We start from the raw sequence: 72,089 nt of genomic DNA, 5'->3' as shown, positions 1-72,089 counted from the left end.
GAAGATCTATGATGACTCAAATTAGAGTGCTTATGTGCATTTTAAGTTGACTTTAAAAAAAAATTAAATTGAAGAGCAAATTCTTCCTGAATGTCATTTGCAAAACTATTGATGAGAAACAATAACACTGCTGATTTTACAAAGTTTACTTGGAAAGCCAAGTGAGTTCTTTTAGCTCCTAGATACTGAGTTGTTAGGTACACAAAGGTACTAGTATACAAATTCTGTCAAAGTTTAGTCTACAAACAATTCCTGCAAAACTTGCAAAACTGTCAGGCTGCTTCTATAACTTTTTTCATTTTTTTTAATTGTTTTTCAGGCAAGACAAAAAAAAAAGCCCTGTGAAAAGCCCTGTAAATGGCAAAAAGTGTGTTTGCTAGTACCATCTTTGTGGAGCTCCTCAAAAGAAAAGGGAAGAGAGACTGTTATTCGGAAATGTTTAATGGATCCTCAAAATATAAAACTCATAAGGAGTAGATTTAAATTTTAGTGGCCTTTGAACCTGAGGAAAACAGTGAACTGGCCGGTATACTTGCTCAGAGATTTTCACAGAAATTTTCACAGAACGGCATCTTTTAAGAATATTTTAAAGTAAGTATTCCTTTGAGAAAAGTATTCCCAGCAAGAAAAAAAAATTAGTCCTTCTCACAGTCCCTGTAAACAGGTTTTAACATTAACTATGCATATAGAACAAGCAGAAGTCAGTGAGGAGTTCTATTTACTGTATTTTTATTCAAGCATAAACTGTCTGGTGGAAAAGTGTTTTGCTTGACATCTCAAAAAATGCGAGTTTTCCCCTGCTTTGACAGTATAATTCCCAGTAATAGTGAAGCTGCAGTAGGTATCTTGGCAACAAAACCAACTCTTTGACAAACTCAGTGATGGTTTCCCTGAAGATTTTGTTCATGTGGCAGTACTTTTCAGTATTTAAAGCATCAGTACATTGTTCATTGTCTATCATATAGGTTTATGTCTGATAGTTAGCTTGGAAAAACAGCAGGGAGAGTAAATTCATTTGCTATGAAATGTGATTGCTCAGAATAAATTCATTTGCTTTGAGATTTAAATATATGTATATACAAATGTATTCAGCACCATAAGACCACACTAGAAAGAACTCTTCAGTATTCTCAGAATTTTAAGGACAACCCTGTAAGACAAAAGTCTGAGCAAAGCTAGTTAGTACTAGCTGAAAAAAGCAATCTAGAATCCACAAGTTTGCAACTAGCATGGAAATTATATTTGCACTGCATTTTTGCTCATTTGGTTACTGTAACAGCTACCAAACTAGAATAACAAAAACTAGAAGTAATTTGAACACTGTTGCAGATCTGTCTTCCAGTAGTGTAGAATATTCTATTAGCAAATATTGTACAAGCAGCTGCAGATACAGAAATACTGTAAAATTACCAGTATCAAAGATCACACACGTTGTAGTGACTTAGAATCAGAATGCTACTAGGACACCCTTTCAGGTACTGCCCTCAAAGCTTTTCTCAGGATACACAGAACAAGGATGTTCTGTGTTATTCAATGAAACATAGACAAACTTTGATACTGTAAATAAAAAATGTTGTTGACTCTGTAGAAACTCTTCCAAGAGTTATTTTATTCTGTCAGCATATCCTTTATTACTCTTTAAAACATTTTTACATCAATTATTGGTTAATATTCACAACTACAGTATTTTTCATACAGAGAACAAGCTTTTGAAGGGTATTAGGAAATTACAACTTAACAAAGGTTTACAGTACATAACCCTTCCCAAAATGAAGCTCAAATAATGCAGATTAGATTCTGTCAAGGTTTTCACAGTACCAAATTTTCATTCAGAAATCAAGATTGGATTGTTCTTTTTGTTATATATGTACTTTTAGACTGTATATTTCAAAGTGATCACTTAAATACTGGCTGTTTCAGTAAGGTCAAGAACATTGACAGGAGCTGATGTTCAGAGAACATCTTATTATTTTATCACAAGAGTATTTTGTTTGCTCAGGACCCAGCTGAACCCAAATTCTGTGTGAACATTTGCCTGTTCATAAGAAAATATTTTTTTACTGTGCTAGTTTGTGGCAAGCAAAAACGTTTCTCTATATCTTCTCCATCGTTTCACACAATTATACTGAACTTTCAGATGTCAACCCTTGTCAAAATAATGATAAAAAAATCTTATTATATATACACTTAACTACAATCTAAACTTTCTAGGTTGCATTATGCAAATGTGCATATGTTTATTTGTTGCTTTGTTACATATATTGCAGTTATTTACTTCACTAAAGAAAAAACCTAAATAATTTCAGATTCAATAAACTTCAGAATTTTTCATTTTAGAGTTTTAGTCAGAATTTTCTGATCAGTAAATAAGGCATTAAAAGAGATTTGATTGAATCAGTAATACTATAAAAAGAATAAAGGCCAATACAATACATTTTTATTTGAATATTCCTCTTGTGTACCAGATGGTGTAGCTTAAGTACTATGATGGCAATTATGATAACTTTTTCTAACATTATATGTAATCAAGTAATTCTTCAATGTAATATATTCCTTATTAAAAAAAAACAAAAAACAAAACAACCAAACAACAACAACCAAACCAAAACCAAACTATCTTCTATTAATAGCCAATTATTATTCAAACACATTACAATAGCTGTTCAGGTTCATAAGATAAACTATTTCCATACCCTCTAGAATTCCTTAAACTCACATATGCAAGAGTAATTAGTATTCTGGATTGTATATTTTAAGGAACAATCATATTTTAATACATAGAGCAAATTCTAAAGTGGGGAGTGTCTTATTCTCATTTGAACCAAACTTAAAGGTTTTCATAACACTGGTAGTAGAAATAAGAACATAGATCTGTTAACAGTTTGTATCAGAGCCTTCCAGAGCTTTTGTATTTGTAACAGACATTTGACAGAGAAATTGAAAAAAATGGAGAATTTTGGTTTGAATACTTCTGAGAGAGACAAGCAGGAAATCCTGAATTTAGACTTTGCCTTCCTTTTTTTCACTTCTTCTCTTCCTAAGATATAAGTAATTTTCAGAATCCCACTTACATGATTAACCAGGATGAGAAAAATTTCTTCACCTGTGTTTTTTTTCTTTCCATTCTTTTGTTAATTCTAGTAGAATTTGTAGGAGAAAATACACTGTAAAATCTTTTGAAGAATCACCAGAACTTTTTGCCACATTTTATTTTGTTGCTATTGCGTTTATATTTTCCAAAAATTGATATTTGCAGATGAACAGACTTCTGAAAAAAATTCAGAATTATTCAGATGTCATTCAGGTGAATCATCCAGGACTGTGTTTTCATGGATTAATTACAGAGTTTTGAAGATGTTAACCCAGTCTTGTCATGACCTAAAGGGTTACTTGGCCTGTGGCTGTATAGAGGTTGAGAGAAAGGGTCAGTAAGATTCCATAATACAAAAGGACCTGGGGGCTTTACCATATAAATTTCTTTACTGCTTGTCACAAAAATCACTACCAATTATACCTATGATTAATAAAGTGCATATAAGTCTCAAGCTATTACAAATTATTATCAACAGTCAATAGTAGCTTTGATCAATAGTATAGAAACAAACAGTTGTAGCCAACAATCTGTAATAACAGAACCCAATAATTGTAGGTATAAAATACATATATTATCACAGGTTACAAATTTATCACTAGTGAACCAAACCCATTGATAATAACACAGCAGATATACTTCTGAAACTGTACCAGAAGGGAGTGCAACCATCTCAGAAGTGGGAGAACAAATGAAACTGATCCCAGAAGTGGGCCCAGAGGGGGACCAATAAAATAACTTACACAATCTTGCTTCAAATATTATATATGTCATGGAATTCAGAGTTAATCAGGCATCCTTAAAATTCAGGCAGGCCTGTTTAGGAAAATGAAAAGTACGTGCAGCACAGGAAGTCCTCAGGAAGGCAAGCTCCATTTTTGATAAAAATTAAGTAATTTTTAAATCACAGAGACATAAAAAGGTGTAGGATGACACCAGTTTGAGCAGCCAATAGATGATGTTAATTATGGATTAATCTTTGACAATTTATCGAGTTGTAGTCAGTCTTCCAAGAACACATTAAACACAAGGCATGAGTACTTTGAGGATGAACTGCATGTGCTTTATGAGCAAATGCTAAATCTCATACTAGAAAGCATATGTTAAACAGGAAAATGGTTAATGGTATTGAAATAACATCTGTTTAATTAAAAATAATATGTTAACTGACACATCCCAAAATTTAATTAAAGCACCAATGTTCTACAAACTACTGTAAATTAATCTGAATTGACAAGAGGGGCAAGTTTCAGATATCACTATAGGACCCTATAATTCATCACTTGACAGTCTTTAATTCTGAAAAAAATAAAAGAACATAAATAAAAGAACAATAAAAGAACATACTTATAACAAAATATCTTGTGGAAAAAATATGCTGAGGATATTCATATTATCCACCTTAGAAGCCTGAAATGATAGCCTGACTATGGAGTATTACATAAATAAACGGATACAATGCCTTTCTTTAGACCAAATGTTAAAGATAAGAAAAGATGTTAATATGTTCAGACATGTATGGGCTCTCACACAGATCTTAGAAACAGGTCCTGGGTGTGAAAACACATGAGAAGTTGGAAGCTAGGATTCTCAAAAGGAGCAAGGTGTCTGCAATATCAACTTTGGTGGATCACTATAAGAAACACTAAAACATACAGTCCTGTCAAACCACAGCAAGTTCTGCAAAAAAGTTCGGAAAGATAATATTGTTTTTAGTTATTGCTTTCTAGAACTCCTTGATATGAAACAGTAAAAAAAATTGGTTTTCAAAAATTGTGAATGGTGGAAAAGAGGTTAGCTGATTGAGGAGCTGCACAGAAGATGAGACGAAAAAAACGATGAACAGTGATATGAAAAAACATAAGAAGTAGCCTTTTAGAGCTAGGGAAGTTTCAGTAAAAAGCCTCTGCTTGTTACTTGATAAAATCCTAGTAGTTTTTTGAGACCATGTAAAATTGGCTTAGCTGCAGGACCAGTAGGGATATAGTGGGTATTTTGCTAAACAGTATTTCTCATTCTTTTTATCTCCAGGATGGTGTCATGTCTTGGCAGTACTGATTATCACTTCAAAAACTGCATTCCCTCTTCATCTAGTATAACACCTCTGAGACTCTCAGTGTGGGAGAAAGGGGTCTGATAAACACAACTGGGGAATGAAAATCATGAATCCAGTGCTTTATTCCTAGGTTTGACCTCATTCCCTCTCAACCTGCATGGTGTCATTTCCTTCCCTTTGTTTCTCCTTATTTTTTTACACTATGGAAATTACACGTACATGTGTAAAGCAGTCACTCAAAGTTTAGCTAAATGTTGCATAAACATTTAAAATGAGTTAAAGCCCTATAAATCAGTCATTAAATTCCTATTAACAAACTTAGTGTGGGGACACCCTTGTGTGTTTGATTTGTCTGTCAGCATCCCAGGAAAGCCAAGGCCCTTGTACCCAACCAGTCTGTCAGTGTCCTATTATGGGTAACCAGTTCGACTGATTTATTCAGGGACACACTCCAGTTGCATAAGGGAGACCTCTCAATGGGTCTTTCCACGTTATGACACCTCAGTGGGTCCTTCACTTTATTTGAGTATGTTACCCACTGCCAGTGACTACCAGTGCCCATGAAGGACTTAACACTAATAGTTTATGGAATAACACTCCTTATTCATAGAAAATTGTGACAGGTTAAGGTTCAAGTATTGATGGTGATAACATCTGTTAGGATGTGAATATAACTTCTCCGTTCCCTCCAATTTTACCCCCAACCATATTTCCAGAGGTCTGTATGGTTCTCTCAGATTTCAGTAATTTCACTTTTTGCCAAAAGTTGTGAAAGTTAGAAATCGTGTGTGAATTTTATGGTTCTTTTAGCATTCGTTAATGTTCAGCTTTTTTACATAGTTAGAAAAAAATGTCAGTATCGTGTGCAATTACCAAGCAGACATTTTCAAATCAACCCACATGCAGGAATTTACTGTCATCTGAGGAACTCCCATGCCCGTTTACTTTGCCCCTCTATGACTCAAAAAATAAAGATACTGTTGGTCTTCTCCCATCATATAAATATTCCTTTGCCATGTGTCCCAGTACTAACCTGACATACCTAAGACCTCTAATTTTGTTTAAAAAATAAGTCAAAAGAGAGTTATAGAATGAATAAGTGAGTCACACTTAAATTCAATCAGTCCTTAGTTAAAAATTCATTTTGGTCTCTAACCAGGCATTAGACTGGTTCTAGTCCAACAGTCAAAAGCTGTCATGAAAATAAGGACAAGGAAATTTCTTTCTACTAATTCTGCAATGCCAACAGAAGGATGAGAACAATACCAAGTGTGTCTCTGTAGCATCCCAAATGGATAACCTGCTTTCGTGAGTAGAGGCAATACAGAACAATCCTAATAACTCTGTATCAAATTGCATTCCAACTGGTTTAAAATATCCCAAAAGATCTTGAGATAGATTTCTCCACCTATTAGGTAAGAGTCCTGACTAAAAGTCAATTATATTCCCGTTTTATTCTTTATAGTGCCTCCACTCCAAAATGCTAAGAAGAATTCAGGAACAGAAGCCACCAGAATAGTAGTGAAAAGGCAAATAGACTATTAATGACATATACAAGAAGGCACCATCCCTTAACTTTTGAATTGCGTTTCTTGCTTCTAGTCCATTCTCTGTGCACCTCCAGGGAAAGCACCTCCCATCAGGTAGTTGAAGACAGGAATAAGATATTCCTTAAATCAAAAGAAACTCAACTTCCTCAACATCTTAATTGTAATAGATACAATCCTTCCACCCTGTAGTATGATCCACAGGTTTGCTGAGAGTGCTCTCCATTCTATAATCCAGGTCATGAATAAAACTGTTAAGCAGTATGAGCCCTTGAGGATGGTTAATAACTGGTCATAAGTAGATTCTATATCACTAATCATAATGTTATGGGCAAAAATATTTAGCCAGTTCCACACTAGTTCCAGTTACTAGTCCATCTGTCCAGGACATATCTCTTCAGCATGTCTCCAGGGACAATGCAAGGATGGGTGTTTGTATCAAAAGCTGACTAAAGTCAAAGTAGACAATACCTATTTTTCTTTCCTTCTCCACTAAACCACTTGTTTCATCATAGAAGGCAATCAGGCTGGTCTGGCACAATTTGCCTTTGTAACTGTAATTCATATAGTTTGTCAGAAGGTCTGATCAAAAGTGCCCTGTTGATCCTACCATGTGTAAACCTATTTTCCTCTTAATCATGAATATTTGAGGACTTACAATGGTGGCCTGACCGCGATCAAGTCCAATACTCTACTCCATTTAAATTTGTTATTAAAAATAGAGGTCATCTGTGGGAGATGTCTGTTAATTCTTAATCTTCTCTGGTTGTCAGAGCAGAACAATGCCTACGCAAAGGGACGCCGCATTCCTAACTTTATTAGAATGATATTGAAGAAATGGAAGACACACCACACTTCAAACTATCCAGAGAAACCCAGAAATTTGTATAATTCATTTATATGGCAGGTATAAAACTGTCTCTAAGCCTAAATTAAATCGATAATAGAACAATATTTCATTAGGAGTTCTAGTTACATATTAAATTAACTGAAGTGCTGTCCTATTTATCACAGTAGTGTACAGTAACTCCCAGAAGCTGAAGACAGGGCAGTAGGAATAGCAGTGATAGGTTATGCTGCCATGGGGGGAAAAGGAACACCAAATAATGTAATACTACTAAACTCAATTTATGAAGTGGGCCAAACAAGAGACAAGCTGTGAAAGTTTTATAAGTACCTGCATATACACACACACATGCACAGAAACAGTTAGCTGAGACCTGTCCCAATCACTGCACCACTGAATTGAAACAGCACAGCCTGAGGAGGCATAGCACTTCACGTGTTTGTGTAAAGCTCTGGGCAGGCCTGAGCCCTGACACCTCATGCCTCCCTGCCTCTACATATGTTGTACAGCAGCTTGACAGTGTTCCCTGGGTCTCTATGAATGGGTGGGTTTCAAAGCCAAATGTCGGCACAGACTGCCAACCAAATAGATTGGTAATCTGCTACACCTCTTCAGCATTTGTGGATATCGTTCTTCTGTCATCTGTTGATCCATTTCCCTTGCCAAGGATCATCATTCAGGTTCTGTCTGCATTTTCATGTTTGGCCAAAGCCTACTGCATTTGTTTGGGTTGTAGTTGGCTCTTGACCAAGACACCTGTGGCAGGCCTATATAGACACCCTGAGAATCTCTCCCTGCTTTCAAGATCTGGTGTCTGAGATTCTCATATTTTCATGAATGGACAAATATCTGAATATTTATTGCTGTTAGAATACTAATTTTCTGTGTGAGAAATTAGTTATTCAACTGGATTATGGAAACAGGGAATGTTATCAGATCCATCCATTTGCTATATTCCTTATCTTGGTAGTTAACTATCAAATTAGCTAAGGGCAGAATTTTGCTTTCGTAGTCACTCTGCTAAAATTGTTATGGGGAACTTTGACGTTGCTGGTGAGAAAGGGTGTCTTCTCTGGGGCATTTGGCTAGAAAAAACATCTTAATTCCCCATATAACCTTCTATAAGTACATAAAGAATTTATGTACTTAGCTCTGTTATAAAATTATTTTCATTTTCTTACATTTTCATTGCGTATTTTATTCAGTACAAAACCTCTAAGTCTAAATTGTTGGAACTGAAGAGGAGCATATAATCAGAAAATTTTCTTCCTGCAATAAATTGAGATTTTCAGTATTCTGACCATGGGAATGTTTAAACTGAAGCCTTTAATATCAAAGTAGATCAGAATTATTAATATTATAAGTTTTAAAGTGAGCAAAGTCACTGTTAATCACTGCATAGACCCACCAAGCTCCTTTCTGCTGACAGCTGGGTTTTGGCTCCTTCAAAAAAGTGTAAGGAATACATGGAGTATGAAAACCACTTCTAAATCTCTTTTATCTCCACTGTAGCTGGAAGGATTCTACATTAAGACCAAAGAAAGAGGTTTCCAAAAGAGCATAATAGAGTGAAAACTGATCACTGAAAAATATGTTTATGTCAAAAGTGGTTTGGAATACTTGTTACATTTTCATGACATTCCTAGTAACTTAAGAATGCACAAATGACTGGTCTGCACCTATGTTGACTGACAATCTATTTTGGAGAGCAACTGGTAGTACAAACCAAGTGAAGGAAATTAAAATGGGTCACATAATATTCTCCCAAAGTGTAATCTTCAAAATTCTCCCAAATTCTTATGGTTATAGAGACTTTTTTCTTTTTTTTTTTTTTTTACATATATATTTAGAAAAATATGTACACATGTATGCGTACATACAAAATATGTACACATGTATCAGAACAATAAACATAAAAGAGGGCAAAGAAAAAATTTGTTTATCCCTACAAAATAAAATAATATTTGCCTGACATAATGTAAGGAAGGTCACAATTAAGTTTTCACCAGAATATCTATTTTATTGTCATTACTAAACTAACGTGACCTCAATCAAAAAGTATAATAGCTAGCTGATGAACTAAAAATTCTCATCAATCTTGGAATCACTGTGAGTGCTGAAATCTCATATGCTCATTCCCAAAGTCAGCACAAAATGTTCTTAGTAGTTTAACTCAAGATTTATATCTCTCTTGTCATTTTAAATTTTATGAAATCAGCTATAAATATTTATTCTATATTTACGCTATATCATTTGTTGTATCAAATGATGGAGGAAATCATGGCATTCAGACACCTAATTCTACCACACTAATGTCTTTCTATGTCAACATCCTTTTAAATTACTGGAAACCCTAATGAGTTCCCATTAAATCATTTTAATATTCTTCCACATTCTTCTGACATCCATGATGATGTGTTATATATATTAAGCATCTATCTTATGATGTTTTCTAAATTCACTAAAAAAAATGTGTACACAGCACTGCTGAAAAGAAGGGATTAAAGTAATTTGTTAAACTTTGTTACATTTGAAAAACTGAAGTTAAAAGGTTTTTTTGTCTGTTTACTTATGGTCTTACATATATAACATAAGGAAAATAAAAATCAACAATAACATCAATAACAACAATAATAATAATAAAATTAAAAATCTCTCCAAAAGGTGAAAGCCTTCACTTTTAAGCCAGCTGGAAGGGAAAATAGTGTGAAATATAGGAAAAAGGCCTACATGATCATGACAGCTCTGCTTCACTAGTAAATGTTTTGAGAAGCACAAATCTTTAAGATTTGAAGTGAATCTTTTTGTTTAGAAGTACCTTTCTTAAAACAAATATGTGTTAAATATTTCATAATCAATAATGAGATTAAATGCATTTTTAATTCATAGTCCATCATATATCCGTCTATCTGCACCGATATTCACATGTGAAGTAACAGGCTGGTAGACCAATGCATGGAAGACCTATATACAAAGGCAGGCATTTGTATCCTGATATCCTTTGCAAACTATTGGTGCTATCACCCTATAGATACATTTGTTTGTGATGAACAATATGTCTGTGAATGTCCAAATGTGCTAGAAAACAGTAAATAATTCTGGGCCATTTAAATTGCTTTTAATTAAAAACTATAGGTCAGTGATACGTAAGAAATGGGGGATCTCAGCTACTGATTTATGAGCTTTTTATATAATTGTACTTTTTATGTCGATCTACTTATTTATGTTATGAAAAGGCTTTCAATATTATCCTAAACACAGTGAAATATTTAAAAGAATAAACACTTTGCATTATGATTTTCTTCCTGAATTACTTTTGGGGGAAAAAAACCTTCATAATGGAAGCAAGTGAAGAAGGTGAGATTTAAACATCAGAAAAAGAAAAACAGAAATTGAAGAAAAACCCCACCAAAACCCAAATAGTTTAGGCAAATAAACTCCTACAAGAACATTAGCACAAGAACACCACTAACATAAAAATTAAACCAAAAAGAACAGAATAAGTCTCCTAATTTATGTTCAGGCTATATTTAAATATTTTAATGAGTTACCTGTGCTGTATAATAATATGAAAAATAAATAACCTACATGATTATGGCAATCATGATATCCCCAGGATGTGGTGGTAAAAGGAAAAATCCCTTTAAATGGATTTTTTTTTTTAGGAAAAGCAAGGATTTGTGGATTCTCTCAATAGACACTCTGTCATTTTTCCAAAAGGAAATTTCAATATTAGCAAAGTTTTTGCTGTTCTTTTTTCTTATATAATGCATAATAGCAAAACAAAATAGAAGAAAATAGTTTGAACATATTTGGAAGTTTGCAAAACAGATGATAAACAGATTTTTAGGAAGACTTTTTTTCTGTTCTTGACAGCTTGTGTTCATTTCTCCAATTTATGAGTTGAGTCTTTTATCATGAAAGATTTGCTTAACTTTTCTGTGCAAGCTGAGAATGCTCTATCTATTTATGAGAAGTGTAAGTTCAGGATGAAACAAACAGTTTTTGTTTAAAATTGATCTTATGTTTAATAATTAAATGTTTTTTAGAATTTTTTATGGTGCAGATGCACAAGTTCTGTAGACTTCCAGGGTAGGTTACAAAGACAAAATTTTTGAGAATTATGATATAAAGAATGCTCACAGAGTCTCCTGTTTCTGAATTTTCCAGTGAAATTCTAATTAGAAATGCAGGACTTGAAACTTAAGTCACAGCTAGTATTTAATTCAACAGCTATACAGTTGCCTTCTTAAATACATTTTATAACTTATAGAATGAATTGTATAAAATTAAATTGTTTTATTTGTCTTGTAATCAATGAATGGGTTTTTTAATATTTGTTCTATTTTTTTTGCAAGATGCTTCTTACAAATAATACAATCAGCACAGCTGGTATTACCAGAAAAAGCAAACAATCTCTATGATCTCAAAAAATTTTTTTTCCTATTTTGATGTCACTAGTGTTCTAATAAAGGTTGAAATCCTATAGGTTCTGCCTGCAAAGATATACCATTTCTGGATGAGAAATATACACTCTGCATTTAGGAATCTGTTACTAGAACTACAAAATTGTGCCTATGAAATGCTTTCAAGGAAATATCCAAATGATTAACTGGTGTCTTCAAAACTTACACATTAGACCTTTTGTCTGTTACCACCTGCAAAAATATTTGGGCAGACAATCTTCATACTTTACTCATGTATTTTTATCTTCAGTTATTCAGTTAAAGGAAACGGTTATTTAGTTACTCATATGTTTCATAAAGCTTGTTTATGGAAATACTTGTGATTTTCAACAACATTCTTGCAATAAATATATGTTCTTGAAGTATTTTACAGTAAAATACTGAAATGCATACATGATCATGTTGACCAGGAAATGAATTGATTACTAATAATTTGAAAATAAGTTTGATCTGTCATTATAATATGGTATGTTACAGCTCTGTTAATGTCCATGTTAAAAAACAGATTTTCAAAACATTTCACCTGTTCCAAAAGTGAAACATCTAAGAATAAGTATATGATTATACTAATCATTTAACAAGCTGTACGGTATGGCTGTAAATTACTACTCAGAATTTAACAAATTGCCTCCTCAAATCAAACATCTGCTACTGTAAGTGACAGTGATTACCAAAAATAGGTATTAGGAATCTCAGCCCATAAAAACATCAAAGAAGCTTGATATACTGCGATGGAGAAAGCATGAAGTTTTGAAACATTATTTTTAAGACCTGGAAAAATTACGTATGTTTCTGACTTTTAATAGTCTTGATCTGAGGATCTTATTTTCAGATTTTTTTCTCAGTTGTTTAAGTTGTGAGTTTATTAGAATTTAATTATGATTCTATCTGCCTATCATTAATATATATTTTCAATAATTATAATTTTCTATCAAATTATTTAACCTTTTCTGCCATTAATGTTGAACAGAATGGGTTTTCTTTTTTTTTTTCCCTCTTTATTCTGATATTTCCATTCTACAACTACTTTAGTTTCTACATGTTGCAAAGAAAAGAACTTGACATTTAACAAGGGACAGTTTTTGCATTAAAAATAAATCTCTTTCTTCTCCTATGCAAGTCTGCTCAAATCCTGTGGGATTGCAGCTTTTGACATGCTTTTCATGTCGTAGACATGTATACACTGTTCTTGTAAAAATGAGTCAAGGACAAATTGCCAGCAAATCAAGAAGTTCAGATTGATTAGCATCCTTGTAGTCAGCGTATCAGAAGTTCTGAGCCAAGACATATGCTGCTCCAGATGAGGTTTCTTCACCAAGAAAACTGCTGTTCTCATTCCAGATTTGAGTTCAGGAGTGAAGAATTATGTAAACTATTGTGCATGGGTTTATAATCTGCAAAATATTACTTATCTCTGTTTTTTATTGCTAGTGCAAGAAGATAGGCTTCATATTGATTACACTATGAAAGATCTCAGAACTAGTCAAGGCTCACTTTAGACAAGACATGTTCTACCTTACTGTAACAACTGTCTACCACTTAAATAGCTATTTCCTGCCCTGCTTCACCTTCAGTTCAAGGAATACTAACATAGAAGCAAGGTCTGACCAAGTAAAATGGTCACAGTGTAACAAGTGACAGCCTCGATGTTTGTTGAGGTTGGGGGATGCTTTGGACAACTTTTGAACTTTACCTGGATATCAATGACTGAGAAGAAGGCTGGAGTGAGCAAATGAGTAAAATAGTCCCAGTTAGATTCAATGAATGAGGATGAAGTAATCCTAATCTCCAACAGCAAACTGCTCGTGTCGACTTGGGACACAACACATAGAAGCCATCACCCTTCTGCTTGAGGAAGATTACAACATCAGACTTATGAACCAGAGGACACTGGAAAAGTGACAGTAAGATTGAAGTAAAAATGCAGATACTAGTATATCTTCCTGTGTATGAATTTTAAGCACATTACAGTGACTTTTCTGTATTAATTAGGAGTAAAGTGTTAGTGTAACTGAAGTACTAATCAATTATCATAAATTACAATAAATTATAGGTTGCTTACATTGCTAATAATTTATTTAGGGTAGCAGCAAGTCCTTGATTTCATAGAAGTGGTATTCTCTGTTTTGTCTGTAGCAATATTTTGAATATAAAGTGGACAATGCTCCTGAGACAAAATATGAGTAAAGCACGTTGACCATACAGGCAAACTTTCTCTGAAGTTACTTTATTGTACCATTTTATACCCTCCACAAAAGATGAAATTGCTTATGAACTCTGTTTATGGGTGACTAATCACATTAATCTCCTGAGTGGCAGGGTGAATTTTCCTTAAATTTTGGGTTCTAGGTGATACAAGACAGGGAAAGACAAGTGTCAGAAATGAAGGCGGCAGGACTACCTGTTTCCATAGAAATATTTTCATCATGTTTCATAAACAAGAGAGCACTCTACTTCTCTGATATGATACAAGTAAACTCTGATCAAAAAACTTACCATGCATGGAAGGAGTTAACTCAGATAAATGACAAGCACTGTTGCATTTGCCTTTTTCAACTTGCAGTATTAACTTTGTCTTTCATGAATTGTCTGCCAATATTTCAGGTATTCTGCAAGATAGAATTAGGTAAATAATGAACATTTTTATTTTCTTAATTTTTATTAATATTTTTTGTTAATACGAGATAAGACTGCAAGAAATCCTAGGTTAATTTAAATTTGATGTCTGGACATTTAGTTATGAATTGGTTCGTACTCTTTCAGAAATGATAGACAGAAGTACCTGTGTTCTGATTTTAGCTCAGAAGTTGGTATAGCTTGTCCAACTGGTGGTCAAGAAAGAAGTTCACTACCTCCCATCTGTTTCAGAAAATACTGTGTGAGTTGAAGTGCTCATCTGCGATCTGTTGAAATAGGTTCAGCACTGTCTTCTGCATAAGAGGACTGAGAAACATAACTATGTTTCAGGAACGTAAACACTATCAAAGTGCAGGCAAACTTTACATAGACGTGGTAAAGAGATGGAAGATGAACAAGCCAAAGTGAGAGAAAACTAGAAGAATATTTCATCTGCAATTTGCAGTGCAGAATTAGAAAGGAACAACCTTCTATAGTGTTGTCTGCTCAAAGGACTCTACATTTTTCAATCCACTCTTTCCACTATTTTTTAATCTAAAATGAATTAAGTGTTCAAGACTTCAGCACTTTTGGTAGCTCTTGACACTTCATGAACTTTCTGGTGTACCTTTTAGCAACAGATATCACTCTATAGTGTCCAGAGAACTTCAGGAGTAAATTCAGTGTCTGAGCTACTACAGGGCCACAGTGAATAATTTTGACATTCTTTTATTTTGTTCTAAGTTATGTTTTTGAGATGAGGTACCACTATACTCATGATTTATATCTACTTCATCTACATCTGCTAATACGTCGAACATTTGTAGAATGTTTTTATTGACTCAGAAATTTTATTACTTTTGGATTTCTTTTCCAATTTTGATTAGATCAGCCCGCATTTGCACGTAGATTAGAATGTGTAGTAATATATTCAGTCTCCCTCTAAGTGTGGAGAAACATTTGTGTCTTGAACAGTCTAGGAACTGACTGGAAGAAACTATTCTGGCTACAGTTGTTATCATTGTATTTCTTCAAGCAGTTGAAGACTTAGCTAACTCTAGAACCATTTACTTTCAGCCCTGCTGACAGCATCATGACTAGAGCTAAAATAAAAACTAAAACAGTTGCTTACTAAAAAAGTTGTTATTGAAAATAATCTTTACTCAACAAATTTGAAATCATTGCACGAATTAACACACTTGCCATTTTGTTAATTTTGTAAGGAAGACATCAGTGCTATAAATAATAAAACTTTCATTTTTATTAATTTAGCTTTTGTTGTCCTGCATTTCTATTAGAATAATCATTTTTTTCTTCTTTAAAGCAAAAAAACAGCAAAACAAAAGCTAGCTTGGAGTGCAGATTCACAAAGAAACAAATGACTTTCAGTATAATGATTTCAGGGCTTTTACCTCTATTTTGAAACAGTAGTAATTTATGAAGAGTGATTTGAACAACAATATTAAGAAGATTAATTTTGATTTGGCACCTATTACCACAGACAGCATAAAAGTGAGTTTTCCTTAGACAAAATTTCACATTTTCTCAGGCCTTTTACTTCTGCAATGCAGTTGAAGCTTTTGGATTTCTGAAAAAAAAACAAAAAGAAATGAGAAAGCACCACAAGTGACATTCAGTTATTATAATTTTAGAAATACATGGTATGCCGGAGCAGTTTTGTTCACATGCTGTGCAACCATTATGGAGAGTTGTTAGCAGGGTATGTTAGAGAAGTATCTGTTGTGTTTTTTTGAGATAGCAGCTCTTCTGAATAAGATTGCTAAATGACTTTTCTGTGCTTAGAATGAGAAGGTATCAGAGCAAATTTATAGGTGTTATTCTTGTGGTGGTTAGGTGACAAATTACCAGAACTGAAAACTGGAGCTTTCCTTTAGGAAAATAAATCAGTGTGTTAACAAATTGCAGATAGCCTCTAGAGAAAATTAGTTACATTATCAAAGAGAAATTACATTAATTTCAGGAGACTCTGATGCTCTTTCTGTGGTTCTCACACGATAATATTTTGTTTAGGCTCTGTAATTGTAGTCACAAAAAGATATAACAAAGGAAATTAGTAATTTTATCTACATTAATAGAAAATAATTTGAATATAAGCCATAAAATTTAATGAGTTTTGTTGTTTCTTAATGACTTGAGTATGTTGGGTGGAATGGGGAGGAGAATTGAAGTGAAACTTGTATGTTGAGGTAGAAAGAGTTTAATACTTGAAAATAATAATAGTGATAATAAAAAGGAAACAAGTAATGCACAATGCAATTTCTCACCACCCGCTGCCCAATGCCACAACCCCTTTTCCAAATCCAGATCGACCCCCCCTTCCAGGTAAATCTCTCCAGTTTATATACTGGGCATGGTATTCTATGGTGTGAAATACCCCTTTGGTCAGCTTGGGTCACGTGTCCCAGTTACACTCTCTCCCACTGGCAGGGCACGAGACAAGGGAAAAAGAAAAGAAAAAAAAAGTCTTTGACTTAGAATAAACATGACTTAGCAGAAAACAAAATGTCAGTTTGTTATCAATACCACTCTCATTGCTAATCCAAAATACAGCACTGTAACAGCTACTGAGGAGAAATCAACTCTAGCTAAAACCAGGACAAATATCCCTGGGTGAGTTTTGCTAGTATAACACCAAACTTTCTAAAGACCTGAATTTTCATGGGAAAAGAACCCCAAACAAATGAAACAAAACCAACAAAAATTCCTGACCCCAAACTACCAAAAACTCCTTCCCTAAAAAACCCACAAACAGCTGATATCCAAACAGGATATTTCACAATATCTAAAATGATGTTAAACATCTACAGTTAGCAGTAGAATCCTACTTTCTATCATATTGGTCTCTATCATCAACAAATTTTTTTTTTACAGCATGTATAAAAAATACTAGGCTCATCTCCCTGGACTTTTGGGGGTCTTTGTGGGTCCTTTCCAACTCAGGATATTCTATGATTCATCCAATTTTAAGCACTGAAAAAATAGGCAACCTCTTTAACCTAATACAGTTGTCAACAGAAACAAGCACGGCAAAGGACAATCGACCACATGAAACAATAAATAAGACAGGCACAATGGATCACTCACTGGACTAATTTAGAGCTATCCTGAAAACCTCTAATAATATAATCTAAAAATAGACCACTCTCTCCTCTGACTTCTAACAGAGTGAGAATGTCCTCTCAGCATGTCTCACCTTTTTCAAAACCAGTGGGAAACTTCAGCATCTACAGAAAAGCACTACATTTAGAAGACTTTACAGCCTTGAGTAATTAATAGAGTCGTTACTGCTTTCTAAGAACTAGTGTTTTTTACGTAGCACATTTAGAAAATGTTTCTAATGCAAGTAATGCGTATTTCTAAAAAAGAGATGAATAAGGAAACAAACTATTAGGAGATCAAATTCCACTTGCAAATGTAGCAGATACCTTTTGTCAGAACAAAGAAATAAGCTAAAATGTCAAAACATTTCATTCTGACAATTTAACAAAAAAACATTATGTCTTCTAAATTAAATATTCCTAAAAGCACTTTAAAGCACTATTTTTTTTAAGAAAAGAGGTAAATTTTTAAATTACAAAAATAAAATATTTAATTTCCTATATATTCCAATTCCATCTAAAACCACTTTTTTTCTCTTTCCAAGTAAAAAAATATTTGTCTTGTGTCACCAGGTCTTGAGCTTTTTAAAAAATATGATTTGCTTTAGTGTGATCCAAGCTCCAGTACTTACAATTGGGTCACAAAAAAGGAAGGGATATAAATAGCATAAAATCTGAAGGGATTTACTGAATTATGGTCTCAAAGTGAAAACATTGGCACAGATATCCTGTTTTTCCTTTCTTTTTTCAGTTACACTCTCCTCCACTTTTTAGTTAAATCTGCATAGCCACTGGTTGAAGTCTGGTGGGCCAGTCAGTGTAAAGCAAGACTCCAGTAGATTTCTATGCTATTAGAATAGAAGAAAAGATTTCCAGAACATTTTTAATAGTTCATTAATCAGGAAATTGTGGTAAAGAATAGTTTATACCTACATAAGAATGTCTTAGAAGATATGTGTTGTTCAGTTTTATTCTTTGCGAACACTGGGCATTGGTGTGAAGTTAATCTACAGCCATTTGGCTTACTCCTGAGAAAATCCATAGGACCTGCTAGTAGCACTCCTAGACTGTGGTATCCAGAAAGGCTGTGATTACAATAACAGGTTAAATAACTTTGAAATTTATAGTAAGATTTAATAGTCTTCTAACTGCCCTAAAACCTGAGATGAATGTTTTAAGTCTGTAAATATTAGCCTGGTGTTTAAGTACAGAATTCTTTTATTTCACATCATGTGTACCTCTGTGAAAGGTTCCTGTAAAGTCCTGGGAAGGCACATTGCTTGTTCAGTCTGTGTTTGTGCTCTTACTCATGCAGTGCTCATTGGGGAGTCTGTCCTTGGAGCCTCCCTTACATAAATAAAGTTACCAAGCTCTCTATTTACCCTGGTCAACCTTTACAGTAATTCTTACTTCAAACATTACATCCTTATAGAGAGCTGTTGATATTTTATGGACTAGTCCCTGGAGTTTTCTTTGTCTTTAAAACTTAATACCTTTTCTTGGTATTACATCTTAATGTCAAAATATAAAAGCTGTTTGATCACAAAGTACTATGGACAGAAATACCTGAGTAAATCTACATTGCTATGTAAAACGGCAGTGAGTTTGAGTACAGGATCCCAGATCACCCTTTATCCTTAATTGTTAGGTGTCTCCCTCAACTCTATTTTCAATCATTCTACACAGCTCCCTTCAAGAAAGTCTGCTCGTCAAAAGCCCATACGCAGACAGGAGCATAACAGTTTTGTCTCCTTACATTTTACGTAATCCTTCATCGCTGTCTCAGTAGCCCTTGCAGTCTCAAAAACTGCAAGAAGCCCTGAGGCAATGCATTGGAGAATAAAACAAAAAACAGTGTACTCATACTTTAAAAAACACCACTTCATTTCATCCCTTATAATATTTCTGAAGCTTTGGTTTTGAATAAAACTATGTTCCTATCTGAGGCATCTCACGTGGAGCCCTGGGGAAAATGAGGGTCAATATCACGCCTTTAGACATACCTCTCATGTGGGGGAATGTAAGCTGTTCTGTGCCATTTGGGCAAGAGCAGCAGGGAGACCTTGACAACAAACAGTATTTCTTAGGTCCTCTTACACTGATGTATAAAACGTCTGAGAATGACCCCAGTAAACTTCCCAGGATGTCTACCAAATTCCAAATGTGCTTACAATGCTTTGACATGCATTACCAGTGGCCTTTAAGTCTTGCAGTTATAATCTAACAGATGCAAAAAGAAGAGGAAAGGATGCCTTTAATGCAAAATTTAGAGAATGTTCTCTCAAAATTACATCCTTGAGGTATTACAGAATCATCTCAAAGCACTTACCTTGAAACTTCTTACTGTTTCTTACTGGAAGTAGTGTTGATTATCAGGATAGCACTACAGGTTTACTTGATCCAACACTGTAGGCACCAGAGAAAACTCTCACTATACAGTGATTATGGTGACTTCACTCAGTGCCTATCCTTATCCTGCAAGGACGCAGCAAAAGTTGAGATGGACAGTCAAAAACTGAATGTGTTTCATACTGACTTTGTTTTGGATATTGCCTCACAAGGTGAATCTTTTGACTAATACTGAAATCAAACACCCTATAAGGCCACAGCTGTGGGTTACAAAGACTTAGATAAGTGAGTTTTTACACATAAAGATAAGGATCTCAATAACTTTTTAATATTATCCTTTCTTTGTGTTTTTATGTTTTCTGTTATTAACTGATTTTTTTCTTAATAAGGAAACGTATGGGTTTATTTATGATGAAGTTTTCTGTAATAGTTACTTCATAACAAGGAATTTGTCAATAATGAAAAAATACTGTTGTTGTCACCATAACTGCAAAGAAAGCTTGAAACCTCCAGTGCTCCTTAGCATGTTTTTAAAACTCCTCACTATAAATAATGCCTACTGAACTTTTACTTCTGTTTAAGCTTTTCTTTGGTGCAACAGGTAATCACAGCACACAGCACACAAAGCATAAATTACTTTGTTAGTTTACTTTCATCTTCAACCTTCTGAAGAGCTACCTGAACTGATAAATGCAACCTTTAGCTTAGTTAAGCAAAATGTCTCTGCTATTTTTTTCTGTCATCAACACTATCAAAGGATTAGTTCTGTTACATGTGGTACTGTTTGTATTTATCCACTATGGCAAAAGAAAGCATAAAAAAGAGAAACAACAACCCCCTCACCTCTATCCAAGTCTGCTTTGATTTCCTTTTATGTCCCACAGCAGTATCTTTAATCAAATTCCTAACAATAAGAATTTTTCCTTGACTTCTTCTGTCCTTGAAAGAAGTTGCAAAACTGCAATCTGCTTCACCAAAGGATTAGTTTTATCGAAAATTTATCTTAAATGTGTATAGTTTGTGCACCTTGTTTTCTACAAAAAAATTCACCCCACTATTATTTCTTTATCTAAGTCTAAACTATAGCTCTCAACAAAATAATATCTTCTGAAAGAGAAGATACATTTATTTGTAATGTCTCAATTTTTGTTCTGCATTTAAATGTCATATAATTATGTACTTATATTTGGAGATGACTAGAGACATTTTGTAGTCAATCTTTTTTACTTTGAAATTATATGACAAATGCAGATGTATAATGAATTAGGAAATTGAATTTAAATTTATTCTGCATTTATACTGAGATATACATCTACCTCTCCTTTTCAAAGAAAAATCACATAATGTGTATGCAGAGAAACGTATTTACAGGAGTGTTATCATCAGAGGAGGAAAAGACACATAATAATGCATTAAAACATTCTGTAGTGAGAAACACAATAATTTTACACCTTTTGAAGTAAATTTGATTTTATAATAGCATCAGAAAAAGAACAAGGTTTAAAAGATGAAGAAAAAATAAAGTATCAAGTGTTAGCCCCAATATTTTCTTCATAAGTCTAACTAATGCATTTAATTACAGAGATATTCTTTCTGCCACTCTCTGTCACATGCATACACACACATGCATACACATGTATTCAACATGAGCAGCAGTGGTCTGGAGCTCAATTTAATTACTCCCAAACAAACATTTATTAACATGTACAGTGTTCTAAAACATCCTTTTGAACATGCAATCTTTATTCCAGAAGACAGAAGTGTTCCACAGGAAATTTGTCTGATCTTCCAGCCCTCGTCACTGACACTCAGTAATCAAAAATGGAAGTAGGTTTTCTGCAGACCAGCTGAATGCAGTCTTTTAGTCAACACAGACAGCTATTCATTTTATTCTAAAGCAGACACGTATTTTCAGACAGCAGTGTGGTGGTCACCAGTGTATTTCTCTAGATAATATTTACCTGACATCCTTTGATTAAAACAGGATCCTAAATTAGGATGTAACCTGTGACAGAAGTTAGATACCTCTGTCACTGACATCTAGGTTTACATGTTTGAACATAAACATTAATTCTAATACATTGCTGTCATTTTCTTTTATTTATTTTAGCTATCGTAGTTCTGTGCATGCATTTGTTGTACAAAGAACTCAATTCTAATGAATATTGAAAGAGTTGCAGACTGCTATCTCATATACACATTATGTAACAATTCAGTTCATCACCAAGAATCTTAGGAATTACAAAAAATTCTTAATATTTTTTCACATAAAATATCCATGTTATATCACAATTCATGTTTACAAAATTCAGGCAGACTAAGGTTTTTCACTTAGAAGCATTATTATTTGGAACAAATAGAAATCTGTATTTACAATGTCCCTTAATTCTTGATACAGTTCATTCACTTCTGAAACATAAAATGTGGTGCAGCTGAAGGCGTTTGAAGCATAAACCAGCTTATGACATCATCAATATTCTGTCAGAAACAACACATTGCTAGCTATAAAAGCTGGGGAGTTTGTAATTTTTTATTCCCCAAAGGGTATGCATATCAATGTCAATCATATTTTATCTCAAGGTCTTTTTTTATTGGAAGTAGCAAAGTATAGAAGATTAGAGCTTTTAGGAATTATATAATGATTTATTATATTAACAGTTCTACCTCTTCCAAGCTCCTGTTCTCAATGTTTTTCTTCCTTATATCATCATAAAGGTGCTGTATTTTTATCAGACACTCATGCTACATTCTATACTAATGCTGACATTACTGAGGCTGTCAGGTAATAAATGTTACCTTGTGATTTCCATTTTTCTGAAGCTGTAGATCCTTAACAGGTTTCTTTATTCCAGAACAAAATATTCTCTTACAAGTGCCTTAAAAAAGTTAAAAGTGACTAAATGTAGTCAAAACTACTATCTACTTAAGGTAGTTACGCAAGGACTAGTGAAAACTCATACTTGAAGACAAGTGAATTTTAGAAGCTGAAAAAAGTGTAATGGAAATTTCAGAAGGGATTCTTTAATGAACACTTGTGATTTTTAGAGCCAATTGTAAAGTCTAAAAGCAAAACACTGACAAGGAATTTGTTATTACATTCCACTAAATACTCTGAAAACTGTAATTTATGAGTTTTATGTCTAGGTAACAATAACTTTTACCCAGGTATTATGAATGTCTACATTTTGAGTTAGCTTTCAAAAAATTCACAGAACTAAAAACATTATTTGTAGCATTTGTTAAAAATAGTATTTGTGATATCTGTTGTAGGAACAACCCAATGGGACATAAGCAGTCCAGGGGGTTCCTGGAGTGCTTTGATGATGACTTCCTCCTGCAACTGATAGAGAAACCAACGAGAAGTGTTCTGCTGGACCTCATACTCACCAACAAGGAGATACTCATTGGGAATGCGAACATCAAAAGCAGACTTGGATACAGTGATCGTGAGGTGGTGTTCATGATACCGAGGGCAGAGAGGAGAGTGAAAAGCATGCTCAGAACCCTGAAACTCAGAGCAGACTTTGGCACCTCCAAATATCTGCTTGGAAAATCCCATGGGATAAGGATCTAGAGAGGTAAGCGGTCCATGAAAGCTGGTACATATTCGAGGCTCACCTCTTCCAAGCTCGAGAGCTTCATCCAAATAAATAGGATGTCAGGAAAGAAGTGGTAGGAGGCCTTAAAAGAAGAACAAGGAAGAGTACAGAGAGGGGTAACAAGGATGGTAGGAATATAGAAACATTGTCCAAGCATGTAGGGATGAAGTCAGGAAAGACAAAACCCAAGTGAAATTGAATCTGGCCAAGGATGTCGAAGACAAGAAGACCATCTACAAGTACATGGGTTACAAAAAGACAGGGGAAAATGTGGGCCCATTTCTCAATGAGACACAAGTCTTGGTTACATAGGACATGGTAAAGGTGGAAATACTAGCAGCCTTCTGTGCCTCAGTCTTTACTACCAAGTTTGGCCTTTAGGAAACATGGGTCTCAGAGACCAAAGAGAAGTCCTGGGGCAATGGAGACATTTCCATGGTCAAAGAGATAACGGGATACTTAGGCAAACAGGACATAAGTAGGTCCATGAGCCTATACAAGTGCTGAGGGAGCTGATGTCAGACATGATGATTGGAAGAAGTGTTTGAGGATTGGAAGAAAGCAAATGTCACCCCATCTTCAAAAGGGGCAAGAAGAACTAGGAATCTACAGACTGCCCCTTCTTACCTGCATAGGGGAAGAAAATAAAACAAAAGACTCATGAGTTGAGATAAGGGCAGGGAAATCACTCAGCAATTACTGTCATGGGCAAAACAAACTCAACTTGGAAATGATGAATTCAGTTTATTAATGATGGAGTAGGATAATGGGAAATAAGAATAAAACTAACCCCACCTTCTTCCTATCCCTCCCTTCTTCCCAGGCTCAACTTCATTTCCAATTTCTCTATCTTCTGATCCCAAGTGGAACAGTGGGATGGTGAACAGGGGCCAGTTGCAGGTCCATCTTGGAGCCAGCTGGAACTGTCCCAGTAGGACATGGGGGAAGATTCTGACATCTCACAGAAGGAACACTTGCAGCCCCTCTGTTACTAAAGCCTTGTCACACAAACCCAATAAATTGCTATTCAGAGGAACTTTTAAAATGCTGTAGAGACAGTATGAATATTAACAAGGAGAAGTAAAAAGTCCTGCACCTGGGAAAGGACCAAGCTCATGCACCAGTATATGCCATAGGCCACCGAGGTGTAAAGCGGCTTGACAGAGAAGGACTGGGGGTCTTTATGGATAATGAATTAAACATGAGCCACCAATAAATCCTTGTGCCAAAAAAAGCTAATGTTGTCCAGGGTATAAGGAGGAGGTTGGTGAAGGGGATCCTTCCCCTTCCACTCAGCACAGGTAGTCCCGTGTCCTGTTCTGGGCTTCTTAGTACAAGGGAGATGTGGGTGTACTGGAAAGAGTTCAATTAAGAGACACAAGGATGATGAAGGGACTTGAGGATCTCTCTTTTAAGGAAAGTTGAGAGAGAGGAGACTGTATAGCCTAGGGAAGAGAAGGCTCAGAAGAGTTTTATCAATACATAGGGTGCAAAGGGGACAGAGCCAGGCTCTATTTTAGTGGCGCCCAGTGACAGGATCAGAGGCAGTGATCAGAGGCAATATAGGAGGCTTCCTCTGACTATTATGAAACACTTTTTTAGCATGAGAGTGACTGATCACTGGAACAGGTTGCCTGGAGCAGTTGTGGAGCCTCCATCCTCGGCAATATTCAAAAGCTGTCAGGACATAGTGCTGGGTAACTGGCTCTAGGTGTCCTGATGAGCAGGTAGGTTGGACCAGATGATCTCTAGGGGTCCCTTCCAACCTTAATCACTCTGTGATTCTATGACTCCATGACTATATCTGAAAAATAGAAACACTGATATTGGAATAACTTACACTAATAAACTTACACATTAATAAACTATTATAACACTCTAATCTGCTTTGAAGGAAATTTGTGGGGTTTGTTTATGCAGAAGAAAACAAGTTTACTTCTCATTCAGTTAGAAACATTACTAAATATTCTAGCTTCCTTTGTGTGAAAAGATATATAGTTATACTAACATTGTCAGATTTCTTTCGACAATATCTTTGTGAATGGATTTTCTTTATAGAAATTACCCTTAACATTGATTGTCTCAGCCTTTTCTCTATAGCAGTTTGTTTGTTGCAGACACCTATGAGATAATGAGCAAAGAACGTACGACAGCATCATCACAGCCTTGCAACTGTATGAGAGAAGCTGCTGAATAGATAGAAAGCTTTAAATCCCCATCCTGAGGAGTTACTTTCTAAAGATGTGCTAGTGTGTTAGTACGAGACCAAGCATCTTTGAACACATGACTCAAAGGTGGTGTTTAGTGCAAAGAAGGAAAGACCAGAGTTAAAGTTTCTGCAATACAATCTGGTTCCAGGAATACGTGCCCACACCATATGTCAGCCAGCAGTGAAGGTCTTAGATGTTGACAATTTTAGGTGGGCATCACACATGTAAGCAAAGAACTAATTGTGTGTTAACCTTATGCCATCACTGAAAGTGAGTCACTCCAGAGGGTGATTTATTGCACAACTTCAATTTTTGTTCCACTGTGAGGGAAAGCTTTGGACAAGAAGACATAGCCTCAAGCTATGCCAGGAAAGGTTCCCGTTGGGCACCAGAAAGAATTTCTTCACTAAAAGGGTGGTCAGGCATTGGAAATGACTGCCTAGGAAGGTGATGAAATCACTGTCCCTGGAGGTGCTCAAGAAACAACTGGATGTGGCACTTAGTGCTGTGGTCTAGTTGACATGGTGGTGATCAGTCAAAGGTAGGACTTGTTGATTTTGGAGGTATTTTCCAACCTTAATGATTCTATGATTCTATAAGTCCATCAAGCTCAAGACATCAAGCATCAACAGTGTAAATTCATATCGAGAAGAAACCTGCTATCCCACTATATCACTAAATCAGCATTCTGTTGCACTGAAGAGATGCATTTCTTGTATACACTAGAATATCAAAATCAAAAGGTCATGTTTAGATTCTGATGTAAACAAAAGCCTTCATCAATAATTCATTTTGTGTCCCTCATTCTGAAGCACTTGTATGTGCTGGCTATTCTTAATTAAATTTGACGCAGGACTAAGCTCATATGAGGCATGATTTGTGGCACTTGTCATCCTACAAAACCTACTTAAATAATCAAGTTACAGCAAAGCACTTGCTTTTAATCCATTTACCAGGAGGCTAAGGACTAGTCTGTAAGTTTAAATAGTAGTTTAACTGATCCACAATATGCCACCAAGGTAATACCATTAGTAGGTCTTGGCTGCCTGTTATTAGTATCCTGCTCATTACAGAGAAGAGAAATAATTGGAAAGCAGGCTGCCTTGCCTTGGTATTCAGGTTTTTACTAATATCATGAGCAGTCAGTGTCCCAAATGTTTTATTTCCTGTAGGAGTCTGACTTCTATTCTGACACGTTAATTCCTGGATGTTTTTCTTTTCTGAGGTGCTCACCTTAAAAACATATGTATGGATGATGACTTGATTAGTTACCTGGTTACTTGGGTTGCTCTCGTCTTAAAACTCTGGTTCATTTGCTTAGGGGGCTTGATTTGCAAGTAAAGGCACATGCAACACAAGTTTTCTTCACAGAACTATTTACCTACTGCATATTCAAAAAATATATAGCATTCAAAGACTATGTGCTCTTGCAATCTACTTTGGCATGATTATATAGAGACAAAAATAAAAAAAACCCAACAATAAAGGTAAAGTGAATATACTCTTAAAATGCGTAACAGACTCCGACTAGCTTGCATTTCACACAAGAAATGCAAGTGGCACATGCAACAACACCATTATAATTTGTTAAACAAAAGAGAAATTAATGCAACATATCAAGTTTTGCAATATACTAAAATAAATTGGTTATGAAATCAGTGAAAAGGCCTTAAGGCATCCATCTCTGTGAGAATCTCAGCCAAAAGGTTTGAGGAACCCTCTATTCAGTTCCTCTTTATATATCAAACACAAATTGCTTGTCATCATCGCCTTTCACAGATGATTACCATCTATCATTTCTTATTTGTCATTTACACCAGCTCCCCATTTTCCTATGATACTGTATATCTAGTGCTTAAATTTTCTGTCATGATACCCTTATGATTATGCTTATGTTACCTGTTAGACTTCAGTGTGTCCTTAACTCTGAGTAAAATACTAAATAATTGTTTGCATTTTTTTCATCCTAAGTTTTTTAAATAACTGGACTTCACTACACTTATTAAATAAAACATCAAGTAGTCTTTGTTGGGACTTAGAACATGCTGTGAAAATGCTTTCTTGGAACAAGCTCTATGTAACTGTTCTGATCTATTGTTTTTGAAGATAATATTCCTCCCACAGTTATTGGGGTATTTTTTTCTAATTCACAACTACCTACTTCAGATTTAATTATGAAAGTACTTTTGATGGAAATATCAGCGTTACTTTTGTACAGTTTTTAGTAAGCATTGGGATTTATCTTTATTACTCTGATTGTCACTTACAATATTGGAACTTGGGACAAAGTTTTTTCTTCTGGAAAGAGATAATTGAATTTACAGAAAAGTTGTTAAAATATAAGTTTTCCTTCAGAATGTTTCAGAGAGAGCTTGTGAACAAGGTTACATTTTAAGGAACATTTAATCATCAAAAATAATTTGAGACAGATTTTCCTTTGAAAGACTGAAGTCTTGACCAGTAATATATAAAAAACTAAAGACTTTAAAAATAATAATTTCCTGAAATGAAACAAAACAAAACAAAAAACAAACCAAACCAAAACAACAACAACAAATAGACAACCACAAAACCACCCCAACCAAAGCAACCAACCAACCAAAGAAAACCCCCTCACAAATCAAAACAAAGTATGATTGAGAAGGAGAAACCCAAAGAAAATTCTGTCTAGAGACTAATAAGAATAAGGGATGAATTTTCTATGAGAATATATGCACTAAACAATCATAGCATTAAGATGACACAGCAACATGAAGAGAAATTTACTAGAACAACATGCCTAATAGAGTCAAGGAGATATTAAAGCTACTTTATGAAGTTGTTAACCATTCTGTGCATCAAAATTCAAAGATCAATTCGAACTGGGGAAAGAACAGAGGAGGGATCCTTGGACGATTAGGAGTCTGAACAGACTTCATTTTATGGAGAAAGAAAGAGCTTGAATGGTTTATCCTGGCAAAAAGAATACTGAAAAGACAGACGACCTCTATAAATATACCATGGAAAATGTCATAGAAAGATAACAACTAGCTAATAAAGGCAATAAGGGTTCAAACCCCAATGCATATAAAATGGAATTAAGTACACTTAGGGTACAAAACTAGCAAAAGATTCTAACCATCTGGGCAGGGAGGTACAAGAGCAGGCTTGAAATCAGACTAGTGGAGGAAAGTCACTGAACATTTTAAAACCACTTGAAAAGCCACTACCCTCACCATCCTGCAAAACAGTTCATTCCTGTTATAAAAAAATTATGAAATGTGGCTTCTCGCAACACCAGGCAATTTAATGACCCGAGACACCCTTTCTAATCCTAGATTCCCTTCAATTAACTAGTGTACGTGGTGAGACATCAGGCATTGGTATGGATTTAATGGCCACCTAAACACTCATGGTGGGGAAAAATATAACTAGTCCATAACCTCTCACATAGCAAGTACTTAATTGGGGTCAGTGAAATGTTATGCATTTTCTACAATATACAGAATAACTAAGAATAGCTGATTCTCTTAAATCTAGAGAATGTTCCTGTCAGAACACAACCAAATCTCTGTTTACCTTGTTTCTTCCATTTAAAAAGGATCTCATGTCTTCACCTGTATAATATTCATCTCAAACACTGATAAACAAATTCATTATCGGAAAAGAGTATCCCAGGCAAGTCTACTAAAAGTAACCACTAGTACTTTTTATTTAAAAAATGAAAATATTTTATTTCTGGTGTATTTGGGAATGTTGATTACAGAGCTAATTGGTCCCATATTGTTATAACTCTCTAAATAGGATTTAATTCTAAAACTATTGCAAATTTGAGCCATAAAACCATTTCCATAGGTGCTGAGTACACTATGAAAATTACAGAGATGATGAAGTTTTATTATGAGGTGAGTCACAATCAACACAGCACTGCAGAATGCTAAGTATTGCAGGTGGTTTTTTTTCTTCTCAATCATGCCTTGGGTTTTTCTGGTTTTGTTTTTGTTTTTTTTGGTTTTTTGACGGCTCTGGGGTTCTTTTTCTGTGTTTTGGGTTTTTTGGTTTTCTTTTTGTTTGTTTGTTTGTTTTTCCAGTTTTAGGTCATTTAGATACTAGGATAAAAAAATCACAATGACAGTAATCAAACACTGAAATGAATTGCCCAAATAGACTGTGAGATATCCATCACTGGATATACTGAAGACTTGGTTGTGTGTGATTGATTAATCTGACTGAGCTTTGAAGCTGGATCTGACTTTGATATTGTGCCTACTTTGAGCTGAGCATTGGACTAGATGACCTAGAATGGTCCCCTGTAACATAATTTTTTTCCATTGACTATTTATATGTAGAAATAATTATACCTGTATCTGAACAGTGCCTGAAGACATTGTGAAACAACAGTGCTTGTAGCTTTAACCAGTTGAAAAGGGAGGTAATCATTGACTATTCCTTTCAGAGATCTATAAGATCTACAATAAATAATTGGTCATGTCAGGAACAATTTGGAGGGAACTATTGTAACTTTATTAAATTAACAACTATATTTGCAGAAACAAACAAGTATACTTTCCTTTGCATCAGGTCTAAAACAGAAGCATCAAACATGAAATAAGCATTTTTGTAGAACAACATATTTCAGTTGCCTTACTCTGTCCAGTTTAGGCCTCTCCTCATTGCCACTGAAGTGCTGAACAACTTGGGCGAGTCTGGAGGAGGCCAGGAGGATGATCAGAATGGCAGGATTTGCCCTGTGGCTTAAGGACTGCAGTTTGTTCAGCCTTAAGAAAAGATACCTGAGAGGGAACAGCAGTCTCCCTTATATCTGTGCAGAGGTCATGAAGGAGATAGAGCCAGGCTGGCACAGAGAAATTGAAATTGTGAGTTCTAGCTGTGGTAACTTGTGATCAAAGCATGATTTGACATGGAGGGCAAGAAAACCTAACTGCAGAAGGGATTAAACTGGCTGAAGAAGGAACGCCAGAGATAGAATGCCCTGTGAGGCAGTGAAGTTTTCCTTGGTGATGAGATAAGCAGCTGCAGCCTTGTCTTATAGCAATCTTGGAATCATGAGAACCCTCAAGGGCCAGCTTTCAGCAGCGGAGCTGGTGCTGGGGGATGGATCCAACGGCAGGCTAAAGCATCCCATGCTAACCCTCACATAATTAGTTCTACTGCAAGTATCTGTAAAGAATCAATCAGCTTGTGATTCATTTTTGTTGACTCCTTCTAGAACTCTGTCCAATGCCAAATTCAATCCTCTACAGCATTATTCCTCCCTCTCTTTTTATTTATTTATTTTTAAATATATTTAAGCACAGACATGTATTTATTTTACCTCAAGGAATAAAACAAAAAAAAAAATCCAAAAAGTGGAATTCTGTTTACAGTAAGGTGTAAACAGAAATGAGAGAGTTTCAGACTGGAAATTAAAAGAAACCTCTTCCCCATGGTGTTGGTCAGGAAGCGTAGGACATTGTCCAGAGATCTGTGCAACCTATGTTCTTAGAGGCTTTTCAGATCCAGCTGGACATGGACAGCCTTGATATCTCATTCTGACCTCAAAAATCACCTTGCTTTGAGCAGAAAGTTGAGCTAGAGATATCTTGATGTCACTTCCAACCTGAATTATCCTTGAATTACACTTTTCTGGTTTTTAGGAATGATGAACTAACAAGTAAAACTTACACCTCACCTATAATAATAGCAGTCTGGATGCTCTACACCACAATAAATTTGATTCTTACTGTTGGCTGCACAAACTATGTATATGTTCTCCAGAAAATTGTTTGTAATTACCACACATCAGGTAGGAAATACAAGTCAACTACTCTAACTTCCAGAGTCTTTCAGCTGTAGCCTTTACTATGAATCAAGGATTGACCAAAGATCCTGGATGATTTTAAAAGAGGTCTACTATATGTATTGAGTATCTCAACTATAAGAAGAAAGTAAAAGCAGCTAGAATTTATCATTTTGTGTATGACGGAAAGGGAAAACATTTTATTCAAATGTGCTATAAATAAGAATAACTTTCCTGGGTATTTTGGGTATTTCACTGTTTGTTTTATATCATGTTGCAGTTTTCATAGTCTATTATCTGAACTGGTATTAAAGAACAATACAATATAGTTCACTATTGTGTGATGTTTTTCTCTAGACATGCAGGTTTTTCTGAAAAAATGCAACAAACAAACAAACAAACAAAAAGAAAAACCTACTTAAAATACAACAAAACCAAACCATATCAAAAAAGTAGAATATTATAACAGAATTATATATACCATTAAGTTTCAGTTCATTTAGAACTTTAGGAGTCCAGTACTTAGCAGATGTGTGGTGCTGAATTCATAATTCTCATTTATTTACTACGTAGCACATTTAGTTCTTTAAAGATTCTTAAATTGTTCTCTGCTATATTAAATAATGTTACAGATGAATTTAAAAGCTGTAGTAAATTTAATATAGAATAAAGCCTAAAATTAGCTAATTTTAGCTCAATTTATATGTTTTGAAAGTATGGCTAATTTCTTTGTTCACATCTTATTTCTGAATCTGCCTTTAGTGTTGACACAAAATTGTTGACACAAAATTCATGGACGTGAATAAGTTATGAAGTTGTTTTAATGTGATGTTAAAAATAGAATTGTGTAGTTTATTTACATGATAACTCGAAAGAGGATCAAACTCAAATGAGGTAGCAAATGATAAATTAGAAGTGAAATAAATCTTATATAGATAGCATATAGAAGCACTAACACTAACTATATTCTGCACTTATTAAATGCCACTAATTTGGCCTACTCCTGAGTTGGCTATGGTATGCCAGGCAGCTGAGGCAGCCAGCTGACTGTGTATTTCACTCTCTCTTAGTCCAAGGTCCAGAAATTTCTGCAAATCCACTTTCAGCTATTTTCTCTGTTACGAGTTCATCTGTCTTTTACAGCTGGCAAAGACCAGGCCAGTCATATATAATAATTGAGCTTTGATTAAAATTACATATAACTTATCATGGAAGAATGACAACCTATTATAGCAGTAGTATCAATTTTTACAGCCATAGTAAAGTATTCTGCTCACTTCTTATTGTTTTTCCCCTAAAAACAGAGTTTTTTCAAAGAATATATCAATTAGATGTCTGAACACTGTTGCTCCCTAAAACAGCATTTCTGTTCAGGTTTTTATATTGAACGTAATATTTAGGTTAAAAAATAATGTTTATACAGCTTTAGATAGACTTTAGAACCCTACTCTGAGCATTCTATATGCTAACTTTGAGAGTAACAGGCTTTATAAAATAAACAATATTTAGACCTGAGTGGGTTTGTTCTCAGATGGACCCACTAGAAACGTGTATTCTTAATGGATGACTCTGCAAGCAGTTCAACTCATTGTGTGTTTGCAATTTCTTTTAATAGTCATTACATAAGTATATCATAAAATGTAAGTAATGGATAGATGTAATATCTAATGAACTGTTTACTATGCCTAGAATTTCTCTTTCAAAAAGAACATGAAATAACAGTGGAAACAATCATATATTAATGTGTCAAAATCTTAATAGTGAAACCATGTAAATTACAAATTCCTACCTTCCTTCCTTCAAGAATCCCCTGACGTTGCGTGTGGAATAGCAAAGTCCCATCATGGGGTCCGAAGGCAATGTACCTGGCATATTCTGTGAACATGGAGAAGGTTTCTAATATAGGAAATTGAATTTAAAAAAATCACATCTTTATAGACCTTTCAATTTTCCAGTAGCAAATATACAAAGGAAAGTGTCCCATAGTGATGTGGTATATCTGATTTAGAACTACAGGTGATCTGCATTTCCATGTCCCATAATTTAAGAAGGATGTAAAAGTCCTTGAGTGCATCAAGAGGAAAGCAACCAAGCTGTTGAAAGGGCTCAAAGGCATCTCCTCTGAGGAATGGCTGAGGACTCTGGGTTTGTCTGTTTGGAGAAAAAGAGGCTGAGGGAAAACCTCATTTCTCTCTTCAGCTTCCTGAGGAGTGGAAGCAGAGAAAGGTGCTGAGTTCTTCTCTGTGGGATCCAGGATAGAACACATGGAAAAGATTGAAAGCTGCATCAGGAAAGGTTTAGACTGGATATTAGGAAGCACTAATTTACTGAGGGTGTTGTCAAACCCTGGCACAGGCCTCCTAGAGAGGTGGTCGATGCCCCATGTCTGTCACTGTTTAAGAGGCATGTGGACAGTGCTCTAAATAACATGCTTTAGCTTTTGGTCTGGCTTGAAGGGGTCAGGCAGTAGGTCCCTTCCAGCTGAAACTATTCTATTCTATTCTATTCTATTCTATTCTCAGACAATGGCTTTGCAAAATAGTGCTATTGGTGTGAGTAAAAAAAAGTCATGGTAAATAAATAAGATCACAGAAGTAGGCAAATGTACAAAGCTGTATTCAGCAATTTAAGTTATCTCAGGTCTTATTCAAAAAACATTTCTCAGATGAAAACCTCAGCAAGTGAAGAAGTACCTTTAAGAAACACAGGTGTGACACTGTTTCCATAGGAGTGGTAATAATGTAAATTGGACTTTCTCTAAATCTGGGAAATAAATAATAACTAAACACTTTGAAAGAATGTAGAAATGAGAAATGAAAAACTGGAATAAACATGCATTTAAAAGGTCTATGACATGGATATCTTACTATATTTTTTCTTCTTTTCTTTTGCATATGTTCACTGTTGTAATTTGGCATATTCCTCTTCACAAACAGAAAAGGGACATTTAGTTTTAAAGTCCAATTACAAATAAGAATGACTTAAATCATAAGAGAAGACATAGGAATTTACTATTCAACAACAAAAAAATCAGTACCTATGAAATTTTCTAAACAAAATTCACTGGTATAAGGCTCCTCCAATAAAGTGAAAAACTGACTGTCTGAGAACTATCTTCAAAAAGAGTGTATTTAGACTGCCTAAGACTTTAGCCTTTTTAACCAGTACTACCCCCAGAAAACTAAATGTTTGAAAGAACATGTTCAAAAATTGTGGTGATTACATAGAGACAGTGTTTTAAGATTTATAAAATTGGCCTGGTCTAACAAGCTAGCAGCCAGAGAAAGAAGATAAATAAAGTTCTACCAGGTTCAGCTGTGCTCCGTAGCACCTCAGCAATAAGATTCTCATGTGTTCATGCAGTGCTATTCATACATTGATATGTGCTATATAAATTAGAATTAACTAATTGTATTTACATGCACTGTCAGCAAAAGGATTTGTCGTCATTTTCATTATTTAATCATTTGACTTACAGAATCTTTACAAATATTTCCTTGATGTCTCATCAAAGCAAACTACTAGAGGACAATGAAAACTGTATTTTTGTATTTCTTCACTGCTTGTACAGTGCTTATAAATTCATTGATACAGCATGATCCTCTTTGTTGTTGATTTTTTACTTCTCTGACAGCAAGTTATACAAACCTAGTCAGAAAAGAAAGGACAGCTCTGTGTTAGCTCTAGAGATAGGGAGGAAAATGATAGCAGCTTAACTGCAAAGTAGGCTCCATTATTGTCAGGACTTAGATGCCTACAACCATCTCTAAAAGCAGACATTTAAACATTCAGGTGAAGTTTGTCTAATCTAACTTTAAGTGTCAACTATTTTAATATTTATGTTGGAACTATTCATGCTACATTCCTTATAAAGCCAATTAAAGAGATACAAATAAATGTTCAGAATAAATATTTCATCTTACTGTAGACTTCTTAGTTAGTTCATAGTTGTATTTCAGATTCCACTGATCTATTTTACTCGTTAAGTTTAGGATGAGGGATTTAAATTCTGGAAGTACCTATTCTTTTATGATAATTTATAAAGAAGTCTAGAATGACTGACTCTGTCACAAGCCAACAGCAAAGTTGGTAAGCACTGTGAACGGGGAATAAACTTATGTGACAACAAAAGTAGACAGTTAAAGGTCTTTGCTAAGGCAACAACTGAACAAGGACTTCAGGAGTTAAGAGCATAAAGAGGTGGACATATAAATTCAGTAGTAAAGTCCTTTGTGGATAAATTTTTCTGACTTTTGAAAGTCAAAGTTCCTTTGAATAACCTCTTTAACCTCTTAGATGGACTCTTTTTGGTTTAAACAGTTTTTTCTATCTCACCACAGTTTGCATATACTGCTCTCTCTCTACTTCTTTTTTTTTTCCTTTTTAAATCCTATTTTCTTGAAATTTAAAGATGTCTCTAAGATAAAAGACAATTATTTTAAAAATAAATAGACAACAAAATCAATAAATGAGAATTAATTAAATTTACCCTTCACATAGTTTATACTTTGAATTTTAGTTATATTTCCCTTCTTTTAATTACAAAGGAATTAGTCCTTGTAAGAAAAAGACTTAGAAGGAGAGGTCCATTCCACCTTAATGTAGATGTCTAAAACTGATTAGCTGAATCACATTTAAAAACACCTATGCTTCTTTATTTGACATCTAGATAACTTAAAAGGAAACTATTTTTTATGGCATGAACAGTGAGCAATACGCAAAAATCAAGAAAAAGAACATGTCAAAGAAAACTTTTTATTTTTAATCTAAATTAATCTCAAAATAGCTTCAGGAGAATTATTAAGATATACGTGCCAAATTGCATGCTGATAAAGCAGAAAGACATTCTAAGTGAATTTGAATTAAGAGTTAACGGAGCTGAAATAAATAGGCTTTTTTGTTTGTAAGGTTAAAATATATCTTTATAAATGAGTAAGACTTCTATTCAGTATTTTCATTATGGGTTTCTTCTTTAAGACACAGTTTGTCCTATTGCCCTTATCTAAGAAATGCATTATTGGCTCTTGGTTCATTATCTACATACCAATTAATTCCTTTTTTGCCTCATTTATCCTTTTTTCGTCTTGACTTCTGCTTCAGTAAATTATCTCTTCCGTGGAGAACAGGTGAACAGTCAGTGAAAAAGAGTTGGGTTTGGTAACTAATGAAATTATAAGGCTACATTGCCTGAAATTCTATAAAGCATTGCAGACATCGTCTTCCCTTTTAAAGCAAAACTTACCATTTTGTCTACTTTGTCAACCTTCACAGGATAAAGGTCAAAGATCATTATATTGTTTTGATGTTAAACCTCAAATGGATTAAAAAACTGTGCTTCGTCTATACCACTGGCATCCAATCATATTTAAATTAAACTGTTGTCATCCTGATTTTGATTACTTAATGTAGGATGACATGCTGTAATTATTCATTACTGAAGCACACGATATGCCAATAATGTCTTAGATATGTAATTACCAAAGTGTTTTTGATTTTTTAAAATTATTTTTACATGAGCGAATGTATCAACTAAATTCACACAATTATATGGACTTGAGACTGAATATTTAAATGCTTTTTATGGCTTCATGAAAGCTATCTAACTAAATTGCTTTTAGTAAAAATTTAAAATCCTGAAAAAATTAACCTTATTCTTACTATTTTTACACCACAACCAAAGTATAATAACAAAACAGCCAGACATTTTTTGTCTCTGATTATTTAAAAACATCACAAAGATCAGATGGTCCAATACCTTGCTTTTTCACATAATAGTCCTAGCACTGCTTCTCAGCAGTTCATCCAGATTTATTTCATCTGCTTTTCTGAAATATTTCTTACAGGATTCTTTTACAGAACTTAACAAAAACAGTTGAATTTACCTTAGTATGCTCCTAAAAGGGATGGCTGCCTGTAGATTGCACAGTTCTCTCAATTGACTTTTAATAGACCTTTGGTACTTTATCCAAATAATGTTCCCTAGTTAGGTGGAAATAATTTACAAGTTAATTAGATGTTAATATATATAACCCACCACCAGCAAGTATAGAAACAAATTACTGAGCTTTTTCAGTTTGTAAAGGAAAGGTATTAGTCTAGAAGCAGAATCTTTAGAGTAGCTAAGTTCATTGGTTTTCATGAGCAGATTTATCTTGTTCAGGAATAGGATCAATCACCCCAATCTACTGACTTTTACTTAAACAAGTATCCTCATGCTTTATTGAGCCATAAACTATCTAAACAATGGAAGCCTATCTTGTTTTCTCAGGATATGTTTCATTTGAGTCATACTGAGAAAAGCCCCAAATTGTCTATCTTTAAATGCAATTTAAAGAAAACCACCACCAAACAAAAAATCCCCAGATGAGATTTGAAGGGATTATATATATTGAATTCTATATATTTTAGTTCTAAAATCAGCTGGAAACTGATTACATTTTTTCAAATTTCTGCCTTCTATTTTTTTTTCAGTTTAATTTTTAGATTTTCTTCTGCTGCCAATAAACATATTTTGGAGAACACTGTAAAGATACAGGATGGTAATGGTAGTTTATTTCTAGAAACAATACATATGCAAGTTCTAAATCATAGAGGTGTTTACTAATATTAAATATAAGAGAAGCATCTAAAAATACATCTAGTTTAGACTAAGTGGCAAGTTCAAGTAAACAAGGAAAATTAGACAAGTCCCTTAAAGCTTCCAGCTATGACAGCTACTTATATTACTGGTGTAACATTGTCAAAAATATTCTCTATAATAACATCTTCCAGATATAACCACTAAAATAGTGAGAATTTGTCTTAATTTACTAGACAAATAAATAGATATACAAAGCATCACCCCATAACATTTTCAAACATATTAAATCCAATACTAGGTCAGCACATAATACCAGGATTCCGTATGCATTTGAGTTGAAATAGTGGTCAAATAAAAATCTTCTGCAGAGTTAAAATGTTACTTTTCTGTATCATACAGTACCATTCTTTCTATTCTGGCCATTTTTAAAATCTCTTTGATTTCTAAGAGACCAGATCTTTCTTTCTTCCATGACTCTCAAATCTTCATTTGTGTTTTTACAAAAACTAGTAAATTAATTTGCATTAGTGCACTCAAAATATGTTGAAAATTATCCACTATACTTATGCAAGGCTTTTAGTTTATGACAGAAGGAGCAGGGAAAATAGTCTCAAAGCAATGAATCTAATAATATGGTTCCTATCTATCTACCTCACGTAAGACAAATGTAATTGTATTTGTGCTCTCAAGCACAAGCCTGCTTCTTGATCAGTAAAGGACATATATATGTGCTATTTTAGACTCTCCAAATCATGCACAATATCCCAAGACAGCGAACAGTTTTGTTTTTTCCATTGCTGAATAACAATAACACAAATATTAAATCTTGAATTGAAAATTTCACTGTATGTCTCAAAACATTTTTTTAATACATTCCGGAGGTGGAAAGGAAAGGAAATGACAATGGAGACTATGAGCATGAAAAATGTCAAATATCCGTGCTGTTGATTTTCACCTTGCTTCGTTGCATAAGTCTTCAGTATTTCATCCTTTATTCAAGTTACAGACATCAGCTCTATCAAACACTGTTATTAGCAAGTTAATAAAGGAAGAATTGGAAGTAGTTCTGGAATACTTGTTTCAAAATTATTTCCCATAAAACAATGCATCAAAAAGGGAAGAAATTCAGCACATGCAAATGCATTTTGCAGAGAATCACATTAAAAAAATGGGCAGAATTTATGGATAGTTGTTTTTGTAGTCTTATCATGAGCTGGACTTTAGTTTATCAGGAGCAGTGAAATGTTTATGGCTGTAAGTCTAAATCTTTTCGCATTAATTGCTGTAATATCAAATTTCTATATAGGCAAGGAATCATACTATATTGCTAGTTTATTGCTAGCTGACAGAAAGCCTAAACATGCTAAGAATGCCCTCGTTCCTCTTGAGTGAAGAGCTCTTGATTTTTGCTATACACCAAGCATATCTGTCCAATGGGATTTAAAATATGTAGTCTTCTTATTAAAAGTGATGTTTAAAAGAAGATGGCTTACTTTTTAAGACACAGATACCACCCGTTGACTTCTGCGTACAAGTTTTAGGCTAAAGTGTTCATTCAGAAAATGAGATAACTGGTTTCAACTTTCATACTCCTCTGAATGGATTCGGATTCATGCAGACCATTTTATATATATTGCATAAACCATTAAGAGGGGAAAGGTTTATCATTTCCTTCAAGGCAGCTCTTAGTGCTGCTAAGATGAGATTTACAGGAATTAGAGAAAAACAAGCAACAAAAGCTTAGCCCTATAGTTTCACTGTTAGGACAGGAGTCATAAGCTTGAGACACTACCCTCATGATTGCTAATGTGTTATAGACTAGATGGTCAGAGGGGAAAATCATAAAAAACATTGAGAATACTGTAGCAGCGAAATGTCTCTTCCAAATTACATAGCCAATGGCTCCCCTGGCATTTCCTGACCTCAGGAACCTCCCTGTGCACATGGTGACCCCCTGATTTGCTGTGGAGTGTGCCTGTATCAGACCTGCGTGCCTTTGGCAAGTGACTCACAAGGCAGTCATTCACTGGCTACCACATACAAAAGATAACAAAATTTTCCAAGCTGTCAGGATGAGGACTGATGTACTCACCACCCCAGTGAACTGCTTTTGCTGCTTGACAGGTAACAAACAGGAGAGGATGGGGTAGCTCCCATGGCTCCACCTGATAGGTAGTCAGCATTACCGAGCCGCCATCTGTCCCAGCTTCATCGCCATTGTGGATGGCAATGGCCCAACCTGACCCGGTAATGTGTGACCAGTCTCAGATGGGACCGACCCTGCTATCTGGACTCCTTGGATTCAACCTTTTAGGCTTTTATACTACCTTTTCTTCTGAAATTTTTCCTCATGAATACCTGAGAGGAACACTGTGGTGGTTACAGTTGATTTCTTACTCTTTATTCTGGGATTCACCTAGGGTTATTTTCATACACATGCCACAATTCCACACTACATCCAAGTGTTTGTTTTACAGTAACTCAGATACTTATTCTTTGTTTTGTTAGCCCTAGAACTGTTTTTTTTTTCATAACTCTCAAGACTAAATTGCTTTAAGGACCTTTAACTAAACACTGATGAAATGCTTATATCCTTGAAACCCTCCATACAGTCTGGTGCTCATATTTGCAAGGCTTCAGCTGTCATCCCTGTACTTGTATTTGACTCTAAGGTCTTAGATGAATCATGCTACTCTGAATAACTGATTATTACTACTGTTAGTTACAAATATAAATATATATGTGTGTATGTATGTATGAGACCCCTGGTGGCCTAGTGGTTAGCGTGCAGGACTTTCACTGCTGCGACCACGGGTTCAAATCCCGGTCTCCTGGCCTGATGGAGGTCGTTAGCCCTGTGTGGCCATCCATCTATGAGAAGGACACTCTAAACAAACCTACGTCCTGAGGACCTCACTGCCATTGTCCAAGCTTGCTTGGCCCCGGCAGATGAACCTTAGGATTAAAGGGTGGGCTCAGTTCAGCGCAGGCTGTGTCTCACCTAAAAAATCCATTGCGCAGGCTGGAAAGGTAAAAGACCTTTCCCCAAATCTTCGTTCGCGAAGATGGGCCATTATGTATGTATACATATATATAATATATTGTTTCACTACTTTATTGTACAAAGCTAAACAGAAACTTAAATAAGTAGGTTTTAGTCACTTTTAGTGACTATTAGTCATCTGGTTGTTAGATAGCTGCTGTCATAGTTTAGGAAGCCTAATGAAGCTCCTGGCAGGTCAAACTCAGTTAAATCTTGTAAATCTTGAGGCCTCTGTGGTTATCTCAGCATACAGTCATTTACAAGCAACAGTAGCACCATATTTCCTAGGCTACAGGGCTATATGCAGTACACTCACTTGGAAGCAACAGGTGTATGACTTTACTAATTTTACCCTAAGTGGATCAAAATACTCCAACAGATGAGTCTAGGTGGCATGCTTTCTCGGAGTATCTCATGGATACCTTTAATCTTTAATTTAATTAAGGTTAAGGGTAATGTATTCAGAAGTTAATTCTGATGTCCTTGTAGACCTTAGAACTGAAAAACACCATGAGTCCACCAATACAGTCATCATTTCTTTACCATTTAAATATAACTAGATATCAAATAACAAGTGCTGGTTTCGTAGTTTTAGCTCAGAAGACATTTAATAGAACTTTAAAAGACTTAGGAAAAGGAAATAAGTCATTCCACATAAGGAGTGACTAAGTAAGCTATTCTGGTAAGGAGACAAAATAAGGGAAAATTAATTGCAGTCTATAAAAATCATTATTGATGTATTTTATTCTTTCCCCTGTAATTTCAAATATAAGAAGAATTACAAAACACCAGCTGAAAGAAGTTGGAAGCAGGTTTGTAGTAAGGAGAGTTTGAAAGGTGCCGAGATTGAAACCAAACATCACTGAAAGCTCAACAAAAACCAATATTCATTACAAAGAAGTGGCCAAGTAAACGGGAACCCAAGAGAAAGGGAAACAATGAGGGAATACAACACCCTTCTCACTCAGGTGTTACTTATGAGGTTATCTTACCAACTCCAAATGCCAAAAATCCTCTGTAGCAGCTTCGTTCTCAGAGGGTCAGCAGCCTCACACATAGCGGGTGTCACCACAAAAGGCAACGTGGTCCTTTGTGTGAAGAGAGCTAGCCCAAAACGAGCTATCTGCTTTTTATACAATTAATTGGTGATGTCTACCTGGGCAGGTGTGGTTAGCACTGCTCAGCTAGAGGCCTTCAGTCCCTCCCTCTGTTATGCAAGTGGCATCTCTTCTGTGCATGCATGGGTACCTTGGAATTCCCCTTGAGCATGCCTCAGGGGTCTTTTCTAATTGAGTCTAGGGGTTTACTTCATCTTCCTCCTCTTCAGTTTCTCCTTCAAGTTCCCTTGAAAGGAGATGAGCCAATCATAAGACAGCAATTAAATATAGTTTATACCAGAAGCTCTCTTCAAGGATGAAGTTCCCGTTTATCAGTGCTTATTTTCTCATAACTTGGCAGGAAAAAGAGAAACTCTCACAGGTGGCTGGGCCAAACACAGACCAAAAGTATCAACATCTAATTAAGCCCTGATACAAGGTTGAAGCCATAAAAATGACATGGTTCTATAAAATAACATGTAAACATTGTCTCTGGAGCTCTTTGTCCTATTGTGTTTGCTGAGGTTTGATCAAGATGAAACTGGGCAGATAATAGAAGACAAATACACTGAAGACTTCAAAATACATTAAATAAAAAAACCTCAGGTATTGTAATTGAAGTTTATTCTCTTTCCTAGACATCAATTTTAACAACAGTTAGAGACAGGAGGATGAGTCTGAATGAGACTGATTTCTTCTCTGATCAAGGAAGAGAGATTTTGGGTTTTCTTCCAGTGTTTCTAGTAGCTTGCTCTAGGCTGTGTTGTGCTTTACATAAGAACTGTTACAAGATTGAGACACTTAGGCAACGTTTGGAAATTTTACAGAATAAAAAAGAACTTGTGTGGGTAATTCTACTTCTTTTTTTTTTTTCCAACATTTTTGGGTTTTGTTTGAAAGAATTGTTACACCAAAACTATATTTACCTAAAACTTCAAAAGACCATCACAAAAATTGATATCACAAACCAACTGTGAATAATGCGCATTATTGGTTTGTTTTTTGGTTTTATTTTTATTCATTTAAATTAAAAAGCAAATTATGTAAATTTTCCACCAAAAGAAGGGACAGTTTATAAAGTAAGCATGAAATAGGGTGGGAAATATTTATAAATATATTGGCACTGACACTGAGTGAAAATCGTTTCTGTGGTTTTCGATAACTACCTCAAGAGAGTGTTTGGTATAACTGTGTGTCTAGAGTGTGAATTTAACTATTGTTATTCAACTTTCAAGTGCTCAGCTGCATATTCTTTATTCATTTCATATACAGAGCTCTTAGCAGTGATACCAGTGGGCTTTTTACACGCAGCATAAAACTGTATATGATGTAGAGATTCACGCTGTGCATAAAATGTCTGTCACACATAAGCAGGTGTCAAGGGTTTGCACACACAAAAAACATAATGTGCTTATTTGTATGCCAATATCCAAACGGACTCTTTTCCAAAGTGACAGTTATTTCCTTACAGTCCTGATGGGGATTCAGACTCAGGAGGTAACTAAACAGACACAACTATGATGAAGATGTTTTAGTGTTAAAAATTTTCAGTAAGAACATCTCTTAAGTAAAGGCATACTTCTCTCATGTGCCTCAGGGAAGTCTGACAATTTAGCATTTTTGTTTTCCTTTCCCCTACCATTTCAGTTATTTTCTTTTTTGCCTCTCCCTTCTCTTCTCCCACCCTTTGTGCCTCCTGAGAAAAACGTTTCCTTGGCTTGGGGGTGTTGTTTTTGTTTTTTTAAATATCAGTAAGAATCCCTTACAGAATAAAAAAGAACTTGTGTGGGTAATTCTACTTCTTTTTTTTTTTTCCAGAACAACATTAAAATACTTTTTAAAGGAAACAGTCAAATATGTACTGTCATAGGAAAAAATGTTTTCATTTTTCAGAAGTGCCTATCTCATTTTATCAGTCTCACATTCTACAACAGTCTGTCTATGTAAATATTATGATGTTATTTTGCTAAATGTATTTACAAAACTGAGAAAATAACTTTATTTTAATATTATGAAGATACAAATATGAAGTAAATCTAAATATCAACTCTGAACACTCTGAATGCTCTTATCATTCAAAGCAGATACATGTGATATCTGCATATGATTTCCATGCTTTAATTTCCTGATTTATTTCTCTTCAAAGGCAGAAGGATACTTTTATCTTATTTCAATTTATTAGAAAACTGAAACGGAGTGTACAATGGGCACAATGTTTTTCTATCCCTCTACTCTTTTGAAGATAGTCTGAAAAATATATGTGACTTTTGCAACTTTTTCCCTCCATTCATTTGCAACAACTTATTCCACATTACTGCTTTTCTATGATACATACATACATACTTTCTATAATACACATTCTTTTTACAATATACTACATACTTCACTATAATTCATTTTATAAATGTGCATGCCTTAGCTATTCTCATCTACTTTTTTTTTCCTGTTATTTGAAGAATGATGTATCTTCACACATCTAATAACACCTAAAAGGTAAATCAGCAATTGCAAGTTTAATAGCTGCTAAGTGCAAACTTTTACAAAATATAATTACTAGAGTTCAAAGTCTGCTCTTCTTGCTTCCAATGAACCATAAGTTATTCATGATCTCTCTTTGTGACATGTTCATGCTAGTCATGTTGAGAAGATAATGTGTTTTTATTCACAGAATTTTCAACTGGCTTTTTGCTCTCACTTTGAGCCAGTCTTTTCAAGTCAAAGGAACACTTCTATTAAACTTAATTGTCTTTGGATCAGGGCTTCTGTGAGGAAAAATCAGAAAGTATAGTACAAAGACAAGTACACTAGTATTGAGTGGTTTTTATTACATACAATAGAAAAGATTAGCTAGATGCACATGATCACTCCTGCCATTGAAAGAATTCTCTAGTATTACAGCAAATAATCATCTTAATTACATTTTTACCACTGGATGTATTCTGTCTTCATTTCTTTCAGATTCAAAGGTTATTTGTATAAAGCAAAATAAGAATTAATCTTTAATACCCTAATTTCAATTGTGTTAATTTACTAAATCAAGTAGCTGGATAAAAAGTACAAAGCACCTTGATCTTCCCATGCAAATCAAAACATTAATCTCTGGTTTTTGAGATAAAAATAATGCCACATTTTCCTCACTGCAGAGGCATCAGAACAACAGAAGCTGATTCTCATTTCATGTAGGCTAGACATGCATTTTTCTTTTTCATTTCAGAGAGATCTGAAGACAACTAAACTTCTGACTTATGTTCCCCAGATATCCTTCATCATTAATTGGCTTGGCCTAAATGAAGCTTTGGAGGTCAGTTTAAGAACAGGGACTGAAATGAGCAAAGGATTCAAACCCATGATGCATTACTGAAACTAGTCTAGGCTGAAACATTTGTGAAAGTGGTTAAAACACTGGTACCTGGAGTGATGAGATAGATATGAGAAAGGGTGTATGGAAATTATCAAGAAATACCAATATGGTAGGGCATCCAGAGATGAAGATATATGAAGCATTTTAAAGGGAGTAAATAAATAAGTAGGAACAGTAAAAAGAGTCATGGAAAAAATTGCAGAAATTTAAATAGGGAGATTATATAAATTAGTATGTTAAATCTCCCACCAATACCCTTATGTCGAGGTTAACCATTAGGAGTCAATGGCAAGTAAGTGTGCAGTATCTGCTACATGACTCTTCTAATATGTCTTCCAAAAGTTTTGGAAGAAAAAACAGCTGCATAGGACAGTAGCTGACTACTAGCCTTTATAATCTAAAACATGATGGTGATCTGCATATATTTAACAAATATTATTTTATGTTAGAATATGAATGCTAACTGTTTCTTAAAAAGGAATGAACCAACACATAGAAAACCTTACGAATTCAATAAAATAAGTAGAAAAAAAATGCTGTTAATCGGAACCTTAATATCACCAGATCCTTCTGTGAAGGAACATTCTTCAATTAAGATGGCTAACTAAAGTAAATTTTGCTATTTGTTGCTTTCAGTAGAAAGCACAGAAAACTCAGAAATCTATTAAGATCCTTGCATACTTTTAAAAATACCTGGTTTGACCCCACCTGCTAAGTCTGTCTCACCAAATTGGCCAGCCTGCTGCCAAAGGTTCTCTTGACCTTTTTAGACGGGTGGATGGCAACCCTCCCTAACAGACTACAATCATTTTTACAACTTTAATGAAACTTTTATATTGTTTTGGAATTCATAGAATCATGTAGGTTGGAAATGATCCTTAATATCAAGTCCATCCATTAACCTAATGATGCCAAGATTTTGCCCTCAAAAAGGCACGAACAAAGGAAACTGCTTAGAGACAGAGTCTGTAGCCTTTAAGCAGGAGGTACTTTATTTCGTGGGCCTTCGGAATGCCCGGGGAACAGTCAGGTCATCCTGGAAAAACTGCTCCACCTTATCAATAAAGGAACAGTTTTATATATGATTTTTACAAGTGATTACAACACTTCTGCATACATACTCATAGAATTGCAACATACATTATCCATATTCATAACAGGTGGAGTTTAGGCGGAGTTAGAGGTGTGGTCTTCAATTTGGGGAGAATCTGGGATGGGAGATCCGGCCTTCATCCATCGGAATACCCCTGCCCACTCTGCATACTCATCTTGAACTTTGTGAACTTTCTTACTTTGGCTGACTTCTTAGTGTATCTGGCAGAGGTTTCTGATGATTTTGCAAGGATACCCAGATCTTGGCCCATCTTCCTTCTTTATCAGGGAGTTCTTCTATGTACATGAGTTTCTGTTCTGCTGTACCAGTATGTTCTGCATACTTTAATGAATCATCATTTCTGATTATTTCTAAAACTAAGTTTTTCTACTTCTTGCTTATACTTATATTCTGAATTTAACTCTCTACCGTTCATATAGTTATATTTGCTTTCTGGGCCTCATCTGGCTTCACTAACACTGCCAAGTCCACTACTAAACCATGTCCTTAAACACCACATCTACATGTTTTATAAATACCTCTGGGGATGGTGGCTTAACAACTTCCCTGGGCAGCTTGTCCTGTGGTTGATGGCTTTTTCAGTGAACAAATTTTTCCTCATATCCAATTTCAACCTCCCCTAGCACAACTTGATGCTGTTTTCTCTTGTCCTGAGATTAGCTCAGTTGGTTAGATCATGGTGCTAATAACACCAAGATTGCAGGTTTGATCCCTGTATGGGCCGTTCACTTAAGAGTTGAATTTGATGATTCTTATGGGTCCCTTCCAACTCAGAATAGTCTCTGATTCTGTCCTATGATTTGTTACTTGGGAGAGGAAACTGACACCCACTTCGCAACAACTTCTTTAAGGTATAGAGAACAATAAGGTCTCCCCGGCCTCCCCTTCTCTAGACTAAACAACCCCATCTCCCTCATCTGCTCCACATAAGAAGGAACTATTCCTTTCTGAGGTAAATTGTGCCACATCAAGTATTTATGGAAATGTAAGCATGCATAACTTCAATAATGCTACTTTCTTTTCATTTTCCTACCCCTCCACTCTCTCACCTTTTCCTACCTTTCTCATCTATGGTAAAATATATGAATAATCTAAACAAATTTAAATTATTACCTTTTGTTGCAACTTCAGAAACATCTTCAGGCTCATGAAACATGAGAATTAAATGTTCAAAAAATTATTTGGTCTAGAGAGTCTTGGCCTCACTCTTGTACTTGCCTGGATGTATTCTTACTTTTATAATTCAAAAGAGAGGGAGAAGGGAAAAAGGAGAAGTGGGGGGGGTGATGTGAGGGAGGCAGGAAAGAGATCACTGAGAGGGAGAGAGAGAAGTAGAAAGAAAAGGAACCAATAGCACTTCATCATCTTAGCTGAAGTATTCTACAAGTACTGTAGAATAATGTAGTTACTTTTTTTTCTTTCCTTCAAGTTTTCCTTCTTCATTTTCCTTACACACATGCATATGTACGGTCTAAACATGCTAGAAAATCATAATCTTCAGGGCACTTTGAAGATCCTAGAGGAAAGGAGATGAATGATGAGCATTCTTGTGGTCAGTTTAAGAAATCATGATCTCTTCATGGCATATCAAAACCCATAATTTTAACCCTCCCGGAATATGGCTGTGCCTGAAATGTTGGGCACTTGGGTTGGACCATCTGACTATGCTGATTGAATGGAGTTGTCCTCTTGGGTTCTTCTGAATTTGGTTTACTGTTTCCAGCAGCACATGAGCCTCTGTAAGAGACTAAAATGCTAATGTTTAATGACTCAAACAATTGACTCTTTGCAAAACCAGCAGGGTGCTTTGCTGAGGCCAGGTTTGCATGCCCCCCCAGCCAAAGGGCAGGAGAGAGTTTTTTGTGTGTGGTTGTCAAACCTCTGATCCACATAAGACAGAAGAAATGTGCACCTATCACCTGAGGCTGAAAGCTGGGTTGTGAGCCAGGTAAGGGAAAAAGCCAATAAGAAGCAGAGCCTGTGGAGGTGGGATAGTGCTTTTTATCATGCCAAGGTAGTCCCTAACACAACTGGCTCAGTTATAAAACTCCCCCTTTCCCCGTGGGGGAGGTATTGGGACATTCAGCTGCAGGCCTGTAGGTATTCATCCCTTCTGATGGGGCATTACTGGCTCAACCTCAAAGACCCTCAAAGAGCCCCCAGACTCATTTATGGGCCCTTCCACCAGAGGACTGGGCATGATCCACAGTGTTGCAACATATTCACAGTGTTGCAACAGACAGAATAAAACTCACCCCCCCCAACCCGGGGAGGTACCCGGGCCTTCCCCTGAACCTGAAAGTATATTAACCCATTGAACTCTATATTTCACTGGCTTCCCGCACCCACAATGGATTAGAACTGCAACTATCACTTTGACCAATGGATGTTGAAACTGCAACAAACAAGTGTCATCACTCTCACGGTTGGTGATCTCTTTCTGCTCTTGTTCTTTCTTACTCTTTTTTTCTTTTCCTTATACATTTTCTTAAGTGCTATTTTTATGCTTTTATGTTGCTGTATTTCCATAGGTAATAACCAAAATGGCTACAGATCTCCTTTCCACTGCAACCAAATTACTCTAAAATAAACCATATATATATATATATATATATAAACACTGATCGTTCAGTATCAGTTCACTCTAATCCATCCCAATGGATCTATTAACAAGAACCTCAGTTACCCTCACCTTCAAGGATGGGTCGTAACATCCTCTGAGTCACAGTATTGAATAGCTACCCTGTCTTCACTTGTGGCTCATCTGGAGAGATGAAAGCTGACTTATGCTTCTGCTACTTATGCTTATGACATCTGCTTAGGTTGCTCCAGACATGCCTCCACATTGTGACAAGCAAATCCCTGGCATAAGGTTCTACTTCTAAAAGCATATATCAACCCCCTCATCTCTCATTTGGGTGTTGCATTAAGTATTTGAAGTGTCATGTGTTCTATAAATGCTACATACCAATGTTAGTAGTACACAGGATTTTAGAAGATGAAAACAAAAACACTAAGCACAGAAGAGAATGATGAAGAATTATAATGTACATTAGTGATTGCATTTCTTTGCTAAAGTAAGCCTCTCCTGGGCTAACTTGTTATGCAGATATTTCCCCTTTGGCTGACAGAGTACATCTGTTTTAGTTAGTCTCCTTGTTGTGCACAGCATATTTTACAAACCAAGCAATTAGAAAGGAGAATTTTGTCTTGATATGCTGATGCTTTGATGACTTGCTATTGGAATAAGATATTTTGCAGTCAATAGTTTATTCTAAAATTATACCCAAGAAAAACAAATACTTATTCCCTCTCTGCATGTAATTAGTATGAGTCTTGTATCTTTCAACGGGGAAAAGAAAGACGCCCTCCATAACACATATTCTAATTACAAATTAATCCGGTAGCTGAGAAAAATTTAAGTATGCAGTATGAGGTCGCTCTTGATGATAAGGTTATTTTTCTTGAAGCTCTTATTTGTAAGTCTTTTTTGTTTAGGGATATTGTAGTGAGTGTGTTAAAGAATGATAGTTTTAACTTCCGCTTATTAAAGAGAGTATAAACTTTTAATTCAGAAACACACCTGACTTAATTTATTCCTGCCTTTTTCATTACAGTTATGGTCCTATAATTTAGTCTGTTTGGGGCTACTCTGTATCACCACTTGAAAGACAATCTAAAAGTCAGAATCCTTTTTATACAGAAAGATAAGTAGCACTCCATTTTATGAAGTGTAACCCTCCATTTTACTGGTAGCTCTCCTACTAGTGGAGCTGGTAGGATTTTGATTTGAGGAAAAATTCTTACTCTTGACTTTTCAAACAGTTTGCGTTTCACTCATTTAACTCTTCATTTTACATTTTGGTAAACGGTTTTGTAGCCTAAGGGAAAAAAAAAAGATTTTAGTATCACTTCTTTTTTTTTCTTCTAAGTAATCAGACAACAAAATGGCTACTACAACAATTTTGGACTTGATCCCACTACACTGCAAGATATGAAATGTGATTGATAACTGCCTTTGAGTTCAAGTTTTTTGGTCATGGAAAGAACTGGCATGAGTTTTTAGACACAGTTTTCAATTGTGTATACTAAAACAATTTGGATTAATAAAAACTCTCTTTTTGATCATTAGAAAAATAGTCTTCATAACATACTTCTTTTTCATTGTGAGACAGGTATTTCTACAAGTGAGGCAAGTCTGTCTGCCTACTTCTGTTGGTTGAACATATTGTCTAGAAACCTTGGTGGTATAGCCAAATTCTTAATGGTTAGATGACATGTAATTCTAGATGGCTACCAACATGTAATATTTCACTAATATCACTATAGCTGATGTACAGAGTAAGAAATATTCAAGGTAATGCTTACTCATGAAATGTATACAGTTGCCAAAATAGTAATTGTTCCTGCATATTACATGAGAAATATTTCATTTATCAACCTAAATATATTGTTAAAAATTGCATAAAGTATATAAAACTGGTGTAAAAGTGTACAAAAAACTTGTATAAACTGTATAAAATGTATAAAATTGAATAAAGTGTATAAAACTGGTTAAGAAACATGAAAGATAAGAAAAAAGTAGTATAAGAAATAATAGAAAAAAACTAATGCTCTTTAAGATAGTTCAGATTTACTATTACTGTATACTGTGCTAATTTGCCACATCTGCTGATGTAAGTACCATTAATTTTGTTATCAAAGTGAAGTAGCTGGAGGCAGACAGAAAATCTGCAAACTCGTCTAGTAGTGGTGTGTATTTTGTAAATACAAAGGATTGTAGTGTTTCTCCAATGTATTACAAATACTTCATAAATAATTGTCAAAGGTATAAACCTGCTTAAGCAAAATGTCTATTTTTCTGACATAAAAGATTTCTCTTTTTCAATTTTATTCTAAGTGGATATACAAATATGCATTTGGATTAGACTATAAGATGTTGCTGCTTACTTCCTTAGGCAGGCACAGATGCGTACACAGAAGAATCATTATTCAAAGTAGACAGGTTTTTGTCTTTGTAAGTGTTATTTTTACATTGTAAAATTTCTTCAGAGTGAACATGCATTCTAAAGCTGGATAATATTTTAAAGGACAAGATGGAAAAATGAAAAAAATATATTTGAGAAGTTTATTCAGATGATAGATTACTGGAATCTGCACACTGGGTGAAGTGTTACTGCAATGGATTTCATTGTGAATTATTAGACATGCTGAAGACAGTTGTATAGGGAATACACTCCACGATTTTTGTTCCATGTATTTGAACTCTTTCACTAAAACAGCTACACAGCATCTTAGAGTCACTACTGTTATGTGAATATCTGCATTAAACTCATATATATGAGTTTTTCTGCTTTTCTCATAAGAATTTGAATTATTTGGCTAATATTCACCAAATTAGACAGAGGGTATGAGGGCTCAAACATTCATAATGATAATTATAACATAGGTATAACATTATTATTATTGATATTGCCATCGATGTATGGACTTGACAAACTCAAAAATTGGGCCCATATGAACCTCATGAGGTTCAACAAGGCCAAGTGCAAGGTTCTGCAACTAGATCAGGGCAATTCCCAGTGTCAATACAGGATGGATAATGAAGGATTTGGGGGTACTGGTACATAGAAAACTGGACATGAGCCAGCAATGTGTGCTTACAGCCCAGAAAGTCAATTGTATCCTGGGCTACATCAAAAGACACATGGCCAGCAAGTCAAGGGAGGTGATTTTGCCCCACTGTTCCTCTCTGGTGACACCCAGCCTGAAGTACCATGTTCAGCTCTGGGCTACAGCTCAGCATAAGAAAGATATTGACCTGCTGGAGCAGTTCTAGAGGAGGTCCACAAAAATTACAGAGTATCTCCTATGAAGAAAGTCTGATAGAGTTGGGGTTGCTTAGCCTGGAGAAGAGAAGGCTCTGGGGAGATCTCACTGTGCCCTTTAAATATCTAAGGGCTCTTATAAGGAAAATGGGGACAGACTTTTTAGTAGGGCTCATTGCAATAGGACAAGGGGTAATCATAGAATCATGGAATGGTTTGAGTTGGAAGAGACCTTGGGATTTTCTAGTTCCAACCTGCCTGCCATAAGCGGGAACACCTTTCACTAGACCAGGTTTCTCAAAGCCTCATCCAATTTGTTCTGTTGTCTCACCACTCTCACAGTAAAGAATTTCTTCTTAATATCTAACAGAAAGCTACTGGATAGACTGATCCTGACTCCTGGATGGACCTCAGGTGTGAGCCGTAACTTTGTCTGCAGTCTCTGACCCCATCTCCATCCCTGTTTCTGGTCCTGACTCTGGATACTCCTCTTAAGATTCCTCTGATGCAGTTTCAGACCTGTCTTGCCCCATACCAGAAGTTTCAGGGTCTCAATGGCACCCCACACCCTGGCCCCCTCACAGGGCAGCCCCTGTTGGCAGGAGACTCTGTGTAACCACAGCATGGAGAGAGGAGGGAGCACCACTGAGAGGGAAATATTGAATCTAAAACACTGGAAAAATAGAGGACTTTCAGAAAGCAATTTGCTCCATGGGAAACTTGAACATAATTTTTTAGAGGATGAGACGGCATTGCAACCACTTTGGGGGAAAAAAAGTTTGAAAATAAGCTTCTATAGTGTGTTCATCACCTGACTGACTGACTGAAAGATAAATCAGAGCCTTGTCAAGGCATAACATGAGAGTTCCTCTGGATTAAGAATTTACTTTCTTTCTGAATTTTAAAAAAATCTGTAGACACTAAGAGATACATGGAGAAAGAGATACTGTTGCTCTTAATGGGAGGAAATGTAAGAAAATCTTTTTAATAGTATTAATAGAGAAGACCATGATAATCACCACATAAAGGAGTGGTAGCATGAAAATATCCCGTTGAAAAGTTAGGCAGAGCTATAGACAAAATAGAACAATATCAGAATCCAGGATCCATTTTTACTGAGCTATTACAGCAAGAATATCATTATAATATCCCATCATGCAGTCTGCAAATACTCATCTCCTAACAATTCACACAAAGAAAGTGAATGTTTTAACTCGTGCTGCTCAGCATGAATTATAGTAATTTGAGATCATATTCTTTCTTTGGAAATACTAAGAGTTTTCTTAAGCATATGTTTCCAACAAATACAAAAATTAAGCAAACCTTGTTCAATTAGAAATGTCTTATAGTATGTTTATACCTGAAGTGTTGCAGAAAAATTATGCTGATAATACAATGACTTTGTATTTCCTTGAGAGAAAAAGATTACACTAACAAAGGTTTTGTAATAAGTATGAGACAGCAAGTTGTTCCTACACTATAGAATCATTATTATGGAGATTAGTGATCTCTGTGATTAAGAGTGTCTCCAAGTTTCCTGATAAAGCTTTACTTTAGTGTTAAGACCTCACCTTTGAAAATTGCTTTGTCTTTGTAATAGCCAGCTATAATCTAATTGCAAAGGAGAATATTTTTTTTAGGTTTGAAGAAAACATGGAAAATTCATATGTTTTACCTTTTCATTGTAAAATGAATATTTGAAATGCCATTTCAAAACTATGCCTAAGGTTCTAATAAGTAAAGTAGCTTCTTACAAGTCCTTTGTTATTTTTTTAACAAAAATCTCTCTTTGTATACTTATGTGAGATCTGCTTGTTCCACAGTTATACAATGATTCTTTTTTTTCTCAATAAAAATAAAATTAAATACGAAGTAAAAAAGACATAAAAATAATCAATTTTGGTAATATTTGCCATTCAACTTAGAAGTCAAGAAATATGAAGTTTCACATTGAAATGCTCTGGCACTGTGAGTCTGGTCTTCTTTGCTGAAAACATACAGGAAAGCTTTAAAAATATACCTGTAAGTAAAAAGAATAAGGTAACAAAATCCTATTTAACAAAGAATATTATTCTTACATTGAACAGTTTTGGATCTTATCCTAGTGGTATGGTTTCTTCACAGAAACATAACTGATTAAAGGGTATTTTCCTATACTAAGAAAAGTGAAATCTTATAAAACATACATGATCTCATATTTCACATGCACGTACACACACCCTCCCCCCCTTGTGACTTATATGTGAACTGCTCTGGAGTACAGCCATCTTACACAAACCAAAGGATTGTGAACAATTTTTCTCTCTGCAATATTTTAAACCAAGGATCCTGCTGAATAAGATTCATTAAGCATTGATACTCTTGATATATAATCAATAAAGTGAAAGTAAAACCCTGACCTCTCCAAGGAAATCCAAAGGCAAAACAGCTCAAAGAAAGTAGAGTATCCTGTAAACATAAAGTGAAAAGAAGGAAAACTAAATAAAAAATAATAGTACTGTTGTTCTATTCTGTATGAGAGAAAATTCTTCTAAGATAGTCATGTTATAAACTGAAAGATTTCTATTTTAACATGGTTTTTGGATCATCAAACTATAAGTAACTCCATGGGGTAAGTATTCATTCTAAAGTAAGGCTCATACTACCAGCATTAGCACAAACTACAACCCAGAAAGTACAGAAAGAGGGCCTTAGACTTTGTATAAAGAACAGGTAAAAGCAGCTGTTTAATACTTTTTTACCAAACAGGAGACAGGAAGAGCTGTTTGAGAAGCCCCCATCCACTGTGGAGTGGGGTCAATTGTCACTATTAGAAATAACCTTTCTTGTAGGTGACATACTGGACCTTAGCAGTGCTCTTATAGCTAACCATAAGAGAGAACAGTGTGAGCAGCTTTGGTGGTGCAACTGGAGATTAGAGCGTGGAGTAATCACCAGGAACAGCAAACCATGCAGAACAAAAAGTTGGAAGGAACACAGTAAAGCTTAAAACTGTAGCCAGCAAAAGAAAGAAACAACTCATGGCACCATTCAGTGGAACCAGTTCATTCCACGAAGTCATTTGTTTGCTTACATTGGGCTTTGGTATGCTGCAGGGGTTTTATAATAACAATAAAAATAATAATCATTATCATTATTATTGGTTTATTGCAACAAGACAAAGTCCCCACTAAACCTAGAAGCTGCCCCATTTTGGGGAAAAAAAGCTAACTGTAGTTATATTTTAGACATCATGCGCTGACTTGTTCCATCACCTTATTCATGTTTTCTTTTTTTAAAATGCTTTTTGGAGTTCCCACCCAAACCTTGTGAAAATTAGACCAAAATTCTTGATATTCAGGTCATAGTTACGAGTGATGAAAATGTTATTATTTTTCTCACGGTTTTGGATGAAAAATCGAGCCAGTATTTTAAAATTGGACCTGGATGATGGTGTTAGCTGTCAATTTTTGGCAGAGTGGTTCCATAATCAAAGCCTACAGTCACAAATGTGAACTGCAAAGTCATGAAAATAGTCCAGTGAGGTGATTATCTCATACTAAGTGCACAGTACATTGACAGATGATAAGTGATCAGTGAAAAATTAATCTGGTGAGGATTCAATTGCAATATCACTGCACAAGTTGAAGGGATTCATAGGTGCATCATGTTAAAAGGGGAACTTACTATTTTAGATCTTACCAATAGCAGGCCTATGGTACACTCATAACCTACCTCCTTACTCAAAAGTAAACCTGATCCTTATTTAACTCATATATCCGAAGCAAACTTAATCTTGATTTACATCTCCTCATAGAAGAAAAAATAATTCTCAGCTAACATGATGACTTATTTGTGACATGAAACCTTTTTCAGTGGAACCAGGTGCTGCACAACACTTCCCGTTTTAAAGAAAATTCTCATAGTATATTTTAATGTGGGGTTTTTTTTGTCCAAAATTCAATGCAATCTTTGAAAAATTATGCTTTCTTGGAAATCAAATTATCTTTAAATAAAACATGTCAAATTAATTTTACTTTTATTTTTAAAAATTATTCTCATTGCATTGCTCCAGTAAAATAATATCTAATGAGAATAATGCAACATAGAGGGCATAAGACAGACAGACTTCAAGGAAAATACAATTCAGGTCTTGTCTTAGTCAAATGATTACTATAGTCACATATTTAGGAAAGGCACCATAGAACACCAAGAACAGATTGGCACCTCACTTTGCTTCGCTGAACTAAACTTCAAAGAGATGTGCTTTAGTGAATGCTCTTTCTCCATTTTAGAGAGGTAGATATTTTTTTGCTTGCTTCTTTATTGTTTTTTACTCAGCCCTCTCATGTCTCCAGCTCTCCCTTAGACATCTTTTAATCTGGAATTATATTTTACAGCTACCATAACAACACACTCTTTAGCATCCAAATTCTTTGTTAAACCTGACCTTTTAATTGAATTGAAAAATGGGATTGCTTTCCAAAAACAAAGCATCTAAGCTCAAAAGATACTGTACTTGAACATAAGTAGCATTATGTAGAGGAAATTTTTTTTAAAAATATGTCTTAGATTACTTTATATAATAATAATAATGGCCCATCTTCGCGAACGAAGATTTGGGGAAAGGTCTTTTACCTTTCCAGCCTGCGCAATGGATTTTTTAGGTGAGACACAGCCTGTGCTGAACTGAGCCCACCCTTTAATCCTAAGGTTCATCTGCCGGGGCCAAGCAAGCTTGGACAATGGCAGTGAGGGTTACCACAAAATAATGATAGACACAGTAAGCTTCAATTCTGTACCAAGGTGAGATTCTGATCTTTGGCTACAACCTCACCTTCCCTTCCAAACTCCTGACTGGATAGTTGTGAAGATAAATTGTTTGTGAAGTGCTAATATATATTTAGTGGGGATCTCTATAAGAAAGTCCGTAACAAAATCGATAACTCTGCCTTCAGAGTAGGCACTTAAATACTGTGCAATAATTTGGCTTGAGGCCATACCTTGAGCAATGAGAATCAAATAAAAATATTGAGTAGCTGTGCATTAAGCGAGAACCACCTATTTTGTGCCCTGAGAAAGGGCAAGGAATGGAACATCTCAAACTTATGTTTTGAAATGACATTGTCTTTTATTTTAAAAAGAGTATTTCCATACCATATAAGGTGAGGATAATAGACAAGAAAAAAAGAAAGTAAAAATTATGCAAATATATACCATGTACTTTTAAAACATGTTTATCAGTCATTTTACTTCTCACTTTTTCATTGCTTTTTATTCATTTCTGTTTTCTATTACCTGACTGTATCAGGGCTTAATTAGACATTGATACTTTTGGTCTGTGTTTGGCCCAACCACCTGTGAGAGTTTCTCTTTTTCCTGCAAAGTTATGAGGAAACAAGCACTGATAAACGGGAACTTCGTCCTTGAAGAGAGGTTCTTGTATAAACTAAATTTATTTGCTGTCTTATGCTTGACTCATCGCCTTTCAAGGGCCTTTGAAGGAGAAAATTGAAGAGGAGGAAGATGAAGTAAAACCCCTAGACTCAATTAGAAAAGACCCCTGATGTATAACGCGCAAGGCACCCACTCATGCACAGAAGAGATACCACTTGCATAGTGAGGTGGGACTGAAGAACTCTAGCTGGACGGTGTTGGCCATACCTGCCCAGGTAGACATCACCAATTAATTGTATAAAAAGCAGATAGTTCATTTTGCGGGGATCACAAGCTTCATATCAAAGGACCATGTTGCCTTTTGCGGGGACACCCGCCGTCTTGTGAGCCTGCATACACTCTGAGGACGGAGTTTCTGCTATGGGTAATTCTAGGCATTCTGGGGTCCGTAAGATAAATTTGTAAGCAACACCTGTTGAGAGGGGGAGTCGTACTGAGGGCTTATTTTCCTACTCCTTCTTCTCTTTTGGGTTTTTGTTTTGTTGGCCACTCTTGGTAATAAATATTGGGTTTTGTTGAGCTTTCAATAGTGTATGGTTTCAATCTCAGCATCCTTTCAAACTCTCCCTATTACACCTGACTCATTTGTACTGTTTTCAAGATGCCCTGAAGTAATGATTCCCTTTTTGTTTACACTGCACTTAAATCTAACAGTGTAGAATGTGATTGTCAACAGATTCCTTAAACCAGATGTCCAGGGAATCAGAACTGGAGGGCTCGCCATGACAAGCACTTGCACTGCTTTTGAGACTATGCTATAGAATGACAAGACACAATAAGCTGACCGTTCACCATCTACATGCAGGCTTTAACCTGTCTGCTGGACCATATTCCACTCAGCAGTACAGATCTGTCTTAATGATAATGATTTTGGTATCTGAGTCTTCCTGTAAGGAAAATTATGTCTACAGTTATTTAGTACTGTATCCTATTTATTTACAGGTCCCCATTCAGAGTGTATTTCAAAGAAAGCAGGCAAGAATCTTTGCAGGAGAATTGGTGAGTTTTGTGATAATTCTTTATTGGATTACCAGTTTGGTCCATAGTCTTATCTAAACCAGTGTTGACCTTGTTTTAGACACCCAAATCTGAAATAGTTAACTAATTAATTCCTCTTATAGTCACTAGAGGACATAAAGTAGCTCTAGAAGAGAATTAGTCGCATCCTGAAGTTGGCCAGATAAATCACTGTATGCTTACTTTTGTATCTTTCCAGTTGCTTTGAAAGAGGAGTATGGTGACTAAGTCAGAGCTAGATGCCTATCTGTAGAATGCATTAAATTTCTTGAGATGATTCCCACCTTCGTCTCTATGAATTGACTCCACATGTTTTTTGACAAAGAAAATACATATCAAGCTGCATGGTTCACATTTTACATTGGCATGCATTTGTATTTAAAAGAATATGCTTTTAATGAAAACACCAATTCTTTTCTTTTAAGTATTAAAATCTCAGTTTTCTGTAGATGTAATTCTTTGGTTTCCACTCTAAAGTATGTTCTGTATCATGATTAGTTAAGGGACTAGGCAAGTGGTTTCAGTTTTAGTCCAACAGTTTTGTTTTATGCACCTTTTAATTCATACGGTATGTCTACCTTTCCCAAATCTTCATTCGCGAAGCTTAGCCATGATGTCTACCTTAAGTGTCCAGGAGATAAAAGATATCAGGTGTGTTCTAAAATTTACACTTCCTTAAGTCAAACTTTGGTAAAAGAAATAAAAAGTTAATATTATGATATTTCTAGCAAAGCGTAGAATGACATTTTGAAATAAGACCAGGAGCTTTTCTCAGGAAGGTGAGGGTAAATGAGGACTTTTAGTACAGGTTAACCTTATTCCACTAATTTTTACCGTTTTACAACAGACAGCAAATGCCAGTAAAAAACCCCAAACCCACAACAATTTGCATAGATAATGTTTCACTTGTCTATAAGCCTTCCACTGAAAACAAAAAACTAACAAGTTGCTGTACTTCATATTTTTAAATGATATAAAAGGTAATCCTTTAGGAATGTAGATAATCACAACTATAATAAACTAATACCTCTAGAGAGAATGAAGATTTCAAATGGAATGAGATTTTTTCATATCACTTTAGTAACTGAAGGACTTGCAACTAAGACTTAAAGGACTCATATATGAAAGATAAAAAGAGCAAAATATGCAGATCTCAATAGAAAAAATGGTTATGAAGTGTCATGACAATTGTCAAAAAGTATAGCCAACTGAATTATTAATTATAAATACTATTAATTACAATTTTGTCCTTTTTTTCTATCTGTTAATTGCTTGCAAACTATTGCTGAGTCTGTGAATGTATTCGTTTTCATATGTATTTGCCTATGACCTATTCACAGCTGCTCACATTGATTAGTCACTATTTGTTATTTTTAGTGTAAGATTGCTCATCTTATATGTATTGTTTTTGCTCCCAGATTGGTTCACACTGCACTATACTAAATAAGATAACAAAGAGCAAGAGATAATGGTGAATTATGACTGCCATCCTATGAATGAAGTTCAGGCAAATAATTACTCATACTGACTTCAAAAAGATATCCACAATTCACAGACTTTTTTGGATGGCTAGTTGCAATCTGTGTAATCAGGAACAATGGACAATAGTGGCTCACACAGCACAATTAACTCATGCTGTTTATTAGTGAGGATATTTGTATACTATGATCTACATTATTTGACCAGCTGTTCCTACTCTGTTCATGTGTGATCACAATGGCTCCCATAATCACCTATGCAGTATTAGTTACTTGGTTTTTAAAAGCTGTATTTTGCAGACAAAGAAGCTTGGTATAATGATAGGAAATGCTCATTGTAACATGCTGGCAGCTGGAGCTGGATGATAAATAAAGGAAAGATATTTTGAGTTAAGAAAATATTCTGCACATTAGCAGTTCTTCCAGAAATGATTACCAGAAAACCACCATGAACTCATACTCTAGTCAAATGAGAAGAACAAGGAAAAAGATTGAATGAGCAAGGAAAAACAGTCATTCTTTCAGCTCAAGGGATCGGATATAGCTGCCACAACAATCTGCAGAGCCTTTTGTCATTACCAACCATATTGCACTTAACCTCTGAATGAGTTAAGAAATGTGTCATGTCTGTAGAACTGCAGGGTTTAATGCAGCTGTCCTACTTCTATCTATCTTAAAAGTAGATAGTGAATACATATTAGTCATTCTATAATGAAAGGCAAGGCAAATAAACATCTCATTCAGAAAATTTACGCTAAGCCAAGATAAATGTTTTAGACTGTCCTCTGAAGATGCCTATCTTTCTTCAATAGCTGCTGCAATATATTTGAAGTGGCTGTATCATTTTTACATAGTCAAGATTAGTTTGTATTAATTACAGCATAGCCATGAACACTTTAGGGACCAACAAGATTCTTCTTCCTCCCGGGCTGTATTCTAAGGAGATGATTCTTTATTCGGTTCTCTAGGGTGAAGAAGGAACGGAAGCAAATTTTCTCAGGTTCAGAAATGCTTAAGAACCAGATTTTTTCTTCTATTTTGTACATAAACTATTATGCGACAAGCCTTTGATATTAGGAACAGTTCAATTCTGAAATCTCAGAAATGTTAGAAAGTAGTTTCTTGGATTGTTGTCCTTAATGTAGGTTTCAAAATTACACCTAAACACACTTAAGGATTCTAAATATTTTGCTTCATATGAATGTGTATAGGTTTTTTTAGTGATGGCGATAACATCCTTGTTAGTTCCTTAAATAATTTTCATTTTCTAGCCATTTTTTGTATTTACCTTGCAACAGATGTTCTTTCCCTGGGAACTGATTTTCTGTGATTTTTTTAGAAATTAGGCTAAAGTGAATATCTCAGAGACTAGAATGAGAATTACAGTTGAATGTTGATGGGATGCAGGTAAAAAATAAGGTAGAAAAGCTCATAGGTCAAGATAAAAGACAGGAACATCAGTAGTCAGTTACCATTCTAGACAAAACAGACTCAACTAGGAGAAGTGTAATTTATTTTATTGCCAATTAAAGTGGAAATTAAATTAGAACAACTTCTTCCTTCTCTAACTCCTCAGTCTGAACATAATTTCTTCATTTCCCACTTCTTTGCCAACTCCCGTAACCTCCCAAGTGGCACCAGGAAATTGGGAAGGGGGGATTACAGTCAGTTCAGAACAATTCCTCTCTGCCACTTCTTCCTCATGTCTTTCCTCTGCTTTAGCATGACTCCTCTACTTGAGCTTCTGTTCCTGTCAGGACCCTCCTCCAGCTTGGCTTTTTCATGGGCTGCAGCTTCCTTCAGACCATATCTATCTGGTGAAGGGGACAAAAGTCAGCTCTCAGCAAAAGGAGGTTCGGTGAATCTGAATCACAAACCTTGGAAAACAAAGGCTGACAAGAACCCGTGATCTGAAGGAGCTGGACCCTTCTCACAAGACCTGTTAAAGTTCTACCTCATGGATTAAGCCTGGCTCCAGCAGAAATCAGAAAGGACTTTTTGAGATGATTGTATCAGATCGTGTCCAAACCCCTGTAATCCCTCCATCTCTCATGTAATCCTACTAGGAGAAAAATTAACTATTTGGGAACTGTAGTAAAAACTTGTGTAACTCCCCAATTAACATAGCCTGTCCCCTTCATTAACATGTCCAGCCAGAGATGCCTTTAAATTGTGTCCTCGTGCCCAATAAAGTATTCCAGTTCCCCCATAACTGGGATCGTGTCTAGTTTTATTTTTCAGACCGCCACTATCTAGTGTGGGAAATACATCTCCAGAGGCTCCAGTGGGGTCTCATTCACAGGCTGCAGGGGAATCTCTTTTCCAGCAGCTGGACCACCTCTTCTGCCTCCTTAACTAACCTTGGTGTCTGTAGGGCTGTCTCTCACAGGTTTTTTCCCCCTTATTCCTCTCTTAAGGAGGAATATGTTTCTCTTGTTGGGTAATGGAACTTTTTTCTGAGGAAAAGCTGCTTTTTTTTGCTTATTAAGATTTTTTTAAAAAACCCTATAGTTACATATATATATATCCATTCTTTTTGCCTCCTTTTATTTTTTCCTAGAGATGAGTTTTAGTTTCCTCCAAAATTGATTTTCTTTTAAATCTTCTGAAGAAACCTGTAATTCCTAAGCATTGATATCTCATTTCTTCCATGCTATTTGAATAGTGTTTGTTGATTCATAAGAATGGGGGGTTGTCAGTAATTAAATAGAACAATTAAAAGTTTGGCACTATTTTTAAGTGACATCAAGAAAATAACTAATAGTGTCTTGCCTAATCAATAAAGTGTTCGAGACCAGGTTGATTGAGGCCCTGAGCAACCTGATCTAGTGAATGACAACCCTGTTAGCGGGGTTGAAACTAGATGTTCTTTAAGGTCCCTACCAACCCAAACCATTCTGTGATTCTATGGTTCTATACCAAACTGCATAATAAAAAGTACATAAAATTCTCTATTTTTGTTATTTGAAGAAACCAGATGAATTGTGTAAAAGCCCATGCCTCTATTTGAAAAAATAGAATTAGAGCAATGTGCATCAAGCAAAAAAAAAGATTTTTGTTGTTACCACTCATTGTACAGAGCCAGCCTCTGATTTATGACAAATAATCTATAAGACTCCTTGGTAATTCCCTGCTGCTAAATTGAGGCCTCAATCTGCTGTCTGATTAGTAAAATATATTGTGAAATACTTTCCCTGAAAAAAGCAATACCTCTTCAATTTAGAAAGGGAAAATTGCTTTAAGTATTTTTCATAGTTTTCTAAGGAATAAATGGTATTTCTAGGTGACAATTAATTCTTAAAATAATGAGGTGAGAGATAAGAAGTGGTATCCTATAGAGATGCCTACTTCTCTCCATTGATTACACAGAAAACCTACAATAGCTGATTTGTACCGCACCATTTGATTTCTAAAATTAAAAAATATGATTCTGATATAATGTAACATTAAAGAGTACACAAGTTGCATGATTTTAAAAGTAAAGAATTAATGGCAATCTTAAAGGAGTACTGCTCGAAAAAGAAATACAAAATTTCACAAATTGAAATAAGACCAGTTCAGGTCAGAAGATTTTCTCAGTAAGAGTGATAAAGCTGTTTAACATGTTACCCTTAGAAATTGTGAATAATGCATTCCTGAGGTGGTCTGGCAGGACAAAAGCCTGAGCAACCTGAGCAAATTTCAAAGTTGTCCTGCTTTGAGTGGGGTTTTGGACTAGGTAACTTACAAAGGTTCTTTCCAGCATAAGCACTTATACCTTCATAAGCAGTTACATTTACTTTACCTTACCGTTCATCTCTCCTATAATATAGAGCAACTTCATTTCTTCGTAATAATTATTTCTGGTTTATATGTCATTTTATATATATATCATTTTATATATATCATTTTAGCCAATCATTATGTTAAGTAAATATTTTATCGCATTCTAGATGAATGAGAAACACTATGCATGCATAAAGGCAGTCATATCCATAGTTACCGCCAAATGCCAACAGCGTCATTTCATAGACTTAATACACCTCTTAACACAGTGAGATCATGTTTAGAATACTCTCACATAACCTATTGTCAATGTCTCCTTTTTTAATGACTGAGGATCCTGGTAACCTTTTAGATGTGCAATGTGTTTTCCATCTCTCCTCAACTTTCTGAAAAGACTGGAAACTTCTCCATTAAGTGAATGATGTAGTTTAACTGCCTTTCCATCCAAATGTAATAAAAGTTTTAATAAAAACATGATAATGAAGCAAGGATGAAATTGTATCTTAGCTGAAAGAAACGTGAAGTAATTCTGTCAAGATTATATAGTGAGTAAGCAGCAAAAATTCATTTAACCAAATGAAAGCCTCTGTCTTTAAGTTATTCTCTCTACATGCCCATTGTAGTCAATAGAGAGAAAGAGACACTTCCAATAAGCAGCAAATCTCATTTTATATTAGATGTATAAAATAGATCAAATGAATAGCACTCTTGCGATTGACTACAAAGGAGCCTAGGAGTACTACTCAAGTGTAAATGAATCACACGGCACTTCTTGACTCCCACTTAACAGCCATTAGACCAGATCTGAACAGATTTTGGAATGATAGTTTCAAAGGGAATTTCAATTGTTAACTAAGTTTTTATTTCAAACTTGAAAATATACATTTTTTTTCTTCCAAGAAAATAAACTCAATTTTACTAATTTAGATTCATAATAATATTTTCAAAACTATTTCATATTTAAATAAGATTGAATAAATTTGAGAGCTGTTCTTGGCTTATTTTAAAATTAAATTTGATATTTTCATATTATTTCATGAATCTCAGTAAGACCAGTGAAAAACATTAAACAATAGAGTTTTGGAAATAACTTTAAAAGTCTTACTTGCAGATGTCAGGCAATTTAACAAAATTCAGACAAAAGAAGAAATATGTATGTGGCTTAGAAGAAAATGCATTTTGCAATAGAAAGTATTTTGAGGAACATTTTTTAACCAGTTCCACATTGTAGTGTCTTCTTGAGTTTTAACCATATACTGATACCTGTAGTTAATCATGAAAACAGACACATATATTCTGAAAAGGAAATTCAGCTGCTCTGTATGAAGACAAGCTTATTATGTAGGTCACTGAATGATTCACAGTAAATTGCTTATCAAGAGAATACTCTCTCTCACAGTGAGTTGTCTTAGAGCAAATAACCTATTTAATTTTGAATAAAGAACGTGTATAAATAGTCTTGTTCTGGATTGCTCATGATGACATTTTTGTATGACATTGAACTCCATCATAGCTGGAGAAGTATCAGCATTTTGAATCTCCACCAGGAATGACACCCTTAAGAACCACAAAGGCCAGGAGACAACCTATGAAGACTGGGGCGTAAACAATAGTCTGGACACAGCTGTGTTCCTGGATCAAATTATGTACGGCATTCACAAAGAGAAAGTAATATGTGTAAGGTCTCAGAGTTGATATAGTTAAGAAAACAGGTAAGTATTAATTGATCTTTTAAAGTTAGGAGTTCATGGAAGATATAGAATACTAAGAACAGTGATTCCTAATTCTATGTTCTTCACTTTAACATTAGTATGACATCCATCTTTATATTTGCTTAGGAATGTATATCATTTTAAAGAACACTTCTGTTTTCAGGCAATGCACACTAGTATTTCTATGCTATTCTTTTTGTTTCCTCAAATTACATAAATGTAACTTAAAGCAAATGATGCTTGCTTCTTGTTAACGAGCACCAACAACTCCATAAAGGACCCAAACTCTTTAAAGTCTGTTTACAAAAACACCCCACAACAGAAAACCATAGCATAGGGACAAACCATTCAGTAGCTTAGTGCAGCATACAGATGTTTCTGGAAAAGACAAATCAATCTCTAATGAGATAGTTTTTCCTTTCCCTGCATCACTGTTCGACTACTGATCCCTATTCTCCAGGCTCTGAGGAAAAGGCATTGCAGAATTTCAGAGGATGCTGAGACTGTCCACACAGTACTTTCTGTAAAAAATTATTTGCTTTCATAGCTGCAAGACTGAAATGGAAGTTCAACCTAATTCTTTAAATCCTTATCTCCCAGACAATTCTTCTGTGACTGTACACGCTCTCCAAGACTGTTAAAAAAAACCCCAACCAAACAGTAAAAGGGGTGCTACAGCGGTTCATCCTACATTTTTCTCACACCTCCTTGTATTATTCTCTTGTGAGTTAGTGGCACAACCTGTTCGAGGCTTTCTAGTTCCAGACTGATACAAGTCTGTAAATGCTTACAGTTAAGTTCTCCTTTCACAGAATCATGGGAAGATAAATAATTTGGTCTAAAAGGAATTTAGAATGTTTCTAATCTGAACCTCTGCTCAAATTAGGGTCAGCTCTTCATAAGACCAAGTTGCTCAGAGTTTGATCAAGTCCTTGAAAACCTGGAAGTATGCAGCCTGAACAGCTTCTTGTCAAAAGTTGTCTTGACAAAAGTTTTTCTGTATATCCAGTAAGAACCTCTAGCATCTCAGTTTATGCCTGTTGTTTCTCACCCTTCCACTTGCACTACTGTCATGGTTTAATCCCAGCAAGCAACCAAAAACTACACATCCACACGGTTACTCGCCTTCCAGTGAGACTGGGGAGGAAATTGGAAGGGTAAAAGAAAACTCATGGGTTGAGATAAAGCCAGTCCAATAGAGAAAGCAAAAGCCACACACAAAAGCAAAGCGAAACAAAGATTTAATACACTGCTTCCCATGGGCAGGTGTTCAACCATTTCCAGAAAAGCAATGCCTTATTGCACATGTCAGAGACTTGGGAAGAGAAACTCCATCACTCCAAATATCTCTGCTTCTTCCTTCTTCTCCCTAGCTTTATATTCTGTGAGTGATGTCACATGGTATGGAATATCCCTTTGGTCAGTTTGAGTCACTTTTTCTGTCCGTGTGTCCTCCAAATTTCCCATGCAACCCCAGCCTTCTTGCCAGCTTGGCAGTATGAAAAGCAGAAAAGGTCTTGGCTCTGTGTAAGCACTGCTAAGCAATAATAAAAAAACATCTCTTTTAGCATCACTGTGTTCACTACACATCCAACACACGTCCCTATACTAGCTACTGTGAAGAAAATTACCTCCACCCCATCCAAAACCAGCACAACTACTCTTCAGGCTTTTCACCCTGCAAGTACCAAGGGGTTTTTTTAGGGGCTCCTGCAATTGTGTCTTCCGCAGGGTGAACCAATCCCTGTTCCTTGGTCGCTACTCAAAGGCCAAGTGCTTCAGTCTGGACTGTCCTGGCACCTCTACCCAAGACTTGCCCCAGCTTATCATCATCTTTCTTGTTTCGGATGGAGCAGGGAGGACAAAACTAGATGCAAGATATAGAAATATAAAAGGACCATATCCTTGACTTGCAAACAATGGTATTCCTGAGTCAGTCCAGGATGAGCCTTCTTTGCCACAAGGCTCATGGTCAACTTGCTGTCTACCACGACACGCAGTTCCTTTTCTGCAAAGCTGCTTTCAATCCAGTTGGCCTTCAGCATGTGTTGATGAATGGGGTTATTCCTGCCCAGGGGGAGGACTCTGCATTTCCCTTTGTGAATTTCATGAGGCTCCTGTTGGTCCATTTCTGTAGGTTCCCAAAGTTCTTTTGAATTGCAGTGCACCAATTTGCTCTACTGATCAATCCTTCCAATGTATTATCACTGCAAAGATGCTGCAGGTGCACTCTGTCTCATAGTCCATCCTATAAACAAAGATGTTGAAGATTTCTTGACCTTGGAATATTCTGTTCTTAAAGACCTGACACTTCCCTTGAGCTCCTTTGCACTTCAGAGTAAGCCTCTGAGAACCCACCTATGAGTTTTCCTGAATAAACTGAAGTTTGTTCATCTGAAGTCCAGAGTCTCTACTCTGCTATTCTGCCTCCTTTCTCCCATGAGGAGATCAAACTCCACTGTTCATGGCAATGGTAGATAAGGTTGCCATTGATTGTCATATCCCCAATCAGTTCTTCCTTTTAGTAAAGAGCAGATCCAGCTGTGTATCCCTTACTTTTTCCATTTATCATCTGAAGGAGGTCTAATTGTTTGGAAACCTTGACTGCTTCCATTCAGCAGCTGTCAGGGAGTTTAATGTTCCCCATAAGATCCTCGGTGTGTGATACAGAGACCTCCTTGAGATATTTACAAACAATTTTTCTGCTTTCTCATGCTATTTGAGTGGTCTAGAACAAACTCGTAACACAACATCACTCACACTGCCCCTCCTTCCTCTGAATCTTACCCACAAGCTCTCAACCTCCAGACCATACCTCTCACAGAGGAGTGTGCTGGATAAGAAGACAGACTGGGAAAGATATGTTGCCTGGAAAAGCATAAATGGGATCTAAAGGGACCTGTTACTTGATAATTCACCCATCAGACTGACAGTTTTTCTCCAGTCTATTGTTGTGTGTTTATGAATTCTTATGCACCTCAGTTTATTGTTAAATGTTATGAATTCTGTCCTACCTCCATATTGTCTCCCTTTCTCCCTCACATTTTCCCTCCAAAAGTTGTTTGTCACCCTGTCTCCCCAGTTTTCCCGCTCCTCTGCTGCTCATTGGTCACAACCTGCCACCATGCAGAGAGAGCTACTATTGGCCCATTCCCTCAGAGACCCGGGAGTTCCGCCCACCTTTCCCCTATCCCCCTATCACATTTTTCCCTGAGTTGTCAATCTCTTGCGCCTCCCCAGGTTAGAATCCACCCCTCAAACCTACGTTATTTAAACCCTTGTTTCCCCCAAATAAACGGCATTGCTGCACGAGACCTCAACTGTGTTAGAACCCTTATTGCAGTGCCCGGTCCCATTTCCCTTCCCCCCGCGGACCGCGGCAGAGGAGCTACCTAGATCTGAGCTGCTCCTTCACAGAGAGGGCAACCTCCTCATCATTTTGCTTGATATCTTTCTTGAATAGCCTTGATCCTTCTGTCACAGAACTTGATTCATGTAAGCTATTCCGTCTCAATTACTCTATACTTGTGACCATATATAACGTCAGAGATTCTGCTGCGGTTTTTGTAGGCAGCGAGCATTTCTGCATGTTGTGGTCATTTGATTCTGGTTGGACACCAGGTTTGCACTAAAGCTGCACTATCACTCACCTCCTCAGCTGGACAGGGGAGAAAAAATATAGCAAAAGGCTTGTGGGTCAAAATAAGGACAGGGAGAGATCACTTACCAATTATTGTCAGGGACAAAACATATTCAGCTTGGGGAAATTAATTTAATTTATTAGAAATCAAATCAGAATACGATAATGAGAAAAAAAAAGTCCAAATATTAGAAAACCTTTCCCCTAGCCCTCCCTCCTTTGTGGTCTCCCCTTTTGTCCTGATTTCTCTACCTCCTCCCTTCAAGAAGTGTAGGGGAAAAGGGAATGGGGGTTACAGTCAGTTCATCACACATTGTCTCTCCTAATCCTTCTTCCTCACACTCTTCCCCTGCTCCAACATGCAGTTTCTGACAGGTGACAGTTCTCAATGAAATTCTCCAAAATGGGTCCTTCCCATGGGTTGCAGTCCTTCAGGAATGGACTTCACAGAGTCATGGGTACTCCAGCATGGGCTTCTCTCTCCATGGGTCCTGCCAGGGGCCAGCTCCAGCACATCCTCTCCGTTGGGTCAGAGCCTCCTTCAGGCACATCTACCTGCTCTGTTGTGGGGTCTTCTGTGGGCTGCATGTAAATATCTGCTCCACCCATGGGCTGCAGGGTGGCCTCCATGGGCTGCAGGGGGACAGCCTGCCTCACCACAGTCTTCACCACAGGCAGGGGAATCTCTCTTCTGACAACTGAAACATCTCCTCCCCACCTTTTTCTTTGACCTTGGTGTTTGCAGAGTTTCTCTTACAGATTATCATTCCTCTCTCCTGACTGCTATTCTGCAACAGTTTTTCCCCTGTTATCACAAAGGCACTGCCACCATTGCTGATGGGCTCAGCTTTGGTCTGCGGCAGGTCTGTCTTGGTCACCCCTTTGGCCTCCTTGCTATTAAAACCTTGCCACACAAACCCAGTTTGTGTGTACAATTGAAGAGGTCCTCCTTTTGCCCAGTTTTTTTTATTTTTGAAGTCACTCTTTTTCCTGTAATCTTGCACTCTTTGTTCTCCACCTGTCTTCCACTTCTTATGCTGTAGAGAGGTTGCATATATTTAGAAATAATTAATTACAAAGTGCATTATTTTAAAGAAGGAAGTAGTTCCTCTTCCAAGAAAAAATATAAGTGCAGTAAATATGTGGGGTTTTTATTCCTTAATATTTTACAGGAAGATTTTTTTTCTATAGCACACATAGCATGTTCCAATGAACAGCTAGATAGTCACATTGTGCTGATTTGGCTAAAGCTTTTGTTCATTTTCAACTGCTAAACTTACGTTAAATGATAACTTCCATACTTTAAGCACTTAATCCTTTGTGTGAAAAATTACTGTTTCAGTCCAGTTATGTTATGCTTTAGTGAATCACAATTCATGCTTTTAAAAACTGAGATGTCATACCACAGTACTATAGTTACATAAGAAAAAATATCTATAAATGAGGACATATTAGGACCATCATATATAAAATCATAAATAATGACTGAAAGCCTGTAGCCAGAATTAAATTATTCCTCAGAATTTAGCTGCTAGTTTCTACTTCACATTTACATGTTGTTCTTTTTTTTTCCTCCAGAAATTGAAAATTAATTTATTTCAATTACAGAAAGTTTTAAAAACAAACTTATTTTGATTACTACATCTCAAATTGGCAATTAGTAGCTGAAAAAGAGTGGGAGTTTTCCATTACTAGCAAACTCAGTTCCTGGCTTCCTGCAGGCAAGCAAAAGAACTACATGGAAAGAAACACTCCTCCCCCAACAAACAAACAAAAAACAACAACAAAAGAAAAACAAACCCAAACCCAAATGTTATGGAATACCAGATATCTTTGATTTCCAAAGTCCTAATTCGTCAAGCCAGAGATGTATACAGCATCATGTATCAGGTCAGGAACACAAATTGTGAATAAAGAAGAGATTTATTGTCAAGATTTATTGTCAGTGCATGTTTGTATTTCTGTTCTCTTCTTCCAGTTTTAATCTTTTAAATTTTTCCAGTTATATTGAATCATCATATTCCACCCTGCGGTTAAGCTGTAAGGGAAGGCTTATCTTGCAAAATTCATCCTTTATTGTAATATTTTTATTAAAATTATAAAATTACAACAATTAGGGCAAACGGGTCTCAAACACATTATCAGAAGTACTGTAGTCCATACTTCCGCTACAAGTTAAAATACATACATAAACTCTTCCTGACAGTTGTTTGTCTAAGATGTTATTAAAAGCTAAATAAATTATGGAGATTTCACAGTATTTCTTACAAATTATGGTGTTTCCCCTGGGCACAATTTTAGTATCTGTTCTCTTCAAAGTTTTTGTCGATGACCTGGAC

Source organism: Neopelma chrysocephalum, unplaced genomic scaffold, assembly GCF_003984885.1.
Source record: "Neopelma chrysocephalum unplaced genomic scaffold, ASM398488v2 Primary Assembly neopelma1_25, whole genome shotgun sequence".
Taxonomy (NCBI): Eukaryota; Metazoa; Chordata; class Aves; order Passeriformes; family Pipridae; genus Neopelma; species Neopelma chrysocephalum.
The sequence above is the reverse complement of the archived record's forward strand: the minus strand, read 5'-3'. Positions refer to the sequence as shown.